General features: G+C 40.8%; 1 protein-coding gene across 1 annotated transcript; it reads left to right on the top strand.

The window, feature by feature from the left end:
* Positions 1-15434: 15434 nt before the first annotated feature.
* LPCAT1 (lysophosphatidylcholine acyltransferase 1) lies at positions 15435-71261 on the top strand. The gene is made up of 15 exons (XM_084850664.1): positions 15435-15965; positions 34581-34723; positions 37798-38012; positions 42868-42980; positions 45398-45458; positions 48701-48759; positions 50522-50556; positions 51349-51403; positions 52369-52451; positions 53504-53629; positions 54570-54723; positions 56311-56409; positions 58582-58720; positions 60598-60773; positions 70747-71261. The coding sequence occupies exons 1-14, from the start codon at positions 15816-15818 to the stop codon at positions 60753-60755; spliced, it is 1590 nt and encodes a 529-aa protein (XP_084706790.1). The 5' UTR covers positions 15435-15815; the 3' UTR covers positions 60756-60773; positions 70747-71261.
* The last annotated feature ends 828 nt before the right edge of the window (positions 71262-72089 follow it).

Here is a 72089-nt window from a genome sequence, read left to right as displayed (position 1 = left end):
AGTAGATACAGCGATTAACAGCCTCATGTGGAATCACATTCTGTGGAAGAGAGGCTATAGAGATTCACATTTCTTTGTACCCTCTGGTATGTAACCAGTTACAGCTTCAGAATTAATAAAATGAATATCCTATGGTTATAAGTTGAGTAAACAAAGATAATTCTCTGTTCCTGGCTTCCATATTTCTTACATGTGGGTGCTTCTGGTCAACATTTTTAAGTCCCACCCTGCATCTCAAAACAACAAGTGTCAACATTACACTATAGGGCTGTTCGGACAATTGAACAGCCCACCATGGCTTATTTATGCCACGGTGGGCTGTAGCATGTGCCAGTGGCCATTTTGAATATTCAAGCTGCAGCTGCGGTTTGTCATGTCGTCCAAACCCAGGGATCATGGGTTATGCAAGGATTAGACAACTCTCACAAACCCCAAAAACAAACCCTGGATTATGCCCACATAACCAACAATCCCTGGGTTCAGATGACACAACAAGCTGTGGCTGGGCTTTGAATATTCAAAACCCACCCAGCATGCACTGGGGTTCACCATGGCTTAAGCAAACCATGGTGGGTAGTGGTGATCATGCAAACCGGGTCTGTGAATAGAAATTCATGTCTGCCTAACTCAGCCCTGTAGTCTGGGTGGGACAAATGGGTGCACCACCCCCACTAGAGTTGTGCTTTGCCCCTCCCCCCCGGATTGCTCTGGAAAATTGTCTTAATTTGTGACATGACAGACAATGGCTGCCTCCATTTAAAGAATGACAGCTTGTTTTAAGAACAGGAGCAATTTAAGAACAGGACCCTCTAAAAATGCAGTGAAAAATTCAGCACACAACAAAAGCTTCATCCAGAAGAACCCCCCAAATCTGCTCACTCAAAACTTTCCCTGACTGAGGGTGGATCTTTCAGGATCACAGTCACCTTATAATTACTTAAGTGATCCTGAAACTTTATATTATGGGCTAAAGTTAGTAACATCACCCTTGAAGAGTTAAATATTAGAACTTTGTCTTATGGGCTAGAGTTAGACTCCAGCTCTTGGACTTTCCTTTGCTCTGCTTTTCAGTTCCAGTTCCGTTCTCTCCCCAGCCAGCAATGAAGAAGCATGTTGGTTTACCTGCAGTAGGAAGTAAGAGTTTGTTTCTTCTGCAGTTATTATGATGAGTAGAGCAGGATTGGGTGCTTATTGCCAGAGGGTGAAATAAAGCGATAACTTAAAGTGATCCAGAAAAAAGTGTACCCTGTCGCTTTACTCTTTTAAAGTATGCACTATACTCCCAGTCATGGTGGCTCTTTTTTCTTCTTTTTCTTGAGTACTTCATGGCAAAAGATGAAAACAGCCCTGGAGGAACAGAAACATGGCTATGCACACTACAGTTAGCTGGCTGGCCAGCCACCTAGGCTGTAACTCAGGCCTAATTTCTGATTTTCCCAATGTGTACAGCTCAGCATGAGGCCATTTCAGGGTCTCTGGGCAGAAAAATCAACCTAGCAACTAGGAAAAACAAATCCTATTTATTTATGTATTTATTTATTACATCTCTATACCACTCAGTAGCTGAAACTCTCTGGGTGGTTCACAAAAATTGATTTCTACAATTGGTTTCCAATCACTTAGTCCTTTATATAGCAACCAGTTATATAAGTCCTGATTGTCCAGCAGGAAGGGATGTCTAAAGGTCAGGAACAAGACTAGAAAAAGAGACCCTCAAGGAGGAGAAAACAAACACACCCTAATTTTTTTTTTCCTGCCCTTCCCTAAATTTGTAGTATGGACAAGTTTGTTTTTCAGGTAGAATCTAAAATGGAGATGTCTAATCCAGCATCAAAACCAAGCTCAGGAGCTCATTGTCATTACCAAAGTAGGTCAATTCATGAAGAATCAGAACACAGGGGAAGACCACAGGTGAAGGGGACTATAGCTACAGGCAAAGTCAAGCTTTTGAGTCTGGTATTCCTGCAGATGTCTCAAAAAAGGGTGAGACAATTCAACAGATTAAACGTAATTCATACCCAAAGAATGCTCTTCACCAGATTGGCTGGCGCTATCCACCTCCCCCCCCCCGCCCCCCAAAATGCCCAACCTGGAAATGTGGCTGCCCCACCTAACAAGGAAGGCTGGCTACAAGGTTGACCTAAATAACTCTCCCAATCTACTCAGGAAACTTCCAAAAGCCTATCAAATCATTGCTTATAATAAGCTTCGACAACCTTATGTTCCATAGACAGAAGCTATTGCATAACTGCAACTTCCTCTTCGCCATCCAAACATCTTTCTTTTTATATTTAGTTGTATTATCCCATGCTATTGTAAAAGTTCATAGCAGAGACAACACGAGAATTTTAGGGCCAAAATCACATGTGCATTTGAAAGTACTCTAATGATCAATTGAGAAATTCCTCCCACTTCCTTTGATGCATATTACTACTGTATGCAAGTTATGCTTTTCCTGCTGATCTTACCACATGTTGTTACCACATATCCCTCCAGTTAATATGAAAGACATTGCTCCACTGTGATATGATACTGTTATGGATATTCATGGGTTAAAGGGGAAATAGGAAGGAGAGGTCTCCTCTGGAAGAGGCACTTCAGTTTCTACTTCTACGTGGCTGCTGATCTTTCTTTCATACTCTCAACACTAGACTGGATTTTGGTCCATATATCCCTGTGACTAAACTTGGATGTAGTCACACAGGTATTCCTCAACCATACCGCCATCATGTCCTTCAGCACTACCACTCCTGCCTCCAGCAAAATTGAGAAGATCCAGGAAAACGTCCATACAAGGAGGAAAGGTTTGCACCATGGATAGCTCCTTTAGAGTTCTGACTGGTTCTGAATGAAACCGGGAGTGGATTCACCACCCCACTGACATCGGAGCCACCAGCCTCTGCTGCTTCAAGGGGAATCTTCAAGCGGAGCCAGTTTGAAACTCTGTTCCCTAATCTGCCTTTCAACTGCCCAGGAGCATCTCTGTATTATCTGGATTAAGCTACAACGTTATTGGGAAAAACAGTGGGTGGAAAATTAAAAATGCACTTCAGACAGAACTAGGGATGGGCCAAATATCTAGCCAACCCAAAGCATTCAGGGGGTTGCCGGGCTAAAACACTCCCAAAGGTCAGGAGGGGGTGAACCAGGCCCATAGCCGGGGGGACTGTGGGGGGCTACCTCCCTAAATTTTCTCTGCCCCTAATTTTTTTAACAAACAAATAATTTAAAAAACCGTTTACAATTTTGTCTTTAAAAGGCCTGCAAACCAGACGAACTGCTTCTCCTACTAGCCCCCCCCCCCGCCAGCTTTTAGGCTGAGTATGGGCCTAGGGTGAACTTTCAGTTTGTGGGGGTGGTGGGGTAAAAGTTCTATTGGGGTGTTTACTCATGCTTACAATTTACAAGGTGACCAAGGGTTGCATTTTTCTTTTCTTTTGTGGCAAACAGCATACTACTGTTTGCCACAGATCTCCTGTGTGACAAGGAGGTATCTGTAAAACTCTGTTTAAACATAAATAAATAAAAACATTCAGGCCTTACAGATTACAATCCCAGCTAATCTTTTAATGGCATAATTCAAAACAGTCCCAGAATGAACAACTCTAACACATTATTCCAAAGATTTGGCTAAAAATACACCAAAAGCCTATAAACAAACAATTTCTGTTTCCAGGAATTCTTGTGCATGAGTGGCAAATCCAGCCAGTTCCTCTAGCTACTCAAGAAAACACAAGGGGAATTGAGAGTGAGCAGAAGAGGAAGTATGAAGTAAGACATATAATGTAAACAAATCTCTTACCAAATATTCTGTGTATCGTAGCCAAAAGTACATAGCAAGAAACATGCACTCTTGCATAAGTTCACTGTATTCGGGCTATCTAATGACAGGTCAAAACAGATGAATACAAATCTTACATTCTAGTGTTGAAAACATAAGTAGAAAGGTATTTAAAATTCAGATGAATGTCATAAATGCCATGTGAGGAGAATGTTCGTGGAGACATTACAGAACAAAGGAGGAATCCATTGTTATGAACGGTCATTTCACCAAGCCAGAGATTTTTTGATGAAGCCATATGCTGAAGGCCATCAAAAGTCAGTGCAAAAAGCAAAACATTAAATTTATGTATTTATTTTTATACCACCCAATAGCTAAAGCTCTCTGAGTGGTTAAATAATTAAATAATTCAAATATAAGAGGTTGAAATTAAAGTTATTTAGGGTGCAATCCTAACTAGATAGGCGGCCGCCTCCGAACTCGGAGGTGACCGTCTATCCTAAGCAAAGCAGGAGAGGCACGTGGGGTGGGGGATCATTGCTCTTTTTCGCTAGACAGCTGTTTTCAGCTGTCTAGCGGTGAGGGACCTGATCTGAAGAGGAAGCTGCCATATGACATATAGGATGTGTTGTATGTGCAGCTCCACTTTCCCCGCCCCGGAACGCCCCCAGCCCAGCCCCTTTTCAGTCACTCCATCCTCGTCTTCTGAGAGCAGAGGATGGGGCATTTCCGTGCTGCCTCAGAGGCAGAGCAGACGAGGGGGGAGGTCGGATTTCTGGGACCCAACCTTAGAGCAAGGGCTCCGAGGTCAGTTCCCAGGAAGGAGCATATCCTATGGCCCTATAGACAGTGTCTAGTGGCCATAGGCTTGCTCCCTCCATTTATCACACAATTGGAATCAAATTAAAATGATGGTTAATATAATTGAAAATAGCTACCAAATTTACTCCTCCAAAGGAGCAGGTTCATAGTTTGGGGGTGCTCTTAGATCCATTATTGTCACTAGAGGCTCAGGTGGCCTCAGTGGCTCTGAGCACCTTTTATCGGCTTAGGATGCTATACCAGCTACAAACCTGCCTGGACAGAGATAGCTTTGTGACAATTATTCTCACTGTGGTAACCTCCCATTTGGATGGTTGCAATGTGTTATATGTGGGGCTGCCTTTGAAAATGGTCTAGAAACTTCCGTTAGTCCAAAACAGGGTGGCTAGACTTCTAACAGGGACTGATCATATCATGCCAGTACTTTGCCATCTGCACTGGCTGCCAGTCCATTTCTGAGCCCAGTTCAAAGTACTGGTTTTAACATCTAAAGCCTGGAGTGGCTTGGGGCCAGGTTACCTGAAAGAACCTCTCTTCAAATATTTACCTACCCAGACACTAAGGGTGCAATTCTACGCATGTTTAGACTGAAAAACGTCATACGGGAGTTGTAGGACTTTTTTCTGTCTAAATATGGATAGGATTAGAATCATAGAATAGTAGGGTTGGAAGGGGCCTACAAGGCCATCGAGTCCAACCCCCTGCTCAATGCAGGAATCCAGGTCAGACAGATGGCTGTCCAGCCTCGATCTGAATGCCTCCAGTGTGGGAGAGTCCACTACCTCCCTAGGTAATTGGTTCCACTGTCGTATTGCTCTAAGTCAGGAAGTTTTTCCTGATGTTCAGCCGGAATCTGGCTTCCTGTAACTTGAGCCCGTTCTCCCGTCTCCTGCACTCTGGGATGATCGAGAAGAGATCCTGGCCTTCCTCTCTGTGACAACCTTTCAAGTACTTGAAGAGCGCTATCATCTCTCCCCTCACGATTGTGCCCTACATTTATCATCTGAGGCCATCTCCAGGTGCCCTTGCCAAATGAGGTGAGGCAGATAACTACAAGAGAGAGGGTCCTTTCAGTGGTGGCACCGCATCTGTGAAGCGCCCTTCCCAGAGAGCTTAACTGACACTTATGCTACAGTCATTGCAGTGTCAGATGGAGATCTTTTCATCCTCTCTGGCATTTTAAAAACTGTTTGTAGCACTTTTAGATCATGGCACTTTTATTGCTGCTAGTTTTACTTTGGTTGTGTGTGCTGTAGTGTTTGCACTCTTTACTGCTGATTTTATCTTGATTTTATTATGTGACGGTTTTATTAAATGCTTTATTGTTTGTATTTTATGTCTTTAATGTATTGCACACTGCCCAGAGAACTTGGGTTACTGGACCATTTAAAAGTGTAATAACTAAATAAATATACAGAAACGCTTGTCTGTCATTCTTATGCTTTTCACTGGAAGCCGGGAGCAGCCTTGCTTCTACGGAGCAATTGGTTAGAAAACTGACTATGGGATTTCCCTTTTATTTCAATAACTAAAAAGGCTAGAGTGTTACAGTGTAATCTGAAACATGGTTACTCAGAAGAATGCCCCATTCGCTCAATGGGGCTTACTATGATTGCAGTGAATGTCCATGAACCAACCAAAGTTGAGCACTTTTAGTCCCCTTGATTTCAATGGGAGAGATTTGAGCAAGTGTTAAGCTTAGTTTTTCATTGCAGTTAAAAAAAATGTAATGTACTGTTGAGAGTAATTACAAAAAGGGTTAAAACTAAAAAAGCAAGTGTCATAATCCCATATTTAGAATACTCTGCAGTTCTGGCTGCAGTTCTGGTTCAGGGCAGAACTAGACATTACCGGAGACATACGTAGGCCTGCCACCAAAGCAGCATTCTACATGTTGAATTTCTTCCAACTCCCCCCTAATTTCATATCCTCCAATAACTCACAAGAACATGGATGCTTGTAACACTTCCTGCCAAAGATGATTAAGCCTCATGCCAAATTTCAAGAATGACTGAGCCTCATGTGACAACCCCTCACCTCCTCAACACATACACTGTCACACATTGCTGAAGGCTCTTCTTTGCCTATTGTGCGCTGTATTAATTTACTGTTCAGTATCTTGTCCTCAACAGCTTTAAAACCCAAGATGATCCATGATCTTTTGGTTAAAGGTCTAAAAGAAAAATAATCATAGTATGTCATCAACAGTTTGAAATACCCCTTAACAGCCAGTGTGTATGGGGGTTGGTGGCATCTTACTTTACTATTAAAGGACTGTCAGAACACAGTCCTCTATTTGAAGGTGTCCTCTGTTTGAAAGGCTGTCCAGTCCAAGTCCTATTTAAAGACAAAGAACCATAAGAAGGGAGAACAGGGGCTCAGAAGTTACCCATCAACAGTTAGGACTTGGACAGCAGACCAAGCAAGCACGCAGAATCTATTCAAATTATAGTAATTATTTCTAAATTTGCATCGATACATATAAATTAGTATAGTTCACACAGCATCTGATTTTACTACCCCAAACTGGAACCTTTGGTTTCTGCAGAAGTTTAGTAGCTTCAGCACGGCAAAGGATTCAGTCAGCCTCCACAAACTTCTCCCCCTGCCCCCCCCCCACACTTTAATTTCTCCTAAATAGCTGCAGGCCTCAGATTATTCCAAAAGGAGGGTTAGGACTATGCGACGTCATGATCAAGGAACAGCTGGGGCTTTTACATAGGTTTTACAGTTTTTAAATAGCAAGAAAAAGCCCTCAGCCCACCTCACCTTATAAAGTTAATTTCAGTATGTGCATTCCTTACAAACCCTCTACAGCCTCCTCAATTCTTCGGAAGTGCACTACCTCTCCAAAAGGAGGCAGTTGGCTTGGGGAATTCTCTCCCCGCCCCCTCCATATCCAATCACCATTCTTCTTCTTCCCTCCCCTGTCCAGGTCTTTCTTTCTCTTCTTTATTCTACCCAAAGCATATCTTGGGGGATTCTTAAAGAGAATTATCTTTGATGGGCAAGAGCAGTTCTGAACTGCATTTGACTTTATACAAACAGACATTTGTTTTTCTCCTTCTCCTCCTCACCCAAGTCTTCAAGAAAAGTGGGTTCACATGGTCACAGAGGAATGACTCTGGGGCTGTTTTGTCAATTGCCAGTATCCAGCAACAGAAAGGCTGTAGCTCGGTGGTAGAGCACATGCTTGGCATGCAGACGGTCCCAGGTTCAATCCCCATTATCTCCAGGTAGGGTTAGGAAAGAATCCTGCCTGAAGCCCTGGAGAGACACTGCTGCCAGTCAGTGTCAACAATACTGGGATAGATGGACCAAGATTCCGACTCAGTAGAACTGACCTGGATTCCTGCACTGAGCAGGGGGTTGGACTCGATGGCCTTGTAGGCCCCTTCCAACCCTACTATTCTATGCTTCTATGAGGCAGCATCCCATGGTCTTATGAACAGAAAGTAGTAATAAAAATAGTTTGTTTTTTTTAAGTGGAGGGGAGATAAATACTGCTCACTCATACAATCTATGTATGCCTACTCAGAAGTAAGCCCCATTATGTTTAATGAGGCTTACCCTCAAGGGAGAGTGCATAGGATTCCAACACGTTACTTTACAAGGAGGTTTGCAGCCTGAACTTCTGTGTGTTTACTCAGAAATAAGTTCAGAGTTGTGAGGATGGTACTGCAGGCTTAATACACTGCCCACCTGATTCCAGTCTAATGAACTGACTACCCTTTCAGCCCATCCTATGTATGTTTTGTCATTCATGGTGTGTGTGTTTTTGGTTTTGCATGAGCTTCAGTGGTGAGGGAAAGGCACTTAGTACAAGCTCAGAGTTTCTCCATAACTTAGACTTAGTTTTGAAAACAGACTCATTGGCTGAATCCTGGTGAAGTCTTGGCACAAATGAAGTTATGGGGCTCAAGATACAATGAGCTTGTGCATAATGAGGTAGAGTTGCACAAAAAATCTGTTTTTATGAAGAGTTGCTGGAAGATTGTAGAATGAAGAGGGAGGAGGAAGGGTGTAAGAGTTCAGTGGTGAAAGAAAAGCATGCTGCATATGCTCAGAGGCACTCTGTATTTAAGAACATAAGAAGAGCCATGCTGCATCAGACCAAGGTCCATCTAGTCCAGCATTCTGTTCACACAGTGGCCAACCAGCTGCCCATGGGAAATCCACAAGCTGGACATGAATGCAAAAGTACCCACCCACCCTTGTTCCCCTGTTGCTAACAATGGTGATATGTAAATACATTCTAGTAATTCTAAATGTGCATGCATATATATGCATTGAATTCGGACCAAGTCTGAACCTCAAGCAGAACTGGGTAGTCCTTATGTCTCAAAATAACATATTTTGCTTTGGTTTCACTAAGAGCTGAAAAGGAGAGATGCACTGTGGTTGAGTGACTTACAGGTCCACCTTCTATCATAGGGCATATTTTTACCATGCTCTCCCACCACTGTGCTTTGGGGGAGGGCAAGGATGGGACTATGAGATGGCTGTTCTTCTAATGCCAGCACCGTTCACTATGAAAAAGCCTTAATTTCAATTAATTTCACTATGAATTGCAAGCATCGTAATTCCCTACCCCTGTTCCTATCCTTCTGAAACTGCAGGTTTCTTGCCTGAGGAAAACCTCTAATGACCTATGTATTATCATATAAATTTACCCCAAAACCATTGTGGGGGGTGAAGGGAAGGGAAAGCAAATCATTCCCACCCCCAAAATTGGAGAACTCCCCTTCCACATGAACTGCTGCACCTATCCTTCTTTTTTTAAATCTATTTTTATTTTATTTTTTATAAATGAAATAAACACTACCAACAATATCATCAGAATCTTCAGTTTCTAACATTACAGTATTCTCAGAAAAAGAAAAAAGGGAGGATAGCAAAAGAAGGAAGAGAAAAAAAGAAAAAATAAGAATGATATTAAACTTCAATAAGAACAAACCAAATATCCAAACAGTCTTATAGCACAGGAATAGAAGCAAATAATCCATTTCCATTGGCCATATATTACCATTCAGTTAACACGTATTAATAAACATTAAAGGTTTAGCCAACAAGGAACAGTAATAATAATAATGATCATAATAATCCCATAATGATATTAATAATAATACTAATAAAAGGGGGGAAGTTTAAGTTTAAGGATAAAAACAAAAGTTTAAGGATAAAAACAAAAGCAAATCATTTGTATATTTTAAATAATATCATATCTAAAAATGTATTTATATGTGTACACACACATACACACACACATATGCATTTTATTACAATATAACATAAAAACATAAAAAAGGATAAAGAAAAAAAGAATATGCAAACATTTATTCTGGCATACTGCCCAGACATCTTATCAGCTAAAGCCCAAACAACACTTCAAAAGAACAGTAAAAATGGCTGAGTTCCAACTCCAGAGGCTGAGAGACTTGGTTCCCTTGTTTTAACGTTAATACCAATTAAAAATGATTCTGCAGCATCAGGATTCATAAATCTTTTCATCTGGCCTTCAAAAAAACAAAATGTAGCTGGATATTTAATATGATATTGCAGGTTAATTTGCTTTGCCAAACTTCTTGCCTTGGTGAATTGCCTTCTTCTGTCAGCAATTTCTTTAGCATAATCGGGAAAGAGCATAATCTTGTCATTTGCTGGTCCCCACCGGAGCTCACCTCGTTCTCTTGCCAGATGCATAAGATAATTTTTTGTGGAGACTTGTGAAAATTGAACAGTAACAGTCCCAAAAGTCCCTTTAGTGTCATGTATTGAACCAGGAAGATGATATGCATGCAGGATGTTATCCAGATCATTGAATCAGGGTCTGAGTTGAAGCGTGTGTGGGGAGTGAAATCAGTGCACACTTCTAATGTATGTATGTATGTATTTACACACACACACACACACACACACACACATATATATATATATATATATTAGAGGTGTGCACTGACCCCCTGGTTTGACTCAGACTATATATATATATATATATATATATGCAAATTTGTGTTTGGGCCTGTGCCCCAGATATTTTAAGAACTTAGCAACACCCCTGCTCCCTACATCCACAGTCTTCCTTGGTCTTTCAAGCCCAAATCTAGATAGGGAGGATGGAATACCAGGGATCAGCAAAGATGCCCCACCTTCTCCTTGTCCTGTATTGCCTTATGAAGCATCTGCACCTTACAGTATTGTTTATGGAAGCCTCCTCTGAGTTGACCCATCCCCGTTTGTTATTATCAATAGCCTGAGCCAAATCTGATTCCAACTATGCACGGACGAAGGAACGAAAGGTGCCTGTCAATCTGCGAAACACGGACAGAATGGATTTTACACATTCCATATATCCCTAGCCCTGGACCTAGGTACATTTACTGTCTCTCAGCCTAATCTACCTCAAAAGGTTGCTGTGAGGACAAAATAGGGGAAATGATCTCTCTTGAGAAAGGGCAGGGTAAACACACGATTCATATTAAAGGTTCAACTTGTTTGAGACCTATCTATGCTACACATTTATATCCACTTTAGACTCATGTAGTTATCATGGCTCCCGCCAAAGAATTCTGGGAATTGTAGTACTGCAAATTTTTATAGAAATCTCTAGTCTCTCCTCAGAGAACTACAGTTATTTACAAGGGTTCCCTGGGGAGAAGGAATGCCTATAAACCAATTTATAAGGCTGCAATACTAAACACACTTACAAGAGAGTAAACCCCATTGAACATAGTGGGACTTACTTCTAAGTAGATGTGCAATCTTATTGCACTGTGAAGGGCAGAATGTAAAAGTGCCTTGTAACGATGGAAAACCAGGTTCCTCAAGTTATACTGAAGAGCTATACATTCTTGTCATTTTATACTATAACCTGTGAGGTTTTCCATGATTGTTATAATACATTTTGGAAGAATCTTTAACAGGAAACAGGGAAGGGCTAAATCATGACTGACAGCCCTAGCCTTTCCCTTGCCTTTCAGCATAGCAGGGATCAAAGATGACATACAAATAAGAAAAAAAAATGTTATTACTAAAAATATCTGTATCCTTCTCAATGCACAAAGCATTTTGCTATTCCTTCCTAATTTATTCTCTAAAATCCCACATGTAGGGTATTTTTTGCTACATGCAAAAGACGACAGGACTCCTGTACCCTTAACCGTTGCGCACAAGAGGGAATTTCAGCCCATACAAGCTACATTTGCTGAAATTCTTCCTTCGACACACTGTAGAGGTGCAGGAGCCCTGTCCACTTTTGCATCTGGCCACTCTGTGCAAGATAGGTTAGGCTGAGCAAGTGAAGCAACATCTTTGTGTTACACATAATGTGCGGAGCGGGGCCAAATATCATAATCTTTGACTTCCAGCACCCACTGTTCTCTAGGATAAGTAATACTTCATTTTCATGACGTAGGGTCTTTATATCCATAAGTATGCAGTTTCCACAAAGATATGCTTGCTTTGGGGAAGGAAGCCACTTAAGTTCCAGATCTCAAGTGCTGCATGCTTTCATCTCCCCTTCTTGACTAACTGAAAAAATACATATCATAATTAAGGTCTGAATGCACAGATGCACGTACTGTTATTTCTAGTTTCCAAAAGGACACACTGTCCTGATAATCAGACCTGGAGAAAGCCTTATCATCCAGAATGACATGCAGAAGTACCAGTTGAGAACATCTAGTCTTTTTTAAGTCTCTAGTTAATAGGATTTTTGTCTAAAATTGTACTACAATATTTTGAGTTATGGCGTCTTTAAACATGTTAAATCTGCTATCTTCAAACCACATGTGGGGGTAGCCCAAACATATGATTCTATTTTAGAGATGATCTATACATGCAGAGAAATTCCCTGCTGCTGGGAGGGGCTGCTGCATGTCAAACTGCAAGGGAAGGATTGCATTATTAGGTGCCCCCCCACATAAACTTCTCACTGCCAATGGAAAACTAGTTACAAGGGTTGCCTATGGAGAAGGAATGTCTACTACACCATTTTTACAACTGCAATACTAAACACACTTACTAGGGAGTAAACACCAATGAACATAGTGGGACTTACTTCTGAGTAAACATGTAATAAGAGTGCACTGTTAGAATGTAAACGTTCCTCAGGGAACTACGGTTACAAATGTTCCCTGAGGAGAAGGAATGGCTTTTCAAATTGTTATGGTTTTTAAGGTTGCTTTTAACATTTTATTATGTCTTTATTTGTTTATGATCTTCTATAAATTGTGTCAGTTGGTTCCATGAATATGGTATGGAAATATAATCAATCAAAAATTTAAGTTAAAAAAGTAGCATGCCAGGCTTCAAAGCTAGCCTTCTCCCTGACATACTACTTTTGTACATTCAGGCAGGTTGTCTTTAAACATGTGGAATATTCAAACATGAAATCCCCACATCCAGGCTGAAGTAGCCCAGACTCAGGAAGGATCACTCCTTTGCATGTGGCAGAGTTGCACTGCACCATTGCACTTTTAATTTAAAACCTGTAAAACCTTTTTATACAGATTCTGGAGCCACTCAGAAAGCCTGTCAGGTGGAATGCAAGGGTCAACACCCAATGCCAGCTAAACCCATTGCCCAGCAGAGCTGTGCCATACATACATGGCTAGCAGAGAAGCAGCAGCATTGGTGATTACTCTTAGGCTGACACTGGGTCCAGATTTCAACACCATTGTGAGGGAATCATTTGGCCCAATACTGGGAGCAGTACCTCCTGAACCTGCAAGCTGTGCTGCTTGTACAGGGGCTTGTAAGATCAGAACATATGAGTTATTCCAAATTTGACACCAGTAAGTTAAGGTTTGAGGAGTACTACTCTACTGTTCATGTAGTTTGTTTTCTTCAGTTACTTGTGAATTGGTCAATTGCAAGAGAGCAGAAGCCCATCAATGAAGTCAAAGTAATGATACACAGTTGCCTTCCCCCCTAAGCCTACCTGCACCCTAAAATCTTGCTCAGAGGCCCTGCTCTGCGTGCCTTCTCCATCTGAAATAGGCTTGCCACCTGGTCCTTATTTTAAGAAACAATTCCTTATTTAGCATTAAAATGTAGTATGATTGAATAAAGAACTGTTCCTTGAAATAAAGAACAGGAGAAAAGCCTAGTCTGAAATATAGTGGGTGGCCTTGCTGAGCAAGGCCTTTTCAACGGGACATTTCAGAGATAATTCAAATTCCAGACCAGCCAGGTTCACTCTACCATATCTGTGGTGTATTTGGACTCAGTTCAATCAGGGTTCAGGCCTGGATTCGGTACTGAAACAGCCTTGGTCTTTCCTCTTTTAAATGTTCCCTCTAGACAAGCCTCTGAGCCCATCTAGAGGAGTCATGCTCTAGGGATGGGGCTAGAGAGGTCATAGGATTCGGTGGATTCCAGCCTGTCATCTCCCTTCTCCTCCTGTGGAAACATCCCTCTTTTTACCTCTATGAGGTCATCCGAGGCCACTTTTGCAACCTTGGAAAGCAGGAGCCGTGGGTATTTCCACGGCAGCTGCGAGGGAGAAGGGGCTTGAAGACCCCTCCTGCAGTTGTAGCACAGTGTCTATGGCTTGGGGAGGGGGAACTGAAGAAGTCCTATGTCCATAGGACCATAGGTTTGCACCCTTAATGGGCCTGTTGTGGAGTCGACTCTAAATCAGGTATGAATGTGTCCGTAACTATTTCAAATATATCTTTGTGTTCTATCTAGTTTTGCAAGCAAGATCTGTACAATACTGCTTTGCATATAAAAAATTCTCTGATGTGCACAACCCATGTAGCCACACACATACCTATAATGGTGTGAATTGTTGGACTACCTGTAATTGTCTAACAAGTTGACTTAGATACAAGTCTTTCTGATACTATTTTCATTCTGGTAGGAAGAAGAAAAATCTGAAACAGCAATATCCCTGAAGTATATGTGAAAACAGGGATGAGCAACCCAGAGACTGACATCCAAATCCAGTCAGACCTTCCGTTCATGTTTTATGGGCTTGTCGCTATCTGAAACACAATACTTATATGCATGAGATTTTGAAATCAATAAACATTGTTGTCTTTCCATATGTTGCCTTTTTTTCTCGCTTACCGCTGCTTGAGTAATCAAGACTTGTCCGGTTCTACACACCTAACTCTGGATCAAGCAATCCAGAATAATGATCAGCATTACCCCTGGTTTGGTACTCACAAGCTCTAATATGCATTAGAAGTAATGCACACGCAAGAAGTCCTCCAAATGCCCCTATTTCATAATCCTATTTCAAAGGTTAGTAATGACTGTAGCAGGAATCCTATGCACGCTTACTTGGAGGTACACCCAATTTAAATAAAATGGCACTTACTTCGAGTTCTAGCTCAAAACCAATTGATTTCAAAAATGGAATCTACTCACGGCTGGATTATGCTTAAAGTAGCACAGTACCTATTTTCTGTTTTTACTGGTGGCTAATGAGTGCCAATTTTCATCCTAATAATTCAATCTACCGAGTACCCTCCAATTTCCCAACGTGCCTGGAAGGTCAACTTCTTTGCTTCGGACAGATCTAGTGGCCAGACTGATCTCCACCCATGGACAGCTCTACGGTACTGGAAGACGCTGCTATATCGCTTCCCCCGGCCGTCGCTGTTGGGAATATTACGCAGGTGTCCACGGCGGCGCGGGCGGGGAGCCGCCAACAGATCGCCCCACCCCCCGAATGGACGGCGCGTCCGCCGCCGCCCGCCCACCGTCTTCACGGGCGGCGCCCCCGTGCCTTCTCCCCCTTGACTTTTCCCGCCCACTCGCCCCCATAGCTGCAAGCGACGGAGACAGGGGCTCCGTCGCGCTTTCCTCTCCCCACTTCACTGCGCCCAACGCGCGTGCGCACCCGAGGGCGGGGCTGCAGCGGGGAGCCCTTTGGCGACGTCTGACGGAGCCGCGCATCCCCTCCTTCCCTCCCCGCCGGCTCAGGCAAGACCGGGCGGCCGAGCGCCGTGCAGGCATCCCCCTCCTCTGCTCCTCTTCCTCCGCCGGCCCGGCCTAGTTTATTAGCCGCAGCGCCGACGTCTCCTTCCTCTTCCTCGCCCCTCCCTTTTCCATCACAGCAAAGACATTCCCCGCCTAGCCAGCCCTTCTCCCGCATCGCCCCGTTATCTCCCCCATCTTTTTTCTAATCAGCGCGCCCATATCCCCCTCCTTCTCTCCCCCACCCCACGCCCCGCGCGCTTTTCGTCCTTCGCATCCCACAATGCGGCTGAAGGGCCGGGGATGCTGCGCCCCGGGCGGCGGCAGCGGCAGAGAAGAACGCGGGGATGACGAGGACCGCGGGCCGCCCCCTCCACCGGTGCGGAGCCCCTTCGTGCACCAGCTGCGCTTCAGCGCCCTGCAGAAAGCCAAGGTGGGTGTGCGTGCATGTGTGAGGAGAAGACCCTGGGAACGTCTCCCCACCCCCACCAATATACCTCGGTGCCTCCCTGGCTGTCTTCGCGCGCGCGTGTGTGTGTGTGTGCGCGCGCGCGCGGGCGGGCGCGCGCGCGGCAGGAATTGCTCGTGTTTGTGCGAGACACGCGCACAAAACCTAGTAGGGACTGTATTGCAAACTGCGTGGAGGCTCTGTGTGCGTGCGTGCGTGTAAATAAGTGAAAGACTCGCGCGTCTCGCATACACACACACGCTTCATGTCGCTCTATGACATAAGAGTTTATGTCGCTCACAGTGGAACAAGACAGAACCTGTACGTTCTAGCCACATAACCGCAAATGCAAGTAGTAGAATTTTTCATCCTACCCATAACTGTGTATTCATTTGAGGGATGAGAGAACCGCCCCTCCCTGTTACTTCTGGGTGGTGTGTTTTTGTTTGTTTTTTTAACCTTAACCCTTTTTAACAACGGGTACCTAATGTCCAGGGGCCTACGATTTTAGGCTGGCCTATCTGGCCTAGTCAAAAACTGTAGTGACGTGCGTGGTGACATGCGTAGCAATAAGTGAAGGGACGGTGGGGACTGAGCTGGGTCCAGTGCACCAAGTGCCTTCATGCAGCAGCATTCAGCTCTCGCCTGCCTGCCTTTCCTACTCCGGAGCAGGAAACGCTGACATGATTTTGGCGGTGTGATCTTTTTTGGATGTTTGTTTACCTTGGCCATGCAGCAGCCGAACAACCTTCCAACTCTGGAACTGGGGAGGTGGGCACAGATTACTGTGCAGCTGCCAGGATGATCTCTACCTACCTCTGTAGCTTCACAGTTTGGAGGAAGGCTGGCCGTTCATCACACTCGGCAGAAGGCAGTGCCACACTTGTCATGGCAAACAGAACTGCTGAAGCCTGTTGAAACTCAATACTAACCAAGGTTACACATAAGTAAGGCCCTTAATTCTCAGCATGACAGTTTGATCATAAATCAGAGTATGCTTAGGATTACAGAATAATTGACAAGTACTCCATGTGATCTGGAATTTGGATGCAAAGAGGCTTAGGTGGTCCCTACCCCTCCCATCCTAGTGTGTACAAGAATGAAGACTACCTTCTTTTGGGTCTTGTTCATTTGGGTCTGTGTCCAGCATCAGCCCCATCATAGTTCCATTAATTATCTTGTATTGCCCAAGTGGAGAGACGTGAGGTTTGATATACACTCCCTACTTTATCGAGGAGTCTGTATCTTAACCTCCCCGGGTGCTTTATATGGCTGTAAAGTCAAATATGGTAGCTAGCCACTGAACAGAACAGCCAAATGTGATCTTGGAAGTTCTTGTCATGTTGGGTCAGATGAATATTGGTCTCATTTAGATTCTGACCTGAGTTCGATCCCAGCGGAAGCCGGGTCCCATGTAGCCGGCTCAGGTCGACTCAGCCCTCAGGTCGACTCAGCCCTTCCGAGGTCGGCAAAATGAGTACCCAGCTTGCTGGGGGAAAGGTAGTCACGACTGGGGAAGGCAATGGCAAACCCTCCCGCTACAGTCTGCCAAGAAAATGCCAGCGAAAGCGGCATCCCTCTAGGGGTCAGCAATGACTCGGTACTTGCGCAGGAGGAACCTTTCCTTTCCTAGTGTCCTGTTCACAATAGCAACTAGCACTGGGTGTTCAAAGTACGAGTACAGTGGACCCAGGAGACATTAGGATGGCATTCTACTGGGCCAGCCTGACAGTAAAATGCCACTACTGAAAATGCTGTCCCAATAAAGATAACACCCAAACTTACTTTTTTGTAGCTCATGGGACCAATATTGTAACAGTGCTCTCAGTTGCAAGGCACCTGAAGAGCATGCCAATATGTTGTTTGTTTGTTTTTACTACTGGTTACGTGCACTGGTTAGTATTTTCTGCAAGCCATATTGGCTACTGTGCTGATACATACTCCACGTGACAAGTGGGAGGACTTGCAGGTGGTGCAGTATATAAAAGGAAGGCTATGTGAACTTTATAGCATCACCGATGCAATGAATATGGACTTGAGCACGCTCTGGGAGAGAGCACAGGACAGGAATGCCTGGCGTGCTATGGTCCATGGGGTCACGAAGAGTCGGACATGACTGAATGACTGAACAACAACAATGTGAACTTTCCTACGTGAAGGCTATGTAAACTGGTACTTCATTAAGGACTGTCTCCCATTCTTCCAGTTTAATTCTGAAAACTGGTAATGTCGAAGCTCCCATGTCAACTGTCATTTCACTTCTGGCTTCTGGCATTTACATTACTCTGACCAGAAGATGCATTTTGAACCTTGATAGCATGTTGCCTTAGGCAACTTCCATAACCATATCTAATTACCTTTTGAATCCACAAATAAAAAAATGATGTTTCAATTTCTTGTGACAGGGAATTTTGCATTGTATGAAAAAGCAACTTCCTTGTTTAACTAGCTTTCAGTTTCTTTTAAGTATTTCTTCCTTAACTCAACTGATTTAAAAGTTTTAAACGACTGCATGAAAGATTCAAAACCTTGTTCTTCTGTGTGCCCTTTTCTAGTTCTGCTGAATTACACATGGAAACTAAAGGTTTAGACAGCCAGAACTTCACAAACCCAGTAACCACTGGCAGTTGGCAACTGCCCCTCTCCTTCTGCTCACTGTTCTGGCAAGTTCTCTCCTTGGTGCTAGGGTATGGAGAAGGTGAGAAACAACAGGCTAAGTCTCAGCATAAATGAGTGAAGACCCCACATCTTCCTCAAGTTTGCTGCATGTGCTAGAGAGCTTGGGGGGCAGGGGGTTGAACTGCCACAAACATTTCTAGCTACTAAGCTAAGCCAAAACTTGTGGACTCTTGTGGATGCCCTGTCAATCCATACAGTATCACTACATTTTCTCTGTTGTACCATAATGCATGCACAGACTCCATAATGCTAATCCATAGATTAGTGCTACGTGTATGAACCAAGTGCAACCTCAGACCCCTCCCCTCTCCTGCACAGCTGGAACAAGGTCCTAAACAGGATTTAGTGTCACTTCTATATAATCCCAGTTTAGTGTTATATTTGAACCACAGATTATGGTTTAAAGCACAATTCTGGTCTAAGCAAACCAACTTCAAATGTGTTACTTAACCAGACTTGCACATAGCACTAAACCAGGCGTAGAGAACATGCTCCTGGACTGCAATTTCCATAAACCCTAGCCAGCATAGCCAATGGTGTGAGATGATTTGAGTGGCAGGCCAACAATGTCTGGAGGGTCATGTGTCCCCCGTCCCTGTACTAAACCATGGTTTAGCGTTACATGTGAACACAGTCATAGTGTTCGATCAAGTGCAAGTCAAATTCCACTCATGCAACAGAGCTTTCTCGTGTTTCCACTCCCATTGCAGCCTATGCACCCCTAAAAAGCTGCTCTTGAGAGTTGGGGAACCATTTGGAACGGCATACAATTGGGGGCTGCAATTGTAGTGGGAAGGGCAAACCAGTGGCCCACAGTCTTGTCCCTTTCCTAATTGCTTAAGTAATGCTTAATAGTATGATAGACTTAGCAAGCAATAGTTAACTGTTGGCTATGCATATAATAATGTGTGTTTTTTTTAATTGTCTCTAACTGAGGTGATTTGCCAGTTTGTAGAATAAAAATTCTCTGAATATCTTAAATCAAGTTTCCCATTGTGACTTCATGTAGTTTCTAAACAATTATGCATAGTAATTGGTTAATATAACCACTAAAACATGTTAATGTACAACTAAACGAAGCATTTATGCCAGGAGGGCATATTTCGTATATTTTTTATAGAGGTTTAGAAAGTGTTACATGGTACGCTGCTTATTTAATGGATAACTTGCTCATTCTGAAGCTGAACAATGTTGCTGTGCTTTCTTCCCAGTGTTGTAGCTTTTTGTTACACTTTCGATCCTTTTCTTACATTGGTTTCTTGCCTTGCCCCAGTTCCACCCCAATACCAGAAACACAAAATCGGTAACAGTCCCAAACATTTGCTCATTGCAGCCCATGCACATTTGTCTGCTTAGACAACTAAGGTTCTAGACCTTTACAGAAGCAAGGGCTGGTATTCACTTACCGGGTAGTTTGTTACTTTGTTTTCATAAGATGAAAATAGCAGAGCTCAGATAGATAAAGAGCATAAAAATAAGAGTATATAAGATCATCCAAATGGACACAGGGAATTATTGTCCTTCTGATATGCAAGATGGGATCTCACGGATCTAGGGGCCAGATCCTAGTGCTTGTGGTTACTTTTCAGTCCCTGCCCTCCTCTATCAACCCCATAATAACAATATATTAGATGACGTATAGTGCATATGATTTCAAAGTGCTTGACCTCAGAAAGGTTTGTCCCCCATGGTACTGTATTTACATAGAAAAGCATATTTTAGCTCACTTTTTTAACCAAGCTATTTTTAAAAAGAAATTTATGAAATATAAATGTATTAAAATTTTTTAAAAAATCTGTTTTTTAAAAAAGAAAGGATATATATCCACCCTAATTAGAGCCCAGGGGGAAGCTGACAATATGCTTTTCCAATCTCTTGCATTGAAGAAGGATCTTCTAAACTCAATAACAGACTAGCCCGTATCACTTGAAGTATAAGATTCTATAAGGAGAGAACAGGAAGATGCAATGATGCAACTGTACCACGGGTGCTGTAGGACAATGATGAACTGCAATCCCATCCATGCCTATTCAGATATAAGTCCTATTGAGTTCAATGGGACTTACTCCCAGGTAAGTGTGTATAGGAGTGCAGCTTAAATCTAGTTGAGAGGAAAAGGTGAAAGCTGATGCTTCAAACAAATAATGTATAGTGCTTTCGACAGAAAATACGATAGCCACAGGTCAATCTTACATATGGGTAAATTCTTTCCCCATATGTAATCCTTTCCCTAAATATGGTGAATTGTTAGATCTTGCATATATATGAAAGCCAAGTCTGAGTATTGAGTTTCCTCAATAAAAACTTCCTGTTTCTGGCAAAACTCTAGTTCATTGAGTGATCATTTCTCTTTATGGGCTTCTATGGTGTTTCTAAAGATATAACTGTAACACTAAAGGGAAAAGGCATTCCTAACCCCAATAAGCCACTATCAAAGTACCTGCTTAAAATTCATACTGTGATGCTGTTCGTAAGTTCATCATTTTTATTGATTTAAAACTACTTTCCTTGCTTTCATAACTATTCAGAAGTGTTTATTCTGAAGTTGTATGTTTCTCATATTTAAAAAGTAGCCTAGTAGATATTATTACTATTTATATTCCTTTGCTCTTGTACCTGTGGACTTCTGTAACCTAGCAAAGTTCCCTTCTCCTGTATCCCATTACTCTCTTTTCTGTTAAAATATACAAGTTGGGAAAACAGTTCACATTCTTAGATAACAATGTCACAGTTTTAAGAGCTGCTCTGAAAAGGGCTGATTTTGTTTAATGCTTTGGTGCCCAATTGACCTGATGCCTGGGATTTTCCCAGTTCCCATAAAGATAACCACAACAGTGGGGACTCTTGTAATAGGACTTTGTTGTTTCAGTTTTCATTTTTCTTGAACCCAAGTAACAAAACGGTCACATGGGGATTGCCCAGTTGCAAAGGACATCTTGTCTTCTACCCATACCACATCTCTCCTCCCTGCTCCCAACCCAGCCAAATCATACTATGCATTGGAGAGGATATAGAAAGGAGAGGTGATTGGGACCTGAGAAATGTGTTGGAAACTGTTCCTTAGGGAATGTAGTGGAGAAGACATGGAGAAAGTAGACGTGAGTGGATTTGAGGTTAAGGTGTGTATGCAGTGACTGGTCTAGATATGTGGCATGTGCTTGTGGAATGAGCACTTCAGGTGATTGGATATCAGAGCTTTGGTACCCTACTATAATTGCCAAATCTTATTCATTTAAAAATGTGTTTTATTTTCTTTTGGCTGAATCACTTTGGTTCACAGTCATCTTGTGATCAGAAATAGCATACTTCTCATCTGTGGTTTCTAGCTGATGAATCCTCAGCAGACTCGAAAAGTAATTAATATTAGCTTCCAATTGCATCTACTGTTTGCTTTGAGGCATGATCAAACCTTAAGAATTTTAAGCCCCATTTATTTCAATGGGAGAGAGTTAAGCATGTGCTTAACTAAACAAGCTCTTCACTTTGGCTGGTTAATACTTCTGTTGTTTAATTTTATTCCCATGTTGTCTTTGCTTCATCTAAAATAAGTGTACCATCTAAAATAAAGGTGTGCAGAGGTAAGGGATTCTTGCAAAGGATGCTGGACTAAGCTAGACCTTGATCTGATCCAGCAAGGCAATTCTTGCATTTTTAAACAACAGTACATACTCAAGGTCACGAAATACAGTTAATTATGCCTTAGGGTGCAATCCTATCCAGATAGGCGGCCGCCTCCGAACTCGGAGGCGGCCACCTATCAAATGAAGGGCAGGAGAAGCACGGAGGGGATCATTCCACAGGGGAGGAGGCTGCTGTACGACACGTTGGATGTGTTCTACAGGCATTTCCGCCAGCCCTGGAATGCCCCCAGACACGCCCCTTTTCAGCCACTCCACACTCCTCTTGCAAGGGCGGGGCTGTTCCGCACCGTCTCAGAGGCAGCGTGGAAGTGCGGAGAGGTCGGTTCTCCAGGAACCAACCTCAGAGCGCAGGCTCCGAAGTCGGTTCCTGGAAAACAAGATATCCTTTGGCCATCTAGCCACTCTCTAGTGGCCATAGGATTGCTCCCTCCACTAATAAGAAATCTTGACTATGCAGTATTGCTTTGTGAATTTAAAACACATTGGCCAATGTGGGTTCTGGTACAGAAAAAACAAATCACACTGAAATTGGCCTGCCGTTGCTGTAAAACTTCATTCACTAATCCCCCATATTGCTGAAAAATATTAAATATAATGGATCTTAAAAATTAAACTTGATGGACCATTTATTATATCATTTCAGTTATTTTTCTTTTACTTAGCCATTTAAATGCCCATACTGCAGTAGTCACTCCCTCTAATAGTGAACTCAGATGGTGAGTGCTGAGAAAATCTAGCCAAAATGGGGCCGCTGAGAAATAAGAGTGAGGTGTCAACATACATGGGGGAGTCCTGGGATATGCAGAAGTCCCAAAAAATCTAAAAATAGTAAGCCCCCTGCCAGAAAAATCAAGTCAGTGAATGCTGAGCATGCTCAGAGGCCACAGAATGCTGATTGTCAGTTGGAAAAGAAAAACAGAAAGCTGAGGGTGGAATGGTTTGCTGGAAGATGGCATGGCATGGCTGGCTGGCTGGCTGCAACCATGAACAACGGTGCTTCTGTTTGAAAGTGAGAATATATTGCAACATTTTGTTGCAGGTCCCAATTGTTCCCTCTAATAGTGAACTTAGTTGGTTGAGTGTCTGCTTATCGATTGGTAACAAAATGGGGCAACCCAATAAGAATGTGGTTCCTACATACTCTGGGAACTCCCTAGGTACACAGGAGTATACAAGTTTGTGAATTACAAGAAAAATAAATGTAATCCCTCCTCCAAAGAAAACAGGCTGACAGGGACCTGTGAATCTCCAGGATGTATGGAATGCTGAGGGGGAATGGGGGTGGAGGAAGTGGAGGTAGGGAGGAGGAAGAGGGAATTGACCTGGTCAAGCCCCTACTAATGGCTTACAGCATGGATAGGCAACTTTTAGCCCTCTGGATGTTTTGGGTTACAACTCCATTATACTTCACAATTGGCTACGCTGGCTAGGGCTGGTGGGAGTTGTAGGCCAAAACATGTAGAGGGCTTATAGTAGCCTTCCCCAACTTGATGGCCTTCAGATGGTTTGGACTTTAATTCCCACAAGCCCCAGCCAATGGAATTAGACTTGGAGGGGATGGATGCTATGAGGATTAAAAAGCTCCTTCCTGCCTTTTGCAGAGCTGTTTTAGGTGGAAGGAAAGAGATAGGGTTTTTTTTCCTTTTCCCACTCTCAAGAACCCATCCCATTCACCATTCAGCTGTAAATGCTCAGATTGGGGCTGGGAACCCCAAACCTAAGCCTTCCAGTGGTGTATTGCACAGCAGGGGAAGGCCTCATGGGGAGCTCTTTTTGTTCTACTCCTCACCAGGCTTGAACAGCACTAGAAAACTTGTGTTGCAGGCTGGCTGTAACTGTGCATGAGAAAATTCCCCTTCGGGGGCAGGAGACACATTGGAACATCTTGCTGCATATCTTACTTGTCTTTGGTAGCTTCCAGATGAGGCTTTACTTGTGCCATCACCCTGCATTATTCATCTTTCGCTTGTAACCCACGTATGTTTTTCCACTGCTGCTTCTGTTTGTTTGTTTGTTTGTTTGTTTTCTACAGAAAAATCCATTAAGGAGAAAAAGACACAATAGCTCTACTTTGGTAGTGCAAGGAGCCGTCCATCTGGAAGTACCCATAATCTGAAGAGTAAACCCCACTCTGTGTAGATGTCATGTTAAGCCACTTACCAAGCTCTGGCACCCTTGATTCTTGTGTTCCTTGAAAGCACTGAGTACATAGCCTTAGGGAAAAAAATTCCAGTCCATCTGTTGAGGCTCCATAGAGTATAAAACCATGTACCTAAAAGTAAAGAATAAAAGTACTGTGTTCCTTGTTTAAATTGGCATAAAATTAATTTTGGCTGTGCCACATGCAGCCCACATACATGTCCCCAACCTAAGGTTCCCAGTTTTCAGATCATCTCTTACTGTTGCCTCAGATGTGAAGAACTCGTTTTCCTCATGTGTTTTCTTTTCGGAGGCACACTCTATTGACATTTCTTGGTATGTGCTGTGTATGTAAAATGAGACCAAAGACAGCTGTTCCGGCTACTTCTTTTCAGTTTTGGACCAGTAATGACATGTATGTTTTTCCAGTGCAGGTAGTAATTTCCAGTGGAGAATTTGAATCCTGAAATAATTGATCTGTGGCATTAATTTTGCTCAGAAAGTCAGCTGTCATCTTGAAAGACATCTGACCAGTTTTGACACATCACCTTACATGCGATGAACCCATGCTGCAGTACATTCTGTTTATAATTTTCTTCTACATCATTAATGACTCTTTGGTCGGTTCCAGAGATTTGCCACCCCTTTACCCCTAAAGTTAGCTCAGTTGGCCTATAATCATTCGAACAGCGTCTATTGCTGTTCTTAGATAAGACACGTGTACAACGTGAAGTAGTTTCCATTTTTCAGGTACCATCCCTGACTTCACTGAGAACCTGGCCTTATGGCAGAGTCTTAATTAGATGTTTCAGTATTTGGTTCTGCCATCGTATGAACTTTAAGTCAAAAGACAAGGCAGTGCTTGGTCTTTTCCAAACAGTAAACAGGGTATGGCTGATTTCTTCCTTTGCCCCTGCTGCATGGTCCCAGAAGCGCAAATCTAGCCTTGGGCAATGGCTATGATACATAAGTACAGCCCTACTAGATCAGACAAGAGTCGGTTGAGTCCAGCATCTGGTTCCCAACAGTGGCCAGTCAGATGGCTCCATGAAGGCCACGAATAGGGAATTAATGTGATGGCCCTTGCCTGTTGTTTGCTCCCAACATGTGGTATTCAGAGCTATCCTAGATGAATGTGGAAGTTCCATTTAGGTATCATGACTAAAGGGGCATCTTGTCTCCTTTCTGCTGTGGTGGAAGCTAACCTTGCTCCTTGTCAGCAGCAGCCATTGGTGCTAGTGCTGTGGGAGAGCCCCTGTTGTACAGGGAAGTGATCTAAGAGTCTTGTTTGGGTGGAGGAAAGCTGGGCAAGGGCAATGCTTCAGTTATCTGGGAAAAGGAAATGTGAATGAAATCCATAAGCCTCCACCCCCCCTTTCCTCTGATGTTAGTCAAATTACAGACATCGCTGTAGCCTTCTAAAAAAGAGTAGCTAAGAGGGCTATCACAAAAGATTAAGGAGTTGAGCTCCTTCTGGCCTTTGTAAACCACCCAGAGAGCTTTGGCTGTTGGGCGGTATAGAAATGTAAATAATAATAATAATTCGAGCACAGAATGGGGCACCACTTGTCTCTTGTTGTCAATTCTAAGAGGACACCAGTTTGGCCTTGAGGCTACCAGCTGTAGCAAGGGCTTTTCATTATAATTCAGCATGAGCAGAATAATGCATCTGGCGATTATTGTGCAATCACTGCCTCATACATGGAATTTTACACCAGGTCCAATGTCGCCATCTTCCCTCCTGTGTTTTTCCACTGCTTCCCATATTTTCCCACCATTTCTTCTATTGTTTTTTTCTTGTCACCAAAAAATCCTTTAAGGAGGGAAAGATGGAGTAGCTGCACTGTGCCTTTTGATTGGCAGCTGTCTGTCTGGAAGCACCCTTGTTTTGCTTGTCCTGTACCAGGATGCTCCTGAAACTGTTGCAGCAAAAGCCTCTGCTTGTACTTCAACAAGTACATCTGCAGGATAGGATTCTGTTTAGGATTATTGCTTTTTGACCTGCAGTTTTAATGACCCAGCTTCTAAAATATATTTTGGGTGAACATTATTCCTGAACCCTCAGTTTTGAATACATTAATAACTGCAAGGTTCGCCTCAACTTCAGATGCAATTACACATCTTTATTTCTTGATTTTTTAAATAAAAAGTGTAAGTAAAATATTCACTAATTATTTTTCAATACCTACAGTACATCCAATCTCTCTGCCAGTTTTAGTTAAACTTAATAGTAACATGGCAACATCAGGATTTTTACCTGTTGTTCAGGGGATTTATGGGTTGTTATAGGGTTATCTGCGGGTTGTTTAATCCTCAACCCATAAAACTTGGGTTCACACAGCACAGCAAGCTACAGCACACCCCCCCCCCCCTGCAGCTTGCATATTCAAAATGGCACCCGGTGCACATCTCAGAGAGCTATGGGTTAAATAACCTGCAGTGGCTTATCATGGCATGTGAACCAAGTCAGTGACCAGGTTTGCATGACCATGGAGGGAAAATAAGCCATGGTAGCTTATTTTCCGTCCTCACATGTGCTGGTTGCGACCTGTCTAATTACCATAATTACCCTTGCCGGGTTGTTGTGATGACTGAACCCAGTGAGGGTGGATGGCTGGGGTGGTTTACAAACAGCCCTGAAACCCATGGTTTGTTTTAGGGTTTCAGGGTGGTTTGACCCTTTTAAGACTTTGTAGCAGCTACAAGCTAGATTTAACTTTTTTGTGGTCCATAGTGCTCTGGGTGCCATTTTTTCATTTTAAAAGTTTTGTTTAAAAAATTTTCAGGTTGCCCCACAGACTGTGGCCCATGGCAGCGGGGGGGGGGGGAAATGCCCTCTGGACATCCTGAAATTACCCATACTGATTTAACGCATGGTTTGTTGCTCTACCCGGGATTTGTCTGGCAGATGATTGAAAAAAACATGGTTTGTTTTCTCAATCCCTAGTTGTTTGTCTCCCTCCTCCTTTGCCCTATGCCTTCCTCCCTGTATCCCAAATGCCTTTGCAGTGCTGTAGTACTGGAGTGTAGAATGTCTGGTGTTTTTTACTGCTCTTGCTCACCGCCTCTGTAGCCTGATGAAACAAGCCATGAACAGCTCACAGTTCTGGTTTGCACATAATAACAACCCACGGTTTTAACAACCCAGAGTTCACAACAGAACAACAAGCTATGGGTTCTTTTTCTGGGTTGTTCATAGTTAACAAACCATGATTTGTTAGCATGGATACATTCACACATCACCACTCAACAACCCATGCTGTGGGTTAGCATTATGTGCAAACCAGACCATAATGTGATCAGGGTTAATACATGTGCATAGCTCTGAGCAGGTATGTGGGAGTACTTTGCAGGAGCATTTGCCTCACTTAAATTTGTAAAGGAAGAAGTCTCCCTGAATATATATACAATGAATGTCCTGACAGGCAATTATTTCTCCAGGCAGAAGAATGTTTGCCATTGACAGCAAGCAAAAAAGAAAATGCTTATTGGGGGAGGAGAGTCAAAAGGTTGGAACATAAATAAAACCTTTAACACAATAAACTTTCATTTATAATCCCTAATCACTAAGCCTCACCATTTTATTTGGACTGATAAAAAGGTTTGAAGCAAATGTGCCCTTACACTGAAGGGAGCATGAGAGGGACTTTCTATATTTCCTCCTCTCACATTTCATGTGCAGGAAGCTATTGGTAAAATCTGTTTTTGATTGCAACTTAGCTATCTAGAAAGCTTTAGGGCAATTAGAGAATTTGACCCAGCAAAAGTCGTTTTAACAAGGGTTTTGAAGAACTTTGAAGAAATCAACTGTACCTAGAATATAGGAATGATCACTTATTAACATGCTGGGTTGCATTGGAAAAAGCTAGACTATTTTCTTTCCAGTTTGAAATACTTGATTTGCCAGTGTTAAATTCAAAGGCCTGTATAATGGTCCTAGATACAACAGTTCAGTCAGGTTGTTAGTAGTTTTAAAGGTTTGCAGTAGGTTCATATGTATTAGACATCCTTATTCCCTCAGAAGGAAGATCGTTGATTTATTTTTCTGGTTGCAAGCATGTCATTCTACTTATTGGTTGTTCAAATAACTTAAACCTTCCATATTTCATTCATCAGTATATGATAGACAAAACCTTATTTTCTTTGTCACATATATTACGTGGTCTAGTTCTAAGTGTGTATGGAGAAAATACAATGGTTAGGTATTTGTTTTTGAGCTCTACAAATGCTGGAATACTTGTATTTAAACCAATGTATTTTTCTGGGGTTTTCATGTCTCTCATTTAACCTTTATCCTTTTGGTAGCTGTGTTTGCAAGTTGTTCCATTTAGATAGCATTTTAATGCTACTTAATGTCTGGCAAACTGATCCTTCAAGTAGTTCCCTGACATAAATATTGAAACAAATAGAGCTTGTTGTGGAGCAGATTCCTTGACCTTGTTCATTCAGGTAACATGATTCTTAACCTGTAATCACTTCTGAAAGCTTAGTCAGCTTCTTGTTAATGATCTGTATCTCATTCTAAATTCTTTCTTCAAACAATTAATGCACTGTATTTTTAAAGGCTATTTGTGTTGAACCAAGTACATCTTCATTACTGAAATAACTCAGATCACAGGACTTAATCCTCATGTGCATGTGTAAATGTTTCCTTTCTGGATGTGCTTATATGCTAATCATCATGCCATTAACTTAGTATTACTAACATGACTTACCAGTTACAATTTGTGTTGTCCCCCCAAAATCTCTAAACTCCTTTCCCTCCACCCACCAACCCATCTATTTTGTGTGCTACACTGTCTCCTTCACCCTTTGCAGAGGGCTAGAAGGTTTTAAACAATTATGTAGTGCTTTCCGTTGGAAGATAATAAAATGCTACATATTTCAGTGTGTTTCTGGCATGTTGTCTAAGCTTGCATTTTTTATCAGAATAAGTTAATGTCAAAATTAATTGGATTACTATTGTGCTTATGTAAAGCCATTCAGCTGAACATACTACAAAAACAGTCTGATGCATACTAGGGGTCTTCTGTTTGCTCCTTGATGCGCAATTGTCTTGGGTGTTAGCAGTCTCACAACCTATATTTGGAGAAAGATAAGTGGCCCCTGAGGAACTAAATTCCTTTCCAAAACACATTGGCCATAATAAAAAGTTTGCTCAAGCACCTGGGAATATCTTCTCTTCTGTTTTGGGACACATTAGTGCCTTCCCCTCTTGCTGTTCCCTTGCAATGGGTACCCACATTGCCTCGCAGTATGCCACCATACTTAAGAAAGAACAATATTTCCTTAGCTCCTGTCCCAGTTGTGTCTCCTCTACCTGAGATGCCTCAATGATAACAACTTCATCTAGATCAATGTGGAAACCTTTTTAGTCCAAGGGCCCAATTCTAATTTGGGAAACTTCTTGGGGACCACATTCGTTCCATGGGAGGGGCCAAAGGCATCATGGGTAGGGCCAAATGTGATGCTTACCAATTTTAAGCCTGCTCAGAAGTAAGCAGGACAAGCCTCTGCATGCCTCCTCAGAACTAAGTAGGATTGAATCACTCAGCAGCACTTTCAAATACCACTCCAGATACCAAGCTCTGCATGTCTACCCAGAAGTAAGCATGAGCAGCATGTTGACTCACAAGTAAGCATGTTTTCCTCATGGCTTTATTTATTTATTTATTAAATTTCTTAATCGCCCATCTGGCCGGCCACCCAGCCACTCTGGGCGATGTACAGCAGCACAATTTAAAACAGTAAAATTCTACATGAAAACATTATTTAAAAATACCACAACCCACCCCAAATGCCTGCCTGAATAACTAAGTTTTCAGTGCCAGGCGGAAGCTCATTAAAGAGGGGGCATGGCGGAGTTCCCTAGGGAGGGAGTTCCACAGAGTGGGGGCCACTACAGAGAAGGCCCTCTCCCTTGTTCCCACCAGTCTAGCTGTCCTGGCTGATGGGACAGAGAGAGGGCCATCCGAGGCTGATCTTGTTAAGTGGCCTGTCTGGTGTTGCTGGAGGTGTTCCTTGAGATAGGCTGGGCCGGAATCGTATAGGGTTTTAAAGGTCAAAACCAACACCTTGAATTTGGCCCAGAAAACAACTGGAAATGTCATTATTTCAAGACATTTTCCATCTCTAGTATTTCTATAAAAGTGTTCTTATTACATAGTTTTTAGAAATCATTTAGCAAGGAATAAAGGCTGGATAACAATATATAAATGCTTTGTCTTAAATTCTAAAAGAAAATATTTCATAATCCAAAGCTGTTTAATTTTTCAGGGGGGAAGCAAAAATGGTCCTTGGGAAAAAATGGAAAAAAAAATTCCAAATTTTTCCGGTTTTTTCCTGGGCCTTCACATCTCTAGTGGAAGGACATTTTAGCAAGGTGCCCTGGAAATGGTGTGTGTCTGAAATGCTCACATCAGATTGAGAGTTTGGTGCATTACCTTTTAAAATGTCCCTTGTTCAGCAGCCTCATGTTAAATTTATAGCTGGTATCCTAGGATCTCATGAGTTTGCTTCAGGTGTAAAATCAGTATGTTATCTTTTATCAGTTCTGGATGTGGCACCTACTTAACAGTATCCGCGCATGCGTTATCAGCATAGAAAACTAGAGCAAATTTTGTTGGTATGTTGGGGCAACCTGGGGACTAAGATTCACACTGTACTGTGTGTGTGTGTGTGTGTGTGTGTGTAAAACCTTTTTCAGGTTTTGTATTTTTGAATGTATAACCCTTTGTTATGACCTTTGGCATGTACAATAAATGTTTATACTTACGGCGCAATCCTATTGGGGTAGGCGGCCGCCTCCGTACTTGGAGGCGACCACCTATCCAATGCTGGGCAGGAGAACTGCGGAGGAGGTTGTCCCCTCCGCGCTTCAGCTGCCCTGCATTTACGGCTAGATAGCCAATTTCGGCTCTCTAGCCATGGGACCTTGGACTGTGGGAAGGGGCAGCCAGACAACACGGATGTGTCGTACCAGTGTTTCCGACTTTCCCGCCCCGACATGCCCCTAGGAACGCTCCGTTTTGGCCACTCTGCACTCCTCTTCCGAGTGCGGAATGTGGGGCCATTCTCCACTGCCTATGAGGCAGCGCCAGAGGGAGTGGAGGTCAGTTCTCAAGAACCAACCTCAGAGCGCGGGCTCCTATCCTGTGGTCATATAGCTGCTGACTAGCAGCCATAGGATTGCGCCCTTAATCTCTTTACCATGTTTACGTCCTGCTCAGTCCCCAGGCCTGTGGTGCTGTAATATGTAGACAGACATAGGAAGAAAGGAATACTGAATTGGAATGGGGAAATAAGCAGTGCATTTTTATTTGTATTACTTACATAATTGAGTTGTAAAAGATGCCAGGCTTAGAAGATCACTCATGCCTCTAGATTTTAATTTGTACTACTATTGCTGTATCTACTCGCAAATTGTCCATCTGTTTCTCAGTCTAGAAAAACGTTCAGGCTTCTTCTTGGATGGAAAACAAATGACTTGCCAGATCAATGAAACATTAGTACATTTCTGTTGTATTTGGGCTTAGGACAGAATTAAATAAATATACATTGGCTTGTGATATCAGATTTCTATTGGGTTATATATGCTTTTGTTAAAAGCTTGCTGAAGCTTATTGGAGGAGGACAAAGTAAAATTAGTGTATCTAGCTGTATCTAACTGTATTTACAGACTTTTTACTTCAGTCGAAATTGTAACAAAGGCATCTATGCATTATACAAAAAACACAAATACTTTGATTATTGAGGGAATTTTGTCAGGGAACTAAAATTTTAAATATATCCAGTTTAAGTGGTGTTGTTCTGTCACTTTATTTTTCCCTTTAGGTTTCTCTTTCAATTGTGATTTTACATTAACTTTACCAAAACTTCCTATAAATTTACTGATATAAATGAACTTCATCAGTATCCTTACTAACTTCACTTGGATTGGAATTACATTTAGGAGTAGTGATTACCATCACTGTGCAAAGTAGCCGAAGTTAACTATGTCAATGGAAAGCTATCAGTGCAGTTAACTCTGTTTTGATTGTAGGGAGCAACCCACAATGGGATTCTTCTGATTTCCAAAACTTCTCAGTTTCCCACATGAAATTACGGGGAGATGGTTGCAAACCACATAACTTCTGTATTTGGCAGCTGTACTGTGTGTTAGAACATTTGGCAGCTGAACTGTGCATCCAGAATATTGGAGTCTGTGGTATACTGGATATAATCTTCCTCACAGGGTTGTTGTGAGTATAAAAAGAAATACATTTATGGATGTTGCTCTGAGCCCCTTGGAAGAAATGCGATACACAAAACAGGCTATTGGAGAGATTATCTTCGCTTGCTCAGCAGCCCTGCCCTTGAGGACAGCTGCCAGGAGAGCACAAATTTTGATGCACTTGTAATGAATAAGAGAGAGGTTTGGGGAATTTTCTGATAATTACTGAGAAATGTGATGCAAACTCCAGAATGTCTACTGCCTCATATTTCAGTCATAGTGAAAACACTATACTGTTTTTAAAATCTGTGTTCTTCTCGGTTGTCATCATCTTGACTATAGACACAATTTGGAAGATGTCCGCTAATGGAAGTACCTTGATTATTTTCTGTCTTTGTCTCAAAAATGTAACTCCTTTTCATGCTTATAAGTTTGTCAAATATTCTATCACATTTAGTGGAATTAGTATTTCCACCTACGAGAAACAATTTTATCCAGGACCATTCCCCTAAAATTGATGCACAGAGTACATTATAATATTCAGAGAATGTTAGTGAACACACTGATCCTAAAAATGTTTGCATGAAGTAAATCCCTACAAAGTTCAGTGGGACTATAGTACTTATGATTGGGTGGATAAGCAACAATGGCTATTTTAATTCTGTCTTACGTATTTAGTGGGAGACAGTATTACTACTGCAAGAAATAAATCTTATCCATTGTTCTAGCTAGACATAATACCGTTGTAATGCAAGGGTTCAGAACCTTCAGAACCAGGGTTACAAAAGGCCTTTAGATTAGGCATCTGCCAGGATTTCTTCATTCCCATTCAGGGCAGGGACAGAGGGAAAGGCTGGGTTCAGACAATCAGTGGGGGAAACAACGCAGCATTAGTTGTGTCCCCTGTCCTCACACATGCTGGTTGCATGACTGGAATTGCCCTAATTACCTGCACCATGTTGCGGGTTGCTGTGTTGTCCAAATCCAGAGCGCAGTACAGGCATAGTAACTTTTCGTCCACCCTGGAATCCGTACTGCAAGCCATGGGTTGTAACGTGTGTGAAAAGTCACTATGCCTGCACTGTATGCTGCGTTCAGATGACACAGCAACCTGCAGGAAATGTAGGAAAATTACGTGCAGGAAATTAGGGTAATCCTGGTCATGCGACTGGCAGGGGCAGAGGAAACAACTGATGTGGTGTTATTTCCCCTGCTGATCATCCAAACCCACGGCTCCCCCACACTTCCTTTCTCTAGACGAAACAGAATGACTTTTGTATGTACTTTGAAAGCTATGTGTACACAAGCATGGGTGCATTACTATTCAGTGTCATTGCCATTTCAGTGTCTTTAGGCAACTTATTTTCCCCTAAAGCCTATCCTGGATCTTTGGAATGAGGTTGGAGAAGAAGGGGAATTGCCTGTACTGCTTCCTGCTAGATTTTTTAATCTACAGCTAGGAAGTTGCTTTTGGTAGAGAGCTGTATGAGCTGTGGATTAACATGTGTTAACATGTCAGCAGTTTTTCTTGCTAACTACATTGTATTATGACAGACTTTTACTTAGCCAGGACTGGGAATTCCTCAAGAATTATAAATGCTTTCTTGTTGCTTTGTTACTTAAAGATTTTCCTGACTTTTTAAGAGAAAGCTTGGAACACTGAATTTATTAATATTATTTATTTCATTTCTATACCACCCAATAGCCGAAGCTCTCTGGGCGGTTCACAACCATTTAAGTAGAAGTGTTAACTTTATATGTTACTATGTGCAATTTCTGTGGCTAATACCTTCACTGTAATTTATTTTTTGGGATGTGTGTTGATTGTTTCATGTGATCATCAGTAAAAGATACCTTTACAAACATTGTTTGGCCTTTGTTCATCTACAGACCAGTCTAAAAAGAACCAAATTCCTTGGATTTTTGCAGATTGCCTTCATGACATTGACACTGTTCCCCATCCGGCTGTTCTTTGCCGCTTTTATGATGTTGTTGGCCTGGCCTTTTGCATTCATCGCATCAATGGGATCTGCTGAGAAAGAACTAGAAAAGCCCCTCTCCTGGTGGCGGAAGTAAGTCACTGTGTCCATTTGGTTTGCTTACATCTCCCTGGAGGATTATGCCACAAGTGCTGTTGGCATGGCTTACTGGTTTAATATACTTAACAGTATTTCTACTTGAGATGTGAAACAGACCTATTGCAGAATAAAATACTTCAGTTCTTTTCCGTAAAGAGGAAATGAGAGTAGTCCCAAATGAGGCTTTTATTATGCAATCACCCTACCTCATTCATGGAATTTTAGGGGCTCCAGATAATGTCAACTTCCATTTGTAACCTTCCTGTGTTTTCCCACCATTTCTTCCCTCTTTTTTCTTACCACAGAAAACCCATTACAGAAGGAGAGGCGGAATTTGATTGGTAGTGCTAGAAGCCATAAGTCTGGAAACACCCTAAGGCTGCAGACCTCTGCATGCTTACCTAAAAATATTGAGCTCAGTGGGCTAATACACCCAAGTAAACAAGTAAAAATGCAAAGGATTGGACAGTTCAAAACCTATGTTTTTTCCTAAAGCATCCCATTTAGTCTGTACCTTTTTTTTTGGATCTTAATTTTGAAATGCATTTTTCAAAGGCATTGTTTCATTGTCTTTTTAAGGGCCACAGTAAATGTTAACATGCAAACACATATATTGAAACCTTAATGGCTCTTGCTTGTAGTGAAAAGCAACTTTAGGAGAGGCTGTCTTTAAGCAGAGAAGTGTTGGGGAAGAAGGCAGTGCCAGTTTTTCTTTTGTCAGTTTCGTCTCTGCCGCTATTTCCCCATCCTGCCCATGGGGTTCTAGACACATTCTTTCAAGAATAAACACATTTCTGGTACCTCACAAGGGTAAAGCAGCCACCAGGATTTAAATATGTGTTTACATGTAATGCGTAATTTGATCCTAGCAACACTTTTTATTTCTCCTATTCAATATATCTATGATGTAGTGTCTGTCCTGAATGTTTTTGACCGTGTTGTCTGCTTGCACAAACTGCTTAACTGCTTTATTTGATGCTCAGAGATGAGTTGCCAGAAGTGCTTACAAGTTCTTGAGGGGGCTGCTTCTTCTGGAAGATTTTCCATTTGTTATCTCTACCTGCTGTGCTGTGCAGTGCTAATCCCAGGATTAACAGAGGGTACATCTGATTGGGTAGAAATGCAAGGGAGTTGCTGAGCAATGTAGTCTTTCCTCACCTACAAATAGTCATATGAGAAATAATATAGAAAATAATGCTCTGCTATCTGTATAGGATGTTTGCCAGGCTTGGAGAAGTACCTTAAAAAGGAAGGAAGCTCCTTAAATGTCTAGTCCTGACATGTGCCTGCTGAGGTACATTTTAAGAGAAATCCACCCCCTTTAAAGCTCCTCAGCCTTTGAGAATGCTGCTTCAGCTGTGGCCAAGGTGGTTGTGAGTGTTCATGTTACTCCCTCGGTACTTTGTTCCCTTTTCTCTTAACCAAAGCTTTGCTTTGGTGGGTAATGGTACTGGTTGCTCTTGCTACTACAGGCTACAAATAAACTGACAAGGAGGTTACATAACAGCATACTGAATACTAAAACTAATGTCTGTAAGTAGAATAAATCTCTCTACTTCCTGGTAGTGAACATGTAGAAACTGTAGGGAACCAAAAGCTGTGGGGATTTAGGGCAAATGTTTAGCTGGAGTGAACATTAAAACTTTAAATGGTTTTTCCAGTTTACACAGTCATAAGAGGGGATATGGAGGGGACGTGCAGTGGGTCATGTTCAGCATAAATTGTTTGAGTTTATAAAAAAAAACCTATATTGCCCTCATGATTGGAGTGTGTTCATCTAAGGATATTTGCACAATTGGGGATAATAGTTTAATAATGGTCAAACATGATATAAAAATATTGTACAAATACTATATCAGCCACCTATCCTACACCAGGTAAAAGAACAAGCTGTGAACCACAAAGTCCCCAGTCTGAATCACAGCTCTGCCAGGAGTTTACTAGGTAGCCTGGAGCAAGGCACTCTTTAGTCTTGAGCCCCAATGTACAATACTAGGATAGTACTTGCCTTCCTTACAAGGTTGTAATAGGGATTTCAACAAGATAATGTGAAGTGCTTCACTTTGAATGCTCTAAAGTATTACACAGATGATGGTGATGATGATGAGAATTACAGCCGGAAAAATCATAACAGTTCCTTGTTTTGTACTCTTAATGTACAATGTTAGATAACGGGTATCTCTGTTGGTAGCCAGGAAGATGCCCTAAGAGTGTTCAATATTGAGGATTAGTGCCTCATTTTGCCCACAGAAGGCCACAAGCTCACTTGCTAAGGTACAGAGAAAAATGGATATGCAGCTCTGTGTGCTTGCATTATAAATGGGAAGTGCCAGGAGTATACACAATAGGAACCTTTTGGGCAGGGTTGTTTTTGCCTGCTTTGATCCACCTTCTGTGACGGGTACTGAAAGGGGCAGGCAGGTGACTAGAGGTGTAAAGGTTGTGGAGGTTGAAAGTGCACTCAGACTGCAATCCTATACACACTTACTGGGGTGTAAGGCCCACTAAATTCAGTGGGTCTTACTTCTGAGTAGACTTTGATAGGATGGCACTGTCAGTTGCACATCCAGTTGGCTTCAAAATTGCTATGCCTTTAATGATGATGAGGCTTAGCTTCTTACTCCTGGTTCTTCCAGTCATTTTGTCTGTGTGTGGAGAAGTATTGATCCTAGTTGCTAGGCCTGTTGGAGAAAGATGTGGGATGCATGCTAAAGTCAGAAGATGGCAGAATTGACTTAGGAGCCACCTTATCCTGTCTAGAATACTTGGACTGCCTGTCTAAAGTGACAGTTGTACCTGTTCTGTTTTGATATGCTGCCACCTTCTTCCTTTAGGGAAAGCTGCGGTAAAGCTGTGGGAAGCTGGGTTAAATTGCTGTTAACCAAATTTTAACTCTAAAATAACACAGTATTATATTATAACTTCAAATCACTTTCAGAAAATGAAGACGCTAAGATGAATTCTTGTTTTCAAGTTAACTGGGTAACTGCTCGTATGCTTTGTGTGTTATTTTAAAGTGACAACTTTGTGCTAATATTTCTGCATCTGTGGTATCTAATTATTTTCAGGGTTGTAGATGTCTTGCTGAAGGCAATCATGAGGACAATGTGGCTTGCTGGTGGATTCCATTGGATAAATGTTAAGGGCAAGCAGGCATTGCCCAGGGAAGCAGCAATATTGACTCTGGCTCCACATTCCTCATACTTCGATGCTATACCAGTAACAATGACCATGGCTTCCGTTGTTATGAAAGCAGAAAGCAAAGACATTCCTGTTTGGGGAAGTAAGTCAGAGAAATCCTTACCATCCAAATAATATTCACAGTGATTGCATTTAGTTCTGAAAAACAGTTTTTAAAACAGTACCAACTGAGTTAGGAGATTAATGAAGTGAGCAAATTTCACAGAACATTTTAATAAAATCTTGAATGTACAGAACAGAATTAGAACATACATTTTTTTAAAAAAAAAACTTATTGGAAAACAACGGGTGGTTCTTGCTTTTTAATGTTTCATTGCTGAGTAGGGATCATTAACTGTAATTTCGCAGGCTAAATCTGCCCCCGTGAGAATGATCAGTTAGTCCCCTGGTTGCCAGCCCAAATGTAAGAGGGATCCATAAAGAAAGGGATGGGACTTGTTAGTAAACCTCTTTGAGAGATCAGAAGAGATGTGAAGGCCTGGAAAAAAATGGGTCTTTTCATTTCCCCCCCAAAAGGGCTTCTTTTGTTTTTGTTTTTCAAAAAGAATTGTAAAATTGAAGGAAAAGAAGGGGGGGGGGAAAGGATTATGAAATATTTTCTTTTAGAAAGTGTTCATATATGGCTACCCAGACTTTAGTCTCCCTGAATGATTATTTCTGGAAATTCTGAAGCCATGGGAAGAAATAGTTTTTAATTTTTTCTGTAAGATTCCCAGCATAGATATTTCTTCCAATAATTAAAATTATTGATCTAATGTATCTTTTACTAATAGACATTTAGGGATGCTCCAAGTAATGTTCAACTTCCCAACATGTGACTAGAGTCACCATATCATAATATGTCAAGAAAATGTGCATTCTTGTCACTTTAGGTTTTGTTCTATAGAGTTCTGTGTTTCTGGACTTGTTTTGGTTAAATGCTATAGCAATAAGATCTAAAACCTGCATGTGAAGGAAACACTGGAGGTTATCCTGCCGCCGCCACCACGTGTAACGGAACAATGCGGAGACTGATCACTGATGTTTCTTTAGACAAAAAACCTTTGAGGCTTGAGTCTATGGAACTCATTGCCACAGTTTTAATAAAGTTCCCAAATAGATCTCACTGTTAGGGACTGCTGCCTCAGCTATAAAACCTTTAACTGCTGCCACCAAAATAAACCCGCTACCAGGGGTAAGCAACTTGTGGCCCTCCTGAGGTTTTGGCCTACAACTCCCATCAGTCCTAAGCAGCATAGCTAATTATGAGGGCTGATAGGAGTTGTAGGCCAAAACATCTGGAGGGGCACAAGTTGCCTACCTCTACACTATACCTAAAACAAACTCAGCAGCCTGGTTGTTATGGTGTAGGGACGGGACTGACATCACCGCTAGAAACAACCTTTCAAAACGTAAGTTAAGATCTTTATTATTAAGGAGAATTATTTACAAAAGGGTATACAGTGTCACTCTTCAAATAACAGCTTACAATTCTTAAATGTACTTAAATATGTTTGGTTACCATTCCTAAGAGTCTTCCCCAGCTAAATAAGCTCTCAATAGCTTTTCTTTCAGACAAGATTTGCTTAAACATCACTCCAACCAATTGTTCACAAACAAGAATAAATGCTGTATACTAGTCCTGCTCTGCCTCCAGCTCTTCCTGCTTCTTCTGGCTTCTAGGATGATTCAGATGTTTCAGGAACTACTTACTAAATGTATTATGTGCAACATGGTTTGTTCAAAATGTTACCATGTTTGGTATATTAAATTTAAAGGTTTAGCTTATTCAGACAATAATAATAAATTTACTGAGTTTATTTTTTAATGTTTTTAATTTTAATAATTTTATAAGAAAGCCAACTTAAACATACATCTTTTGTTCCTAAATTAACAAAGTGACTTTAGATTTGTAAAGAATGCTAAAAAAAAAGTATTGTGTATTTTCAATCCCCCCCCCCCACATTAACATTTTTAAGGAGCAGGGGGAAATGGGGGAACACGGGGGTTTTCCATGGCTTCAAAATTTCTGGAAATTTTGATCTCTAGGGTCATCACTCTCCTCAAATGGGCACTCTTAGTTGTTGACCAAGGATTTGAGTTTTCATTTCAATCGAATTGTTATCAGATGGGTTCATGGTGGTGGTTCTGGATTTTACTGCCTAAATTGCTCACTGAGCTGAAAGTGTCAGATAGTACAAAACATCCCTGAGTAATGTTTATGTTTATAAGCATTGTACGCCCCACCACTCACGCTATTCACACATACCCTTTCAAGTCCCTTCAGCATTGAAAAATCTCTCCATTGTAATAGCAGTACCCACTACAGTTGTTCCTGACATTCTGCACTTGTTGAGTTTCAAACACAGAGTTCATCACCTCTTTTTCTAGACCTTAATATCCTTTTTATCTTAGCATTTCATAAGGTTGACAAACATCATACACAATTTACATATAACCTCTGATAAAACCTCTGATAATTTAAACTTTGCAAAATACTAAACAAAATACTAAGCTGGATCATAAATACTATTCCAATAATTTACAAACAGTAACTTTTTTTTTTGTAATTCCTGATTTCATATTATCCCTCCTTTTCTTTAACATTTTTATACTGTGGTCCTGTACACAGTTAACCTGGAAGTAAGTCTCATTGAACTCAGTGGGGCATATTTTTCAGAAATGGAGGAACACTGTTAATATATGTTGGGTTCTCTGTTTCTACAATATGCTAGATTTCCCCAATAATTCTCTCTAATATAGAACACTATTTAATTTCCACTGTATGATGTACATTTTTAGCTACCAACATGCAAATGAAATTATGGTATATTGGTTTCCTGTTTACTCTTGCCTCCTCTTTCCTCTGTTTCCCTGTGTCAAATGTTAAATTGTAAGCTCCTTGGGGGAGGGCCCTGTCCTCTGGTATGCTGTACAGTGCCATGCACCCTGATAGCACTATATAAATCATAACTCTTTCCCTAAACTTGAACAAATTCACCTCTTTGGCAAATTCACCTCCCTGTTTCTTGAAGACTTCTTTTTCTCCATTAAAAAGGTGAGAAATACAACAGCTGAGTTTTGATTAGGAAGCCTTTCAAGTAGCGTCCCGTAGTAGCCATAAGATAAAAAAAATGTGGTGGTCCATACTAAAGAAATAGTCCTTGGTACAACAAAGATTCATTGCTTTAGAATAGGGTTTCTCAAACTTTCTATCTGCAGGGACCACTTGAGAAAGCTGAAAATGACTGATGCCCACCAGTCAAAATGGCCATGAGGGTCAGAGCAACTCATAAAATGTCAGCAGATGGAAGTGGAGTTTGGCATTATCAGCTCCAATTACAAAAATAATTTTATAGTGATACCTAATCCCCCTTTGGAAACTGCAAAATTCTTTGCCACAGCAATTTCCTTGTAATAGGGAGTTCCATATTTCAGCTTTCCTCAACTGAATACAGACATTAGCTCTGGAGGTATAATTACTCAGCTTCCCCATTTCAGGCAGAATTTGTTGATGCAGAGGCTCTAAGTAGAAAAGCCTTTTTGTTTTATTCCCCCCCCCCTTGGTACAACAACCCCACACATGACTCTCAAAGTGTTCTGACTCAGTTCCTGTCATTTCGTCTCCCTTTCTCTTTTCACTCTTAATTTATACACTGTCCCCAACTGCCAGTTTCTTTCATCCCTCCCTCCTGCTGCTTTTACACTCACTTCATCTTAGCACAGCTTCTTTCTCTGATCCCATTCGTCTTTATTCCCAGTTTTTAAAAATTTCTATTGTTAAAAATATTAGCCTTGCTCTCTAACCAACTCCCTTGTCACACTGCCTATGCAGTGTGCTTTTTAAATATTTTGCAAATATATTTCTGTAAACAGAGAAAAGGGGTAAACTAAAGTTGATGGAGAGTTGCCATTAACCTCCTGAGATGAGGGTGCAGGTTGCTTCCAAATATTTGTAGATACAGTTCGGGTCAAAATGACTCCAAAATCAGAATTGGTAAGTATAGTTCAACACGAACTCTACAAATAGCTCTGATGAAAACCCTCAGTTTTCCCAGGTCAGTTGTTTCTCCTTTGCTATATGACTATTATGATACCATGCAAGGCTTTATGGTGCTATAAGAAAAAGTTATGTTCTAGCAGGTTTTTCACACATACAGGTTTAGAACAATTGTGTTATGTGCAGAATGTCATAAGGATTTGAGGAAATCAATGACATTCAGGAATGAGTGAGTTTCATATGCATACTTCCTAGAAGAGTTTGCCCAGCAATGGCACCTTTGAAAACGCCCCAAGCATTGTTTCAAGGCTGTCGGTGGTGGTGGTGATGGTTAAGGTTCCCAGCAGGTGGCCTAGGTGAAGACGTTTCCTGTAAGGAACACATTTTTAATAACACAATCCAAAATAGCACCAGTCTGGCTATATAAGTTATAAATATGATATAGTGGCAATCATGTTCTACAACAGCATAACAATAAAATTGCATTGCATTGATTGTAGTCTTTATGGTCCTGCCCTTATGGCTGTTTCATAATATAAGATGTTCTGGCTTTTTTAGAGCTTTTGTTTTTAAACTAGAAGTACAATGTTAAACTTATCTCTCACACCATTATGAACAAAATAATCAATTTTCCCAATTATCTGAAGCTTCAAACAGTATTGAGCTAAGCAAGACAATTGCAAAAAAAAAGTGTGGGGAGAAAACTTTCAGTTAAAGTGACAATATGTAGATTAATACATTTATCAATAAATACCAGGGCTTTATTTTATTTTTGTTATTGTGTTCACTGCTGGTTCTTTTTTCCCAGCATAGAAGAAAGTAGCTGAAAGTTCTGTCATATCTTGTTCTGAAATGTTTTCCAGTTTATGTAGAATGTTATCTACCCATTGATATGCTAAATTAAACAACAATAAAATAATATACTTAGGAATATGGACATCTTTCTGTTTCTTTCCAGCTCTAATCAAATACATTCGACCCGTGTTTGTATCTCGATCAGATCAGGATTCCCGCAGAAAAACTGTTGAGGAGATGAGACGACGTGCTCAGTCTAATGGCAAATGGCCACAGGTACTGGTAGAACGTCTTGTGATCTGAAGGTATTTGTTGTCTGTAAAGGAATATCATCTACTTTCCTCCTAAGAGATGCAACTTCTGCTCAGAAATAGAATCCCCCTTCCCCTACATTTTGGCAACTGATATAAGGCAAATTTCCATCTGAGTTCTGAGTTCTTCATTGCCATCTTCACTTAGCACTTTTTCTCAATCCTGTCACTTCCCAGTCCCTTAATTTAATACTCGTATTCCCAGCGTAAAAACATGAAAAATGGTTCTGTTGGGTGATACCAACATTTGGTCCAGTTTCCTGTTTCTAACAGCTGCCAGCCAAATGTCGCTGGGTGTTCGCAAGGGAGAGCATGAAAGTTATAGCCCTCCCTAGTTGTTGGCAGAGTGGATAAAAATATTTGTTAATTTAATTATTTTGTTTAAATCTGATATTGAATTTTAAAAAAAACTTGATACAGTAAATGCGTCTCAAAATTATATCTGAAGTGTTTGTGGCAGGCTGGTTGGAGCACATTACTCTGATCCTTTTCAATTAGGATACATGCTTACTTGCTTGTGTCAGCAAATATATGAAATATTGGCCTAGTTCTTACTATCACTATGGCTTAAACAAGCCACTGTGGTTTGTTTAAGCTGCAGTGCATGCTGGGCACCATTTGCCTGATTACCTGGCTGGGCACAGCTTGTCATGTTCTCCGAACCTGGGTGGCGTGGTTTGTTTGAGGGGGAAACAACCCTCAAATAATCCATGGACTGTTGTTGGGTTATTTGAGGGTTGTTTCCCCCTCCAGCAAGCCATGCTGCCTGGGTTCAGACAACACAACAATCCATGCCCGGACAGGTAATTAGGCAAATAGTGACTGGCACACACTGTAGCTTAAACAAGGCACCGTGGCTTGTTTAAGCCATTGTGATCATGCGAACTAGGTCATTAAGTTGGAATCCTGAGTTAACTCAGCCTTTATTAATATTATTAATATAAATATTAAATCTCCATAGTTGTTTGTCCACAGCATCCATTGTTTAGGGTACGTTGCCTCTATATATAGATGTTCCATTTGGCTAACAACTACTGATAGGTTTATACTCTATACAATTGTCAAATTATTTTTAAAGCAATCTAAGCCATATGGTACTAAATTTCATAAATGAGTTATGTATTATATGAATTATTTCCTTTTGTCAGTCTTGGATGTAAATTGAACCTAGTGTCAGTCAGTATCATTCTCTTCTAGGGTTATGAGAGATGAGGAAAAAAGATTCTTCTCTACGAGCCATTCATAATTCTATAAAGCTCGCTTAGATCTCCCGTAGTCGTCTGTCTTTTTTTCTAAACTCAAATGCCCCAAATACTGTAGCATTTCCTCACAGGAATAGTGATATAACCCTTTGATCATTTTGTTGCCCTGTTTTCATCCCTTTCCAATTTTATGTTGGATATCACTTTTGAGGTGGGACAATCAGAACTGCACATAATATTGAAATATTGTCACACCATGAATCTGTATGGTGGCATTTTGACATTCAGCCCTTTCGGTTGAGGTCTCTCATTGCGTAGAGTTTCTTCAGCATATGCACAGTTTTCCTCCTGCAACCACCTCTTCCTCTTCTCTGGGCCTTTTCCTAGTGCAGGAAGGAGGAATAACTTCTTCTGCCTTCTTCCTCTGTCATTTGCCATATATCTTCACACCAAATGTGTGTGAGAAACTGTACTGTCTTGGTTTAAAGCAGGGGGTGTATAACCTTTTTCCTATGAAGAGTCGTTGACTTATGGGGAAAGTCCAGTGGTGGGTGCAGCCAGAGCCAGAAGTGGATGGAGTTTGTAGGATGGCTGAGGATGGCACAGGCCCCCCACTCCAGGTTTACAAAATAGGATTACTACTACTACCATTTATATTGTGTTTAACGTTATTGAGCACTATTGGTAAATATAGTGCAGAACATAGAATTTTGGAAGAGATGAAATCCTTACTCCAAAGTCTTGGAATTTACATTGGATAATAAAAAAGATGGGAAGATAGGTTACTTGATGAGTATATCCAGTTCTAAAAGAGAAAAGCATTATCACCCTTGATATGAAGGGGGGTGAGGGAAGAGGGAAGCGTTTCATCACCCTGTCTTGGCTATTGAGAGGGCATCTAGCCCTCAGAGTTTGGAATTCTCAATATATAGATGCTTCAAAGATACCTGGGCCACATTCCATACATTCTTTCATGGGTCACTTTCTGTTTGTAGAGTGTCTCAGGGAGTAACCTGAAGGAAGTAACCTCTTGAAACTGTCACAAATACTTTGCAACATTTTAAGGTTAACCAAATTTTAAGCCTTTACATTCTAACTCTGAAACATATGTCATAAAAAGATGCACAGCATGTATAAAAACAATTTGTAACAAAAGTTTCATTTCTGTTTCTGTTTTAAGATAATGATATTCCCAGAAGGAACCTGCACTAATCGATCCTGTCTAATTACCTTCAAGCCTGGTAGGTATTATGTATATCCTTTCTTTCCTATGCAAGGTCTGCATAACTTCAGATTTTGAAAGGTCCAATTTATTCTCATTATTGCCTAGGGGCACCTCATATGTTACAGCAAATGTATGTCCCTTTGTTTCCACTCTGGGTTGGCTACATCTTTTCTGTAACGTTTGTATGTTTGGAACATTAGATAGAGATAACCCCGTGAACTGTAATTGACCCAGTCGCCCTGGCACATTTACAAAGTGTTCTCAGAAACTCAAGTTTTCCTAAAGCATTGCATAAGAACATAACTAGCCCACAGCAAAAACACAGGGGCTGTCTTTGTAATGTGAGAAATGACTCTTGTGTTTACTTACCACCTTGTTCTTAAAGAACTTCAGTTAAAATATTGTGCAATTTAGATTATTAGTTGCATGCATTATGGAATTCTTACATTGACTAAAAAGTGAAAGCTTTCTTACTGAGATTTGTTTCTTTGTTTTTTGCTGTTTTTACTGTGACTCTTGTAATCTAAACCTTCATATATATAACACAGTTTTTTGGCCTAGAAAGCAAGAGTACCTTATGGTAAAAATCTGCTCACCATTACCTGCAAAATGCCAGATGTCAAAATAAAGGTGTTTCTATCTTGGAGACATAAAGTTACGCTCATTTAGTTCAGGAGAAAATAGCCAAAATATGTCATTCCGTCATTCTATGTGTTTTGTGTTCAGTCCTTACACTTGCTGACTATCACCTGTTTCAGGTTGAGGCATGTTGTAAATTATTTAATAGTCTGTTGTCAACATAAGTGAGGACACCTTTGGGATATAATCTGGCCTAAAATATTGAAACTTAAAACCTTACTGTAACAACCTAATATTTTTTAGGATTAATGCCATTAGCTGAGTTCTTTGAATGTTTCCTATGGAATTTTTAAAATATTTCCAAGTATGTTCAAGAAATATTTTCCAAGACTTGCTTACTGAAAATGAAAGGTGAGACTCTCAGTTTTTGCACTCTGACTTAGTAGGTGAAAGAAAGTGTTCAGTTGTTTTGTGTTGTTGCCAGTTGAACGGTCAGACACAGATTGTTTTTACTGTGGTGGTCCTCACTTCATAGTCCAATAAAAAATACTATTGGAGAGTATACCATTTGCAAAAGTTACAAAAAGAAGTAGCTCTCAGCTATTTAAGTTCTTTTGAATCTTGTAGTGCAAATGGGCCCGTATTTTTTACAATGTTTTGCTAAACTATAAAGTTTAGCCAGTATTAGGTAATCCAAGCATCGTTGTTATGAGATCAATGATACTACCTTCTGCTCTATTCCTGATGAAAAGGGGTAGTGTGATGCCACTACTTTCCCCAGCTGTGTCTGTTCTGATCTCACTTGGTATGACTCTTGAGTTGTGTTAGACTATCCCTTTATAATCTGTACCCCTGTATGACATCTGCATACATCAGTGACCTGCAGTGTCCTAATCAGATGGATATCATTCCATTCTCGATCCAAATAATTTCATGTTAATCGCATCCCATGTACGTGCATGCATAGATCCATATGTATATGGGCTGTCTATGAGAATAGTGAGCAATAGAATCCATGGATGAAGATTTGAATAAATAAATCCTGTTGAAAATATTATATGCCCAATTGATTCTCTTTCTACCACCATTTTAACAATTACTAATATTCAGTCCTGTTGGTTAACATGGTCTTTTGTGGAGTGGAGTACCTTGTGCTGGAGAGGCTTCAGATTGTCTGAGTATCTAATCAAATTTTCTGTGACAACATATGTTTGTCCAATAGTGAGTGTATATTCCAGACACCTTCCCTAAATAACACCAGTTTCTGTTACTTTCATGTCAAGACACAGAGAAAAACACCTTGTGGACTCCGTAGTTGAAAGAGGCCTGGACTTCTTTGTTGGTTCAACAGGTTTCACTAATCCATTAGTAAACAGTGATTGTCCCCAGTATCTGAGGAAGAGAAGGTTGGATGAGAGGTTGCCATTCAGGTTTTTAAGAAACATCCCAAGGGCCTCTTTCACCAGACATTTGGCAGAATATGTCAACACAGTCTAGCCTAGAAAAGCTAGAGAGTTCAGTTGCGGAACCCTTGGGAAAGGTAGAAGCCTTGATCTAAATCTGTGAATGTTGGTGAAAATTGCAAGGGAGCAGGCCTACAAGGGGAAAGAACTGAGTGTTCCAGAAAAGATTTTGATTGATTTATTTTTCCCCAGTAGTGAACAAAACAACACAGGAAACTAGAAATATTATTGATTTGTTTAAGGAGCGATCCTATTGAGATAGTTGGTAGCCTCCAAAATTGGAAGATACCGACTATGCAGTGCAGGACAGATAGATGGGATCCTTTCCTCCGCATCTCGCCCGCCCTGTATTTGTGGCTGTATTTGTGCACATTTTCACACATCTAGCTGCAGCTTCAGGGTGGGAAAGGGCCTGGAGACTGGGTAGGAAGTTGTCTAAAACAGCTTCTTTGGTCTCCTCCCCTCCCTACCCATGGGAATATCCTATTTTCGCCTTCTCCATGCTCCGTTTATGAGCGCGGAAACAGTGGCAGCATGGAAGGAACCATGCCAGCTGTGAGGAGGAGGAGGCAGGGAGTGTGATTTCTGGGAACCAAGGTCAGACAACCTTGGTTCCCAGAAACCAAAAAATCCTATGGCCGTCTAGACACTGTCTAGTGGCCATAGGATTGCTCTCCCTGTTGTTTCCAATTAGAGATTTAGGCTGATGTTACAATCTTCTTCCATCAGACATTTGTTTTAGTAGTATTAGCAATAACAATGTAGATCATTTTCACATATCTGTTATTGGCTGTTGTGTCTTGGTTCATAATAGAAAAGAGTGGAAACAAGGCAAATGTTTCCTATTTAAAAAGAAAAGCTTTGCCTTTATCAGGGAAGGCAGATAAACCTTGTGATGGAACTTCTTCCTGTTTCTGCCATGTCTGTTTCTGCAAATATATAAAAGTATGATAGGATTTAACTCTCAGGAGATCACTCCCATCATGAACTTCTGTGGAATTGCTTGCTGTCACTTGCCTTGGCGAAGCACCAGTTCTTCCTGTGTCTTTATGTGTGGAATAATGGAACTTAGGTTAGTCTTCACTAACAAGTTCCTTTGATTCCATTGGGTCTAGCATAAATAATAGTAAGTCTGGATCCAATCCATGGTCTTTAAGACCATAATAGCAGGTAATTAGAAAGTATTGTAATTATATGTATCCTGTGTGTCTTGTAGGAGCATTTATCCCTGGGGTGCCTGTCCAACCAGTGATTTTACGTTATCCAAACAAATTGGTAAGCTCTGAATATGTTTTGACCACTACAAATTGTGTATGATAATACCGATATAAGGAATATATTCTGAAATTTATTTTGTGAAAAGCAGAGCAACCATAAATCAGGTAGTAGGTGACATGGGCAACTGTAGCGCTCTTGCTGTTTCTTAGTATTAGTTATAAGAAACACAGCATGTGTTGGCTCAGCTGTTCCTCAAAGCAGAAGAGTATAAATTATATTCCCCAAAGTACTAAAACGACTCTTATTTTTCAATATTTTATATTTTTACTTCATATCTGTGGTCAGTGGACCGTAAATAATAATCTGCAACTACTCCTACGCTAGCTAGAAAAAAAATAAATTTGATATATACACAGTGCATCCCGTTATGTAATGGCTAAAACTCAGGTTATGAATTTTACCTCCTACTTTGAGAGCAGCAGTCCAGCACAGTTGAGCTGTGGGAGTTCCTTTGCCCTTTCACACATTTTGATTCACCCTGAGGGGAGCAGAGGATTTCTGTTAGCAGCTAGGAATGTGTATCTATTATTGCAGAATGCAACCTTTATTTACTAGTATCTCATTATGGTAACAGCCATTCAGTTTTTCCTGAGAAAGTACATGTGAAGTTGTGCCATTAATCTGTTACTTTTCTTCTTCTGTATTGCTTAGGCCATAGGCCATTCACATACAAAGCAGCTAAAACAAATTAGGACAAATACAGCATAAAAACAAAAATCTAAAATACTTGGAAGCTAGAATAAGTTCACAATGCATTAATTAAGATACGTTTAAATTAAACTTCATCCAGTATTAAAATGGATAATTATAATCTAAACATTAAATCAGCTAAAAAGATCACTAAATCAAAGCATCCCCGAAACAGTCAGCTGCATTATCAGAAATAAATTTTGCACAGATTTTCAATGCTGCCAAAGCAGAGAGAGAGACCTTGTGAGTTACAGTAGTATCTGTATCAGGCAAAAGGTAGAAAATCTTCTCTGGAACAGAATTACAATACAGCAGGACAAAATAAAACCCAAAAGTTTATATCTTGGTTCACAATACAAGGGGCAGGACAACAAATGTGGCAGTTCTTCAGTCTCTGAGGCACCACAAATACATAAATGTTGAGCCAAGGGAATTTGGAGATTTCTCCATCAATCACAACTGTTGGCATAGTTTGAAAACGAAGAGCCGTGAAAGCTTGCCTAAGTTTTGGGAATGTAAGCTTAATCAAATAGGCAGCTCTTTGGTGGTCATATTTGTAAAGCCTTTACCATTTCGAAAATTTCGAGCTATTAACAGCCTGCCTGTCCAGAAAAACACTTTGACTGAAAATACATTCACGAAGCCTCCCTTTTATGTTCAAGGTAGAGAATACATCAACCAAAGTAAAGTAAGATTGAAGCAGATTATAATATCTTGAACTCCAAAATTTACAATTCAGCAACTGTTCATAACATAATTCCATGACTGAAATGTTGCTTCTGTATCACTAGAGGGCACTGATAATTCCCTTGTCACTGTGTTGTAAGCTAGAAAAATTCATGGCAATATACTGTGATCTGGAAAAAATGTATCATTTCTTCAAACCTTTTTCATCTTTATGGTTTATATATTGACAATATACAGATGGCAATACTAGACAAAGAGTTTTCAAGGTCTGTGCGTATATATGTACTTCTACATTTTTTGAAGTGATTCTGTTAACATGCTGACTCTTGTGCAATGGAAAGCCTTACCAATTCATTTTTAATTGTATTTCTTTGGAACGTAGGATACAATTACATGGACATGGCAAGGTCCTGGAGCGTAAGTCAGCTACATATTATTCAAATAAATTATTTCTCCTTTTTATTTCGTCATACTTTAAATTGTGCAACTGTGCTCAAAATACATATTCACACTAGTTTTAAGTGGTGGTTATAGCATTTCTAAACACCAGTCTGTGAAATTACGCGATATAATGACAAATAACTGACAAACCACCAATTATTTTCTGGGTTAATTATTTCTATAACTGGTAAGGACTGAATATGTTCTTGCTTCTTGCCTATTTTATGTGGAATATCTTTACAAACAAAATAGTATTCAATCTTAGAGAGCAACCCTATGGCTGCTAGATCATAGGATTTTTCGGTTTCTGGGAACTGAGGTCATCCGACCTCAGTTCCCAGAAAACGCACTTCCCACCCCCTCCTTCTTGTAGCAGATGTGGTTCTTTCCACAATGATGCTGCCTCTGTGCTTGTAAACGGGTTGCAGAGAGGGTGAAAACGGAGCGTTCCCGGGGGCAGGGAGGGGAGGAGACTGTGGAAGCTGTATTAGACAGCTTCCTGTCCAGTCTCCAGGCCCCTTCCTTCCCCCTCCCTGAAGCCACAGCTAGACACCTGAAAACACATGTCTAGCCACAAATGCAGGGCGGCTAGAGCACGGAGGAGAGGATCCCCTCCAAGTTCTGTTAGCACACATTGGATAGGCGTCAGCCTCTGAGTTCGGAGGCTGACCTCTGTCTCCATAGAATTGCACCCTTACGTTCATTGCAGAATGGATAATGTTATATGCTCTTGTAAATTAAAAATGTTTTTCTTTCTTTTTTCCTAAGGTTGAAAATTCTGTGGCTTACTTTATGTCAGTTTCATAATTTTGTGGAAATAGAGGTTAGTATAAAAATTACCAGTGTCTTTGTATGCAGTCCTGTGCATACTTACCAGAGTCAACTAAAAGAAATCCAACCCATTTAATGGTAGCCCTCCTATGTTTATGTACAGTTCAACAATGGAATGGTTGATACAAAATAAGCATAGATTCTGTAATTCAGGAGAAGAGGGTAATGGTGTTAGTGTTTATTCTCTCTCTCCCTCCTTCTCTCCTTGCATTGAGGAGGTAACAGGAGCGCTTCCACTCAGGGTCAAAAGAACAATAACATTAACCAAAATGGTCAGAGAATGGCATGAGCATGTTGGGAGGGGGAGTTAATGTCATTCATCACTGATTATGCCACAGACCATCTGTGAAGGCATCTGTGACATTTTTACAACCACATTTCATGCGTGCAATGCTCTTTTAAAGAGGAAAATAGTATTTTTCCAGTTTAAAAAGGCTTGAGCAGTTGGGAAATTAGATAATTACTGCAGTAGAAGGACAACACACAAGAAAAATAACCACACTAGTTTGCACTAAAATTATTTTGTTCCTAAGGAACCAACAAGTCATTTTGTAGTAAGAACAGGACTGAGTGAAATATTGAAAACATGTCATATTACTCCTACTCCAAACATTGTGTTGTTTCCGGTACCTCCTGAAGACATTGTTATTTTGAGAGGCTTTCCTTGAGTGACCAGCTGCAGTTTATTAAATTCAGAATTTGTTCCTTTTAAAATGTTTTAATTCTTTTATCTCTGTTTGCCGCTCCGAAATCTTTTGATGTGGAATAGTATATAAATATTGTAAATAAATAAAAATAAGAAAATTATGTCTGAAAAAACTTCAAGGTTTGTTGTATTTGCTCTTGAATGTTTAAACCTGTTACTGAAATCCTCTTGAAAGCAACATAATTCATGTGTGTTTATGCAACATGGTAATGAGGTTGTGTTGAAATTTGATTCCATTTTTCTACTTGCAGTTCCTGCCTGTGTATGTACCTTCTGAAGAAGAAAGGAAAAACCCATCTTTGTATGCAAATAATGTGAGACGTGTAATGGCAAAGTAAGTGTGCTGGCATTTCAGAAAGCACAGTCATGGTACCTAGTTATTTTGATGTTGGTACCAAATGTGTGTGTTATTTTGCCTGCATATGAGCTACTGTAGAAAAAGTGGGGTGTTTTCCCATACTGTGGTGTCAAAAGTTTTACAAAGAAAATGTTGCCTTCCTTTGACAGGGGGTGGGGAACAAATGGAAAAGGTCATCCCACCCCCCATACCAGTCACCATCACCCCACATTCCTATCTCTCAACCCTGAAATTGGTCTGATCTTGTTGCTCTGCTTGCTATGACAGCAGCAAATTTATCAATGAATGGGATAGTGAGGAAGTTGGGGTAGAGAGCGTTTCTTCTGTCCTCATCCATCACTAAGACCATTGCCAGGGGTTGAGCAGGGAATTTGCTTTTCCAACTTAGTCCTAACTGTATAATGAGTAAGGCTGAAAGAAAGTGCTATTGGCTACTGCAGCAACCTGCTTATAAAAAAGCAGGGCTAGATCCATAATAACTCCCAGGCTCTGTGCCTCCTTCAAGGCAGCAGGTACCACACCCAGATGCAAGTCCAACATAATGTCCACTGGACCCTACCTCTTCTTTGTCTCTCTGTCCCTGTTTTTTCATTGTATAGAGGCTTGTAAACTATTCTGATGAAATACTATCTTCCCATGACTTGAAGTTCAGAATAGTGCCAGTGTGGTGTAGTGGCAAGAGTGTTGGACTAGGAGCTGGGAGATCTGAGTTCTAGTCCCCACTTGACCATGGAAGCTCACTGGGTGACTTTGGGCCAGTCACAGACTCTCAGCCCAACCCACCTCACAGGGTTGTTGTTGTGAGGATAAAATGGAGAGGATGATGATAATGTAAGCTGCCTTGGGTTCCTTGAAAGAGGAAAAAAGGCGGGGTATAAATGCAATAAATAAATAAATAGTGAACATTTGTGTTTAGGTTTTGTCCATTAAAAGCAATTTGTCCATTAAAAGCAGTTGTTCCGTTATAGGCATGATATTATAAATAAAGTATATTGTGCTTGTATAAATACCTACTTCCCTTACTGAAGGGCTTTGGGAGTACCAGTAACAGACTATACTTTTGAAGACTGCCAGCTGGCTTTGGCTGAAGGACAACTCCGCCTCCCTTCAAACACCTGTCTCTTAGAATTTGCAAAACTTGTAAGAAGTCTTGGGTGAGTAGATTTATCAAGGTGTAAAAATTTACAATTGAATTCTTGAAAAGCTTTGTAACTTCATAAAATCAAAGGTAAAAGAATTGAGTATGTTGGCAGTGAGGGCAGAAGTTACCACTTATTGTTGTGAAGAAATGGCACTTTTTAGTATTTTCTTTTTCTAATCAAATTTGAGAATATTACAGTAATGGACCAGAACCAAAAACTACACAACTTCAAGGCCTGTCAGTATTGTCTAAGATGAAATTATAGAAGGCATGTTGCCACTTATTTCAGCTGAGCATTCCCAGTTTCAGTTGGCTGTGGTTCTTATAATTATAGGAAAGCAAAAATTTGCCTGCCAAGGTGAAACTATCATCTTCTAATTTTTGGTACCATCAGGAAGGAAAAGTCATCCTTATTTTTCCCACATTTGATGCGAGGAAGAATGGTTATGGTTTGCACAAATTACAGATTCAACATTGCTTAAATCCATAAATAATTTTTAAAAGAGGGGTATCTTTTTACTGCAGCTGTTTTTTGGAACTGGGATCATTTTTGCCATTGGTTATTGTATTGAATTCAATTTTCAGAAATGGAAGGTCTATCAGAGTGTTCCACATTTTTCTGATAGCCACCTATACATTCAGGTGAACCACTTGGTACAGGATTTTGGGGAATCTACCATTTCAGACTGCAAGTATGTGGATGCATGTTTGAATGACCCACCACAGGATGAAAAGATGTGGAAAATCAGTATAGCAGGGTGGAAGTTCTAGCCTTGTTCTCTTGTTAATCTGTGAGAGGGAAACAAAGTAAATTACAAACTACCCAGTTTGAAATCGTAAGTTACTCATGATACCCAGTTTTTAGCTAATGCAAAGAATAGTATGGAGTTTTTCCAAAAGGATTACTTGCAAAAAGTAATACATATGTTTGTCATTTTCCTCTCCATTTCTAGATTAAAGCCAGAGAAGCTTGAAAAAGAAATTGATGTATATTCAGGAAGTGCCAAGAGAATGAATGGCAAAAGAGTCAGTCTCAAGGAGTTTGCTGAATACTTGGAAGTCCCAGTTTCTGACACGTTAGAAAACATGTTTGCACTTTTTGATGAGGTAGAAAATGCAACAATTTTGACCTTGCTAAATAAACTGCTTTCATTATTTGAATTAAGCCCTAGATCATTCTCTCAAGTCATCCTAAGAATGCTATTTGAAGTTGTGTCGCTAATATAGCTTTAATGCAGATATCACCTGCTTATATTATGAACAATAGTTCCTAGAAATATGATTACTAAATTCAGAAGATCTTGTTCAGATGCCTTTTGCCTGTTGTGTGGTCTTAAATGATGCATTTTATTGGTTGCTGGTCACCATTTTACCACAGAGGAATACAGTTTTTCTGCTGTGGAAAATGGTTACAGCAGGTGAAATCCAGTTGTGCCCATCTGCCAGTAGAATAGCATTGGTCAGCAGAACAGATTCATTTCCCCTCTGCAGTCCCCATACATTCCCCTGAAATTTGCTCTGGGGGTAGGGGGACCTACTGGAGCAGGGGTTGGGGTGCACAAGGAGCTGCTGGGCAGAGGGGAAAATGGAAAACTTCTAGTTGGTTTGCGTGGCGTTGGATGTGTCACAGCACAGCTTCAGCACTGCTGTGGGCCTTGTAGTTTATAGCTAAGATTTGATTAGAAGTAGCCTGGAAACGCTTGGGCATATTCAACAAGGCCCCTGTCTAAACAAGGCATCACTGCTCAGCCCTCCATCATTGACGCTGCAGCCCGGGCGACCTTTTTGTAAACCACACTCCACCTCTGCCAGGTTCTTGCAGGCAGCTTCCAGCTTCCCTGCCTGCCTGCCAAGGCCAGGCCAGCAGGTGGACAGGAAGTCGGGTGACTCCCCCGGGCTCAGCCCTGAGAACACTGACAGAGATAAGCTCACAGAGATTCTGACATTCCAGAGGCTGAATAGGCCCAAGCCCTTCCAGGCTACTTCTAATCAAATCGTAGCTATAACCTACAAGGCCCACTGCCGTGCTGACGCTGGGCCCTGACAGGTTGTTGCTTAGCCTATGATATTTTCATATATGTTTTACAAGTCAAACTGCATCTTTCTGTTTGTGTCCAAATATATAGCAAGCACAGTGGGCTAGTTCACACGACACAACAGCCCATAATGTGTTAATTTACCCACAAGGAGCTGCGGTGCATATGGGCCAGCATTATGAATATGTCAGCCCTGGTCAGGGGTTGCCATGGCTTGTCGTGTTGTCTGAACCCAGGCAGCAGGGGTTATTTGAGGGTTAAACAACCCTTGCATAATCCTAAAACAGATGGCAGGCACTACAGCACCCTGATAGTTAATTAACGCTATCGTGTCATCCAAACCAGGTCAATGCATGAGTGTGACATCACAAAGATGGTACTAAAATAGCAATTTAATATTTTGGCACAGTTCCTAAATCCCCATTCTTTAAAACAACTGGCACCTATGTGAGACTTTCAAAAAGTGAAAAGGATTTAGTTGCCACATTAAAAATCAATACATATGTAGTTTTAACCATAGTCTTTGGAAATCTGTGTTTGCAAATTTTCGTGCAAACTTTTTTACAAGCTTTTTACACATGAATTTTAGAGTGTCACTTTTCTCAGTGTGTACTTCCTATGAAACTGGTAATATTGTTTTGGTTCTTTCTCTTAACAGAAGGAAGATGGTCTGATTGACTTAAGGGAATATGTGACCGCTTTGTCAGTAGTCTGTAGGCCTTCCAAAACTTTGCAAACAATACAGCTGGCTTTTAAGGCAAGTAGCAGTTTTTATTTAAGCTGTATTAAAGGCTATTTAAAAACAAAGGTATTTTTGCAAAATAGGTAAAATTGATATTGAACCAGACACCACAACATCATCCTATCCCTGGCAATTAATTTGAAGTCATTACTGACTTTACAGCTGCTGTACTTAACATTCATATTCATGAATGGGCATTATTGCCTTCAACAAACAGCAACAATTTGTTGTACTCTGTTCTTTTAAATCAGCAGGAACATAGTGCTATGCAAATTGCTGCTGTGCAAGCAAATAGGTAAGTAAGAACTAGTTCACATGTTGATACCCATTGCTTGATGAGTGCAGGAACAAGTGGCAACTTGTATTTGTGAATGAGCCATCACAGATACAATGCTACAGAGACAACTTTTCATACCAGTTATATTTTATTGTGTTGATTTTTTTGTGTGAGAAGCAGCTAAAAAGCAGCTAACAAAATGAAAGAAAACCACCTCATAGTAACTCAAGCATAACACTTTTCAGTAAAGTTGGTTCACACATTCAGCAGCAAGTCATTAAACACTGAAAAGTGAAGTGATCTAAGTGAAACCTAAGCTGTGTGTACCTTTTTAAAGCTCTAAATGAGCTGGGACCAGAATATCTGCAGAACTACCTTCTCCTGCATGGACCTCCCCTTATCCTAAGCACATCTGGGGAGGGTTTGCTCTGGGTTAGATGCACTCTCCATGTGGTCGGGTTTATTTTATTTATTTTAAAATATTTATAACCTGCCTTTATGACCATCAAAACCCCCAAGGACCCTAAGAATAGTATAAAATATATCACCTATCAAAGCTTAACTAGTAAAACAGCCCAATCCTCAAAGGATAAAAAGAGGCAGTAAATCAAAAGGCCCAAGGGCATATTAACTGATCAGTACTTGCAAGCCCTCTCTGCCCTCAGCACCTAGGTCAGTTTTCTCCATTGTGCTGCCAAACCTGAGGAACATTTCCCATGGTGGCTCACGGGATTGCAGTCTCCATGGAATTTAGGTAATAAATGAAAGCTGCTCTTGTTCCATCAGGCTAGCGATACATGATTAGTCCATCTCCTGTAGCAGATGTTGAGAGACTGATATTTTAACTGGTATTTAGTGTTGTGATTAGCCTTTATATTTTTATGCAGTGTAGTTCTTTTTCTTGTTCTTCATTGCCTTGAGCACTGCTTGCAGTGGAAAGACAACTGATAAGTTATATCAATAAACAAACAGTTAACACTCAAAAGATATAAAGAACTTGCAGACACTTGTATTGCCAAAGTGATTTGGTTCTTGATTTTACCCAGCATAAGGCAGATCAAGGCAGGCAACTATCCTAAGGCTTTATTAGCCAACATAAATATTACAAAATAGACCCACTGGGTTTTATCCATTGTGTATATGAACACCAGTAATTCATTCAACTGGTCCCAAATTATGGTGTTTCCCCCAGGCAAAAGCATGATACCTTCTTCCCCTTGGTGGACTGGGTCTCTTTCCAGGTTGTAGTCACACCACCTCTCCGACTGGAATCCCAGAGGCAAGAACGAGAGAGGCAGCAGTGAGGTCAGCAGCTTTTGGTGTTGGACTCTTAGGCCAGGCATCCCCTGGCAACCTCCCTTGCTGTTTCTCCAGCCGTCTTTTGTAGTCCATCAGCAGGGCCTTGCAGCAGTCTGTCCTGTAGGCTTAATCCATGCCACCTGTGCTGATTGCCTACCCTTGTGGGAAATGCAGCATCACCATCCAGTCTTAGCAGTCTCTGCTTAAAGGGATATTCCCATGCTTGCTGTATCCGTGCTTTTCCTCAGGAGTAAAGGCATGAAGGGAAGCTGTGACAGGTCACACCTAACTCCTTGAGGTACAATTCATCTTCCGGTAGGTTCCCAATAAAACACTTTAAATTCTACAGGGAAAAGAATGGTGGTGTAAGCATCAGCACAGCTGCTATCAGGGAAGTGGAAGGTTTATTTATTATTTTTATTATGGGGAAAACCTAGTACTGGGCTTCAGGACAGGAAGGGCTGTGACATGCTGTTGAAGAGCTGAGTCACATATCAATTTAAGATAACTACACAAATCTTTAGTTTTAGGTCCTATATTTAGTAGTAAAACTAGTTTAAATATGTTGCTTTTCTGGAACAACAAATCATACGCCTACATTTTGTTCACAGATGTATCAGTCAGAATCAGGAGCTCTAACAGAAGAAGATTTAACTTACATTCTAAAGACTGCCATGGGTGTGTCAGACCTTAATGTGTCAAACCTTTTCAGAGCTATAGATGATGATGAAAGAGGAAAAATTACATATGGTAAGTCTATGAAATGGTTTTGAAAATCCATAGACGAAGTGCTTTTGTATGGGGATCAGGCATGTCATATGGAGATGAGGAGTATCCTCAGGATGTAGTGATGGCCACCAATGTGGATGGTTTTAAAAGGGGGTTAGAGAAATACCTGGAGGAGAAAGCTATCAATTGCTACTAGTCCTGATAGCTGTGTGGTACCTCCAGTACCAGAGGCAGTAAGCTTATGTACACCAGCTGCTGGGGAATATGGGCAGTGGGGTGCTTTTGCCCTCATGCCCTCCCCCAACCTCTGCATTTTATCTTCACAACAACACTGTGAGGGAGGTTAGGCTGAGAGATAGTGACTGGCCCAAGGCCATCCAGTGAGTTTTATGTCCAAGTGGGGATTTGAACCTGGGTCGACCCAGTCCTCCTAGTCCAACACTGTAATCACTATACTGCACTCAGCCATGTTATGATCACTTGTAACTAAAGCTTGCATTCTATTCTATGCTCAGGTCCATATCCTACAACATATGGCCTAACGTTATCACTGATCTGTTCAGAACAAACAACAAACCAGTACAGAAACTCAAGAGAGAAAAAATGCCTGATCTCACATATTAGCTCTTTGGCTTCCCTTTCCTTCACTTCTCACCAAGGTGCAACATATCCTGGTTGACAGCTGATTGGCCACTGTGTGAACAGAATGCTGGACTAGATGGACCCTTGGTCTGATCCAGCATGGCTGTTATGTTCTTATGCTCTTATTCCCTCAACTTGTTCAGGGGTGAGTGGTGATCCTTATGTAGTCAAAATGGCACTATTCACCCAAAAGAGGGAGGTATCATCAGGCCTTGAGAAACACCAAGGTTTGTAGAAGTTTTTAAAAAATCAAAAAAACTAAAAGAGAGAACCAAAAACAGCCCACTGAGGAATGAGCATGCTCATTAGCAACAGAACACTACATCAGGAAAGAAAGCTCAGATGGGAGGGGGTAGTGGAATTGGCTGGTTAGAAAGGGCTGGTGAAGAGAAGGGAATAGCTTCAAAATGCTGCTGATAAGCTGACAGGAGCGGCTTGCTGAGAGAAGAAGCAAGGAATGCAGAGGAGGGAAGGAAGAGACTGAAAGGTGAGCAGGCGTATCAGTGTCTCCTGCAATATGCAGCCACAGGATTGTGTTGGATATGTTTTAGGTTGTCTACCTTGCTTATCACTATCACTACCTTGCAAGTGATAGCTTTTTTAAAGAGTTGAAAGCAGTTGGAAAGAGATTCATGCTCATGTTGTGTGCAGTCATCCACCTCTGGTAAACGGGTAGTGCAGATTTCTGTAATTAGAATAAATCCAAAACCTATTTGATAGAAGCAGTGTGTGGGACAAAAAAAGAGAGTGTACACCATAGTAAGGAAAACGTTTTTCAAAACAACTTTCAGCTTTCTTAAACTACTGTCAGTTTCCAGTCTCAGTTCACACAGGGGATCTAAAAGGCCTAGTCAGGGCTACATGAACAAAGTGTGCACTGCACAATGTTCCCCCAGATCTTCTGCAGTGCTGAACAGCTCCTCAGCTGGCAAGTCCACCTGGAACATGTTCCCTAAAGATAAACAGCTTGGGGTAGGGGATTAATTATTATATTGGTTGGATCCTGACTTAGTCTTTCTTAAAATAGTCCCATTTAAATCAGTGGGACTTAAGTTAGTCATTATTAACTTAAGTCCCATTGATTTATTTGGATCTCCTCTAAGCATGACTAAGTCTGGATCCAGCCCATCCTACACAATAGCTTTATTGTTCAGGAGACTTACAAAATCATACCAAAAAAAAGAGACTGTGCTGGTAATAGAAATCTCAGTCATTTTATATGCTTAAAATGTAATCTTTCTTTTATCCATTTCTAGATGATTTCCACAAATTTGCTGAAGTGTATCCAAACTTTGCTGAGGAGTATCTATATCCTGACCAAATTGAGACTCCTGCCCCTAATGGTTTCTGTACAGACTTCAGCCCAGAAATTACTGAAGATAGGAGAAATCGCCTACAGAAGAAACTGAATTAACAGTTCTACCATCCTCTGGTGAGAGGAGTATGTCCAGTCTTGGGCTCTTCATAGTCACACAACTATATAACCTGAAATATGTGAGAGGTGTGTGTGTGTGTGTGTGTGAGAGAGTGTGTGTGAGAGAGAGAGACAGAGACAGAGAGAATGAGAAGATTGTACTGCATTAATGATCGTATTCAGGCTTCATTTTGGGAAGATCTTGTTTTCCCATCAGCATCTTGGAAAATTAAGAATGTAAATGAACTTTCTCTTGTGTGCTTAAAAAGAAGATGCTTGCATATTTATATCCCATTGTTTAGTTTCATGTACAAAGTGTCCTACAAAGTGTGCATGTGTAAAGAATACTGTAGCTCCTATGGTGTCAAGTGCACTTCGGTGATTAGTGTTATCCCGATTTAGGGAATTGTTTGGGGTCAAGTTCTGCTTTCCTTTTTCACATGAAGACAGATTTGTTGACTAATGACTACTGTCACTGGTCTTCTAAGCAAAACAAGCTCAATTTGGCCCTCTTGTTTCCATTTCAGTAAACAGATGAAGGAAAAAATATGCAAAAAATATTTTTAACTAAGGAATTGTTTTTATTATTTTTCCTTGCAAGATTGCTTATCTTGTCTTTTAGTCTATGGCAGTATCAAAAAGGGCAAGGAGAGTTCTTGTCCCCAGGGTTGTGTGCATTCTGTGCTAAAAATATTAAAATCCTGTAACCCAAATTCTACACATGAACAGCTGAATTCCAAAGTCTGTATAAATCATGCAAATTAAGAACATTTCCACATTTTGCATAGTTCTGCTTTTGTTGAACATGGACAAGGGCAAAAAACTATGTAGGCATGAGAAACGCTGCCCATAACAATTGGAAATTCAAATTACTTTTCCCCACCTGCAAAATAGCTGCTTAGGTTTTATTGCCTACATGCTTCTAAGCTTATCTACACAGCCTTAAGGTCTAGAAACATCCAGTTTCAAAAAAAATGAAAGTTAAATTCTCAGGATGATTAATTCTGCACTAAATTCTAACTTCTGTACTTTTGGGTATGATCACAGAATGCACACAGCCCTGGATACTTCCCTGTCTTTTCCATTGCTGTCCCAATTGGGTTTTCTAGAGGAGTATCATTAAACAAGGTGCATTTTAAAAGCAGCTTCAATAGACATGACTTTTTTGCACAGAAACAAAGTATTGCATAATGTAGATTGAACAGGCATAAAACAAACTTTTGTTAACATCAGCAGTCCAAAAAAAGTCCCTCATAAGTGGCCACAGAAGTCAGAAGTTGTAACTGTACAAGCTTGTAGAAATAACTCCCAACCATATCTAACTCTGCTTTTCTACTACCCTCTGCCTTTGTAATTGTTTTTCACTGCAAGACATTGGTCTGGTTCACACATAATGCTAAGCCAGTTTTTAGCATTATCTGCACTAGCTCGAACGAAACTGAACAAAGCCTCCGGGCTTGTGTGCTTACCAGACTTCACATCCAACGGTCAAATATTTCCACACCCCATTCAGGGTGCTTTCCCATTTACTCTGGAAATATTATTATTTGTTCCCTGCATTACACCATCATCAAGTAGTTATTCTACTTTTGAGTGCTTTTGAGAGCTCACAAAATCCAACTTTTGTTTTTGGAAGGAACAGAACAGCAGTACAATCTCTGAAGGTGTAGATCACCTCTTTGGGCTGTTAGTATTACTCTTTATTTTTAGGAGATGTAGTTTTGACAAATGCAGTGACATTTCAGGAAGCTGAGCTCTACGGCCACACCTCTTTGCTTCAGCACTTCTTCACCATTACCTTCCATTGGGCACCATTTTAGCAGAACATTTTTTAAAACTTTTTTTTAATTGTGCTAATGTTAAAAAAAGTACAAATTTAAAACTGACTTTAAAAATTCATATACTGCTAAAATTGTCTGCTTAGATGAATTGCTACTCCTTTGCCCACATGCTTGTGTAATGCCCACAAGTGTGGACAGAAGATGGTAGAAGGTATACACCAAAAATCTCTATAACCAGCAAACTGTGGAAAGTTACTTGAAAATCCTCATGTAGCTTACAGTGAAAGAGCAAATTAGGTTGTTTCCAGATGAGGCTTTTATTGTGCAAACGCTCTGCCTCATTCACAGAATTTTATGGCATGGAGAGGTCCAGACATCGTCTCCCATTTGTAGCCCTCCCATGTTTTCTCATTGCTGCTTCCCTCTTTTTTCTTACCAGAAAAAAAGAAATTATTTAAGGAAGAAAAGACAGAATAGCTGTGGAATGCCTTTTGATTGGTAGCACTAGGAGCCCTCCATCTAGAAGCACCCTGAGTAGCGCTAAAGTCCACAATGTGGAAGCACTCCCTTTCTGCTCTGCCTTTGCATCTTCCATTTCATTTACACCATGTGAAACACCCTTTGGGCAGGCCTCTTGTAGTAGTTCAGAAGCAGCCTTTTCCTGTGGGCAGCTAGACCCTGGTGTGTGTCTTACCTCAAGGCTCAGTACCTTGAGGACTGGCAACATTCTTTTTTTGGAAAAAATTAAGCTGAACTTTATTCGATAGATAGATCGGACTACTGGTTTATTTAGATGCCTGCTCTATTCAGAGACTAATGGTGGAACCCAGTTAGCTCATCTTGCTGACTTCTGTTAGCAGGACGGGGAGGCAGGGTGATTCCCCCTGTCCCCTGCAGCCACTTGCATACCCTCAAAATATGCTCTGGAGTCTTGGAGGACCCCCTGGAGCAGAGTTTGGGAAGATGTGGGGAGTTGCCATGGGAAAGGGAGAAGAGACGGTGATATCATCACATGATGGAAGTCCACGTGCGGGAACTTGGATTCTGCCCTAATGTCCTATATGTTGTGTGCAAAGATAATACACACAAACCTAAACATCTGTGCAAATAGTCCTGTTGAAGCTGTTGGGGTAGTGTATTTCACAATTGGGACCAAAGAATCAAGAACATTTTTTGTTGTTAAAAAGAGTTGTTATGATCACTTCAGTTCTACTGTTAGTGGGAACAGCTTTTTATACATTTCAGCTTGTTTGTGGGATAATGACTATAATATAGAGTCCTACTTGGTTAAGTAAGCGTCACAGCATTTTTATAGCTCTTACTGTCATTTAAAATAATTTTAATGTAGGGTTTTTCCACAGCTTTTCAAACATAGGGGGTTTTACATAAAGTAACAGGATTGGACCTGTTGTGCTATCAATTTAACTTTTTTGCTATTGATCCTATTTTGAAGAATTGCTTAGTCTCTGCAATCTTTAGGTTTTGCAAGGCATGTGGAGAAGTAGGTGTTGTAAAACACACACACACACACACACACACACACCCTGAAAACCCTGTAATCTTCATCATGGAATGCCTTGGGAATTTTCACAGGTGAAGTCTATATAGAATGCAGATTGTGTAACACATCTTATATTTGAACATTATTCGGGTAGGATGGGATAGAGAAACTGCAAATGAAGGCTGTATTCAGTAGGCTCAGAATTAACCCCAGCATGATCCTCATCCTCCTGTCTTACCCAATTGCCAAATTTATATAGAGAGTGAGCTTCATGATAGCATGGATAATCACTTGCATAGATTAATCTTAGTGTGATTGCAGCTAACATGTTATTTGTGAGTTTGGTCCGTGCCCCGCCCCCCCACCCCCCTCAGTGGGCTGCATTGGTCACAGCAAAGTATAAGTTCTTGAACCTGAAGGATAAGATTGCCTCATCAAACAACACATTTCTGATTTTGGAGAGACTTCAAAATGCCAACCATGATAATGGAGATTATTAATTATTCTCCATCATATATTCTAATAGTGAACTCATTTTCCTGCTGCTGATCCTTATGTATCCAAAATGGTACCATCCATGCACAAGAAGGAGTGTGGGGTGGGGGGGACATGAAACCAGAGGGAGAGGAACAGAGAGTTCTGGAACTGGGTATGGCTGGCTGGCTGGCTGGCATCTTGGAAAGGAGCACTTCACACTGCAACATTTTGTTGCAGGTCCCACTTATAGTTTAAAACTTCGAAATAGCTGCTAGTGCCATTCTTCTCCAACACAATTGTGATGGGCACCACTCCCTATTATATAAGAGGGCTGTACAGTACTACAATGAAATGGGAAATACAGCCACTTTCCACTGTGTTGTTCCACTATCACCTTTCCCTGGTTCATTCCCCATGTTAGCCTGGCTGGACTGGAAGTATCCTTAATTTCTAAACATCCTTAATGAGTAAGAAGGCTGAGAGGACAGTGTTGTCTGGGTAAGCTTTGAGAGAGAGGAATCCTCAAGTAAAGAGGTGTATGAGGTTTATCCAAACATTCTATGGATTTTATTTATAGACTCAAGGGACACGGGTTATCATAGGAAAACAAAGATTAATTACACACAGCAGTCTTGCTCTTGTTTCTCTGCTTCCCCAAAGGTCATTGGAAGGGCAAAAGAACAATGTGTCAGGGTCCGGCCCTATGCCACATCAGTTAGATCCTCTGTGAATGTCTCTGCTCCAGAGATCTAACTGCCTGAGGGTCAGCTGCCAGTCGGAGCTGCATTTTCTTTTCCCCTCCTGGATTTCTTTTAATGAAGAGGGGCTCTACCCCCTGACAAGAAGTTCTCAAGGCCAGTCCTAGCAGATCACTTTGCTACAATAAATCATCACCGTTCTTTTCCTTAATCAACTTAAGGAATTCCTTAATTCCTTAAGTTGCAAATGACCTTCAGCATAAACATTGTCCTGTCATGGTTACTTTGTACTATGAATTATACATTCAGCAGAGTCCCAGATTGACTGGGTTTAAGAACAGAGCATAGGTAGCCATTAGAGAACCAAATCCTTTTGGGCTGATTGCTTCGAAACCAAACTTTTCACCTTTACCTTCAAATAGGTAATAGTTATGAATGGCCAAGAGTCCTGTCTCATCTGTGGAACTAATATGGCCAGGAATGTCCTTGTTCACTGTGAAATGGCACTGGTACATAGAGGCCCACTTTAGTAGCTTGTCACAGATAGGGCCCGTATTAGCAACTGGCTAACTTTGGGACCAATTTAGGCCCACTTCAGTGCTGCCACTGGCTCCCTAATTGCCAACTCCAGAGGAAAAGGAAGCCTGGTGTATTGCCCTTGCAGTAGGCTTTGAACTCTTAATTTAGAGGTGCCTAGATAGTGATAAATCAGATCCATGTTTACTTACAAGGAGATACTTTATTGAGTAACTGACAGCACACAGGCGTACCCAATGGTTGGATCAGACAGCTTCTCTGAAGCCCTAGCCATGGGGTAAAATAGGTTTTATACCATACATGTTAGCAGTGAGGCAGCATAACAACAGCAAGCACCAACTAGCGTTCATTCCCAGTATAGACTAGCAGTGCTTGGCATAAACATAGCTTCACTTCCCAGGCACATCTTGATAAGACACTCTCACTCATTAGTATGGAATGTGCAGAGGCGGCTATCAGCCTTTGACTCATCTCACATGCTCAAAGGCTCACTAGCAAGGGAATTGCACCAATAATGAACTTAAACAAGCATTCTGGATCTCTAGGCCCCTCTAACACTACAGGTGACTTGGCTACGGTCTTGGGGCCAATACACCTGGATCTGGAGCCACCTGAGGTGAGGCATGGGATTTGGTCTCCAATAACCTTTGTTAAAATGGCCTCTGGTATAACTAATTGCTGGCTAGGGCTATAAGAAATTTTGTGGCCCCCCGGTTTACTACCTAGCCCTTCCAGGAAGACCTCTTCCTCCTTCTACAGCTTACAGAAGCCTGTAGTAGTAACAGTCCAGCTGTCTCTCAAGACTTTTTTCATTCTCAAGAAAAAAAAGCAAACCTCTAACACACAATTAGCCCCCCCCCCAAATCTTCCTTCCTCTCTCAGCTTGATACTTTACCTTAGTTATGTCTGTTTTTTAGATTCATTATGTATAACATTCAAAGTCTGGGACATTAATGTTGACATTCTGAAAAGCTTGTTTAGCAGGACAGAGAATAACTAAGACCTGCCATTCCTTCAAGGGAGAGCTCTTGCAGAAAAAGGGGCCTATCTATGGGTGTATCATTTAGTGGAAGTTTTTTGAGATACACACGTCTTCTGAAGGAGAGGAAAATTACTAAAAGGTCACTTATAATTAGTTCAAAATTCCTTAGAAGTTTTTTTTATAGAGGTTGCCTTACTATTATTTTATAAAATTGCATTTCTTTACTTCAGAAAGTATCCGTTAGAATTGGTTTTAAATCCTGCTACATGTTTCTTCCCTGTTCATGCCTCTTGCTAAGAACATTAGCAAACCAGCTGAGGTAAACAAATGTAAGGAAGATTATCTCGCAAAATAGAATGATTAAATCTCTTTCACTGCTCTTACCATCTTGCTCCTTCTTTTGATGCATGCTGTTTAAGACTGTAAGTGTCCAAATAAAGTGTCAAGGTGGCAGTTCATGACAGCAAACATTAATATCTCAGGACAGGATGGACTAAATGTCCTTTGACTATTTGAAAAGTCCAAAATCAGTCTAGGATAAATTTCAGAACATGGATTGGACTCGGGCTCTTTGCTTTTAGGGCCAATGGCTTGTGTCAGTCATTGGCATTGCCTCATTTTTTTCTCTGATTGTGATTTCTCGTCCTTGCCATACAAATTGCAGTGAATGGAATATAAGCAAAATCTGCAGGAAATGGGGCCATCAGCTTTTCCCTTTTAATAACAAGGAAGCAAGGATAATTATTTTAAATCTCCATTGGCTTGTCCTTCGAACCTGATGATCTTGGTTCAGGGTTGAAATAGTTCCCTTATTTAAAAACTCAAAGGAAGGCACATCTTTCTATACTTAGAGTACCATGTCTACTCATTACAAATCTGTCATTTATTATTTCATTTACATTTCTTCTTGGCATTGGTCATCATCATCCAAAAGTTACTGACCTTATCTTCAGAAACCTACTGGCCTTAGGGGTCTTATTTCTTCTGCTTCCTGAATAACCATTACTACTTGATCTTGCTGTGTGAGCAGTAGTCTACCCATGACATGCAGTATTAATTCAAACTCCCAAAGGATTGGTCACAGTTCAGCACTGCCTGTTTACCTGTGGGTGGACTCTTGTCAGTTATGTACCATCTGGAAAGAGAGATTCATTTTCAGAGTTTCAAATACATTCAGTCTAGTACCTTTCTCTTCTTGTAAGGGTTTGCATTCTGGCTTGATTTATCACACAGTAAGGTTTACCTAAAGCCTGTCATTTTTTGTTCCTCTTTGTCACATGAAATCATAAACATCATCATAAAACCTTCCCAGTGTATCCTCTTGAAAAATACTTTGCAAGCTACAATATTTCTGAGGAAAGATTATTGTGTAGATATCAAGTATTCTGCCAACTAAGCCCTACCTTACGACTTCTCACCCCACTGTTCCTCAGAAATCCAAGGAAGTGGGAGGCATTTTAACACTAGGCTTACAGCATAGTCAGAGCTTCTCGACACTGTTGCGGCTTACACAGTAAAATTTTAAGGGGGTGTGACATGGCCGCTGGTCATCTGGTTCAGAGCTCAAAAGTGAATCAAAAGTACTTTTGATAGTAATGGGACACTATGGCCTCCTGGATTCTCCCAAAATTTTGGCTGTAATATCACATTGTAGCAAGAAGCCCAGGAAAGAGTGAATCCTGGGCTCTGCTATTATAGTCTGTAAGGCAGATGTTGGAACCATTATCTTGAGACCACTTTCCCATGCTTAGTTTTTATTCCATGCTGTGCCACTACCTCCTTTTCTGTAAGCTTCTGTATTTTCAATTTTAGTGTTGCAGGAAATAAGGAGAAAAATACCTCTGCTGAAATAAAATACAGGGCTAATATATTCTTCACCTCTAACTACAAAAAAAGTTAAGAAATTTAAGGGTGTAATCCTATGGGGGTAGTTGGCTGCCTCCGAACTCAGAGGCGGCCTACTATCCAATGCAAGGCGGGTGGAACACGGAGGGGATTTATTCCTCTGTGCTCCGGCTGCTCTGCATTTGCAGCTAGACAAGACGATTTTGGCTGTCTAGCTGGGGCGCCTTGGAGCGGGGTGGGGGGAGCCCAGACGGGACATAGGAAGCTTTGTAATGGTGCTTCTGCAATCCTTTCCCCACCCCAGGAATGCTCCCTTTTGGGCCATTCCGCGCTAGCCAGAGCCAGGGACAAACAGCGCCTCTTACAAGGCGGTGGGAGTGGGGAACTGGATTTCTAGGAACCAACCTCGGAGTGCTGGCTCCGAGCTCACTTCCCAGAAACTGAAAAAACCTATGACCATCTAGATACTGTCTAGCAGCCATAGGATTGCACCCTAAGTCATCTTTAGAAACTGGTCAGGATCCATATAATCTCTAAATAGTTCCACACACATCCAGTGGGGCTTTGGACTTGTGTTTTTTTAAACAGCCATCTCTCCCCGTCCCATGCTATTGAGCAATTTTTCTTTCAAAACTTAAGGATAGTTTGTGGTATGAAGTTTCTTCCTTGTACATACGGAAGAAAAAAAATCTACAGGATATATTGAGCTCCTGGAATGTGTTTGAAATAGCTCTTTGGATCCCAACCATCATTTTATATTTCTAAAATCATCTAAAGTAGGAATGAGACCAAAATTGAAGCTAACAATGTTCCTGCTTACAACTTTCCCAAATCAGAAAATATATGGATTTGCAATTTATTTCAAAATCTGTAACTGTGTAAAAGGGAACTGAAACATATTTTAACAACTATTAAGTATGAAAAATAACTATTTTAGATGATAAAGTAACAAAAAATTTTGAATGCTTTTAATGTCTGTATTATTCCATATATCTTGCCTCATACTGTGAAAATCAAAGTGGACACTTCTCGGAGTATAATAAGCCAGCATTATGTTTAAACTTTCCTAATACAAAAACATGAAAACAGAATATTCTTATATAGATGGGATTTCACAAGTAATAGGATACGTTTAAAATGTCAGATTGCCGTAGTTAGTAAAATGTTTTTGTGTTCTGTTTACATTAAGGCTACACTTTTTCTATGATTACCTTTAGGGGAGTAAAAGCCTCTTAAAGTAATAATTGTTATACATTAGAACTTCAGTATATAAGTAGCTCCTCTTAAACAACTTCTAAAGTTTATAACATAAGGACCAAGGCTAGGAAACTACATCTGTGGATCTACACATCTACTAGCTTTGTATGAAGTACTTTATAACTTGTAAGTTACAGCAGTTTATTGAAACTATCTCCAAGATTGTTGCAGTGGGACCATTTTCTATATCTTTTTGTAATTCCAGGTATCTTCATAAGCATTATGGACAGAAATTTATTTTTAAAGGGACCTCAAAACATTTAACCATCAATTTAAAATGGTTTTATGCCTTTTAAAATTATCATGAGTACTAGATCAAACTGGTGGCTTGTTTATATATTGTCTAGCATTGCTACATTTCTAGACTTTTTAAAAACCAATTAAGTTTGAAGATAAGTTACTAATCTCTGATGTAAACAGTCACACTTTGGAGACTGCTTTGCTACTGCTATACCCAATGTGGGTCACTGCCTAAAGACAGAATAATGCTGCAGTCCAATACCCACTTACCTAGGAGTAAGTCCCACTGAACTCAGTGACATTTACCTCTGAGTAGACATATAGATAGGATCATGCTATAAACCTCTAATTGGACCAATAACCTTTGCTGATATGACAATACTGATTTCCTACTTGTGCTATTCAGTGAGGGAATTAGTGGGTTAGACTTTAGCAGCAGTTAAATCAATGCTATACATTCCATGGCCATCAGTGCTACTAAATTAAGTCCTTCTGTAAAGAGAAAAAGTTAATCTGATTCTTGGGACAGTTTTCTAATGCTGTATCTTTGCATTCAGTTACACATGATGTATTGTACTGATGAAGCTAAGAATCAATATTTCTGATGCAGTTGTACCTTTTTCCAGGGGTTTCTCTTGTGTACATGTACATAGATTTTTTTTTCATTATAAAGGAAATGACATTAACCATAGTCCAGACAGGAGCATACATCACGTGGAAGATGGATCTGCAGCCAAGTCCCTGAACTTGCTATATAGGCAAATAAATACGTTGGATGTGGATAGTGTACCAACTGTTGCATCAGTGCAACCTCCCAAGTTATGATGTCATGTTGGCATAGCACTTCCATTCAAAAGTGCAAGTAGTCATGTTTCAGTGCTGAAATATTTCATTGTCTTTACTGAAGTAATCTTTCAAAGAATGTTACCTTTTTTTTGTACATTGTCTCAAGTTTATACAGTCTGACTGTACCTGATATCAGTACTATTCACTAATTTCCTAAAGGAAATACCTCACTTTGAGCAATCTCTTTTTGTAATTGTCAAGTGAGTGGAATTTTGTGTCTTTGTTACTGATTGTAAAGTGCTATAAACTGAAGCAAGCCAAGGAACAAAATAATAATCGGTTTTATGGTTTACCATTATAAGACATGCTGATTTCCTTAAAATAAATCTGGTGTTTGTTTATAAAAATGATTAGTGTTTCCTTTTGTGATTTTAATTATGCACTATGGAATCAATGCTCATTTTGCCCAGTTGGGGTTTTTCCCAATTTGACTGGCTTACTTAAACTGAATTTTCAATATGGAGACAAAAAGAAGCATGGGCATGGGGGCAAAGACTTTAGCTTTCCTTTTTTTTAATGTTGTGATATTGGTACCTTTTAAAACAAGAGCTATGACAATCAGACAATACTAGCTGTACCTTTTGCAAAAAAAATTCACAACCGTGAGTGTGTAACTTATGATTCACTAACTTCGTTAATCAGCTGTTTTACCCAATTTTGAGATTTCACAACTTTGTATTAAATTTGTATTAAAACTGTTAGAAATAGACTGGTACAATAAGCAAGAAAGTTATTCAGTTTTGAAAGCTTTTTAAAAAAAACAAGAACCTGGAAATAGCTATGACCCACAGTTTTGGAGTTATACATAACAGAAAAACGTATTTCCAATTATTTTGATGAAATTAACCCCAAAACTTATTTTTTGGTATTTTTCACTGAATCTGTGTGGTAAATGCTTTAATTTTAAAAGAAATATGTAAGGGTGCAATCCTGTTTAGACAGGCAGCCCCTCTGAACTCGAAGGCAACCGCCTATCCAAAGCAAGGCAGGAGAAGCACAGAAGGGATCATTCCCTCTGCGCCTCTCCTGCCCTGCCCTGCTTATTCTGCTACGGGGGGACCAAGCCACGGGGGACCAAGCAGGAAAAGAGGCTGCTGTACTACACATAGGTTGTGTCATACACGCAGTTCCGCTCTCCCTGCCCTGGAACGCCCCAAGCCCCGCCCCTTT

The sequence above is a fragment of the Heloderma suspectum genome, chromosome 4 (assembly GCF_057233095.1).
Source record: "Heloderma suspectum isolate Gila_16-S chromosome 4, 16-S_ref, whole genome shotgun sequence".
NCBI lineage: Eukaryota > Metazoa > Chordata > Lepidosauria > Squamata > Helodermatidae > Heloderma > Heloderma suspectum.
The sequence above is the reverse complement of the archived record's forward strand: the minus strand, read 5'-3'. Positions and strand labels throughout refer to the sequence as shown.

Coding starts and splice junctions, on each gene's coding strand:
- LPCAT1 (XM_084850664.1), top strand. CDS start 15,816: ATGCGGCTGAAGGGCCGGGGATGCTGCGCCCCGGGCGGCGGCAGCGGC. Junction 34,724..37,797: donor CCCCTCTCCTGGTGGCGGAA/GTAAGTCACTGT, acceptor AATTATTTTCAG/GGTTGTAGATGTCTTGCTGA. Junction 48,760..50,521: donor TACGTTATCCAAACAAATTG/GTAAGCTCTGAA, acceptor TTTGGAACGTAG/GATACAATTACATGGACATG.